A 72,089-nucleotide genomic window follows, 5' to 3' on the forward strand; every position below is an offset into this window, starting at 1 on the left:
AAAGTAGGGGGTTGTGTTGAAAAGCATAACATCTCCTAGTGACTGATCCTTCCACACTTCTCTGAATATGTTTGGTACATTGCTATTGTTTTAGTGTCATCCACCTAAAAGCCTGTGGACCTTGTAGCAAATTTTACTACTTTGTGCTGTGTGCATGTGGAGAAACTGGGATTAAGATAGCTCCTTGAGCAGAGTCACTAATAGCAGAAATGGTTTTGATCTTTCAGGTTGCATTTTTTACATTAGGGTGGTTAGCTGATATTTGTAGGTCTGCTTAAAGTGTTCATTTTTTAGATGATTTTTTAAAAAATGTGATCATCTAGTATACTTTGTGATTATTTGTGGAAGATTTTACTTTCTTTTTTTCTTGAATACTCATCCCTATACTATTACTAATGTAATTACTTCAAATTTTAATAGAAGGATTCTAGTATAATTTTTCATATTCATGAATATGTCTTATGGAGCAGAATTTTGCTAAACCTAAGAACCTGTGTCTCATAGCAAGTTCTGGGTTTTATTTTGTTTAATTAAGGTAAATGTTGGCAGTTCTGAATAATAATGAAAAGGTGAAATTTCTTAGAAAAAGATAATTTTAGAAGAAAAAAGTCCCCAACAGATTTTATCAAAATTGTGCACTTCTATAAAAAAAATTGACTTGTAGTTTTCATCCTAAATTAAGTGCTTTCAAAAATTTAATTCTGTTTTTGACAAAGCTCATGCATTCTTGAGGAACATTCTAATTGTGTTGATCTAGCATTGCATATTAAATATTATTGACTCCAATAACAGTAATTTTGATCTAGACAAGCATGTAGCATGATACTGGTAGTCAAAATTTAAGCTACCAGTGGTTGCATAAGAGCTAGTATCAACTCTTTATCTGGTATTCTCTAATAGTGGATAAAGAAATAAACAATCCAAAGGAATGTTTATTACAGTGGTGTTAATTCAGGATTTTCCATATATTGCTACCTACTAGGCCTATCCAAAGGCTCTGATTGTCATTTAACTCACCGCTTTCTGGACGTATGACTTTTTAAAAATATCTTTTTCTTAATGTTTTCTACATTCTATGCAATCCATAAACACACACCAGCAACAAAACTGTGTTACCACAGTGAAAACATCTCCATAAACAGAAGTGGTGTCTGTGAAACTAAGAGAAGAGCAAGGTGAGTGGATTTCAACTCTGAACATAACTTGCCATTTTGCCTGCTGCCTTGTGCTGCCATCCGTTCCCTTCTGCACTACTGATGATAATGGTAATGACAACAAGGATTTACTGTCAGCCATTTGTATGGCCCTTATCTGTAACACAGTTCATTTCAAAAATCACTTTAGAACATTTGGGAACACTAGCATTTAGGTTCTGATCTTGAAAATATTTTTATTTGTGCTTGGCTAGCTTCACTTGTAATTCCATTGCAGTTATTGACACTACTGATGTAAACACAAAATTTTGAGTGTTGCATTGCCTCCAGGAAGAAGTCTCTATGAGTGGTTCTCTCTTTATGCCAGTTTTCTGTCTTTCTGAAATCAATTTTTCCAACAGTTTTACATCATTTGTTACATGATAAAATGAGTAGAATGTAACTACTCAGTCAGATCTTCAGACACATAGTTCCATTGACTTAAAAATCAATATACTATACCTGTGATTATCATTCTATATACTTTTTCTCTCCAAGACTAGGAGTTTTATATTTTTTTTCACCTCTTACTTGTGAACAGAATGTGATTCATATAGCTCATCTCAAATGACCAGGCCAGCCTTTTTCACTCCTGGTTATTCCATAATTTCATGAAATACATACATCAATTATAAATTGTTAGAAATATTGAGAACTCTCTCAGATTTTGCCTGCTGAACAGAATCATTCTGTATTTCATGACAAAACATCTAGAGAATTTGGAATCCCAAAGTGACATCTATAATTTTTCCTACATCTAGTGTCAACTCAAGTAGCGACTCTCCCTTTTTTTTTTTTTAACTTCACAAAATGTTTTCCTTTGCCAAAATAAAACTTAGAAAATTGTTGTTTCTTCACTCTTACTAATGGGTTAACACCATACTTTATAGTACTAATAAAAACACAGCTGCTTCTATTTTACATGTCTGGACACTTTATATAGGGGAAGAAACTTAAATGAAAATGAATTGAAAGAAAGCGGAAATTAAGTTTAATAAGTTTAATTACCAACACCAGAACAAACCACTTAAAGAATTACAGCACTTCAGTATAGATTTTGTGAACACTGCAGACAACAGGAATTTTTCCACTGACTTTAACAGCACTTGTATTTGGTCCATGAGGGTCAATTACTTGCACAGCAAAAGCAGAACCAAGGCAAGGGCAAGCTTACTTCCCTGATCAACAGTGCCTGTGAGCATTACAACACACATTAGAATATTTTTGTTATATATTTGCTCACACTTAGGGACATGCATAAGCTTATTTTCCTTACTTGGACACCATAGGTACTTTCAGTCAAGGTTCAGAATTAGTGAAGGCGTGATAAAATACCTAGAAAAATATGTTTTCAGCACCTTTTCCAGCACAGCCCATCTAAACACTGCCCTGAGGGATGGAAAAGGGTAAGAACAGATTATTTTAAACAAATAGGCTTTAAACCAGATAGCTTGGTAACTGGATAGTAATACAACTTTGGCAAACTCACAGCTAGCAGAAAAGGCAAAATGTCCTGTGAAAACTGGCTAAACACCTGAATGTCCCTTCCCCCCTGGGTTTTGTGTGCTTTTAGTGCCTTTACAAAGTGGGCACACTCTCTGGGTTGCTGAATGGGGCAATGGGACCCACAGACCACAGAGAAACTGAAAAGACCATTGCCAGGCTCAGATTCTGGTGCATATTAGTCTTTCCAAAACTTCCCTTCTGATCAATGGTGAAAAGTGAGTACTTAGCCTCAGTTTTTAAAATTCATGGGAAGTTGCTACAAGCAGATGGCTTGGGTTTTTTTCCACTTCCTCCCTAGGGCAGAGGTAGCATTGTTGAAATATATTTGAGCAATTCTACTTGAAATTATGTAGTAAAATGTTCTTTTTTTGGAGGACTTATTTGCCTATAATAGAGATTATAATAGCAGCTTCAGGAAGGGATGAGGAGAGAGGAAACACCTTCCAGTTGTTGAAACACTGCCAATTCTTTCTAAATCCGTAGCTTTGTCTCTATGAAATGTCAGTCATGATGTTCTATGGAAGAACATTAAAATGCATTTTTGATTAATTGGTGCACAAATTATTTCCCATTTGATCTGCAGGCATTAAATTTAATTCTAATGCACTTTCAGTGACTCTGGGACTGTTATATGAATTCAGAATGAATTTAGCCTTTATGTTTTAATTTGCTCAGCTACCTTATCTAAATAGAATATTCCAAGGTTTGGAACAGCTGAAATACTGCTAGCAATTCTTAACTCAAATTTAAATATTTCTGAAATCAATTTAGAGAGAAAGTAAGCTTACTCTTTGGTTGAACAAATGTGCTTTCCTGCTTCCTTTTCTGCTTCCTACTTCTTTGGACAGTAAGTTATTGTTTTGGCTACATAATTTTTTTCTAACGTCCAGTATGATGTTCAGTAATAGGCTGCAAAGAATACAGCTAAAATGTAATTGCTATTACTTTCTGCATTTTTGAAAGAGTTTCACAAGGATATTTTGATTCAAAAAAAATGTAAATTTTTACAGCAAGGTAAAGATGATTTACTTACTGCTTTCGGCTTTGAATAGCTCATTTGGAAGTATGTGAAATGGCCTCATTAAGAAGCTGGATATTCCTGTCTTGCAATATTGCATATATACAATCTTACATCCAGGACAGGAAAAACCTGTCTAGATATTTGTATCACTTTCTTAACTGCAAGAGCTGGACACTTTATTTTTTGTCAACATGCCAAATTCTGATATCTCAATTAGATTTTACTGATTTCATAGTGGGCCAGTCCACTATCACTTGAGCAGTCAGTATATTGGATAAATTGAAGTCACCATCTATATTTTTGTGGTTAATAATAAAAATAATTTAAATTTAGAAACACTGAGTTTCACTTTTTATTTAAGCTATTACTATTATTACTTTTAATTTAAGCTATCACTATTTATTTATTTAAGTTTCGCTTTTAATTTATTTATTTATTTTCACTTTTTATTTAAGCAAAAATCCTGCCGGAAACAAAGATTTGTTTGACTCAATTTTGTCTTAGTGGGTGTACTTTTCACATACTTTATTATCTTATTTGCCAGAGCAGTGGTAGCCATTTGCATCTTAGAGGCCTTACATAAATCTTTAACTTCCATCTATATTATCACAACCTATTTCTCTAGACACTGTCTGTTCCAAAACATTGAGGTTAATGAGTAGTTCAATGCAAAGTATAGATTACATATTTGATTATGTTTGATGATGCCAATAGACCACTTGGGATCTCTATCCATTGCCATAACTTCCAGAATAACATCTGCAATATTTGCTCTTGTTAACTACAGTAACTTAGGATTCTCATTACATATGCAAAGTATATGTTGTTATGAAAATTCACCAAAAATTTAGTAAATATGAAGTGCATGCATACTGTTAATTGATACCTGCAAAAATTGCTAATAATCATAAGCATAAACCCTTCCAGGTTCTTAACCTTGCTTGTTAGGAAACAATTCCACTCTAAAAAAGAATTCATGCCAAAAAGATTAGATGTCAGCAATATACAAGTAAATGCTTTTGGAAATTTTAACTGGTAGCAAAATACAAGTATTATCAAGCAGAAAACAAGTTATTGTTTATGAAACAATCCTATAGTTTTCAAAGCCCTCACAGTCTAGCACAGCACTCTACTTTTCTCAGGTCTGTATGGGATAATTATTATTTATTTCAAGTCAAATGAAAGTTGAGACAAAACATATTCCATACATTAGAAATATTACAGATTTTATTTAACTTCAACCAAAACACTGATTTTGCTACATATATTGGACCTTACTGAGAGGCAAAACTTTTTAGCCAAATTGTTTCTCCACCAGGATTAAATTAGTGACATATGGCTATAGATCACACAGTTATTTCCATGGTCAGCACTTCTTGTCCTATGTAGGTTACATCTACATCTCTGCTTCAGAGATTTGGGATCAGCCTTGGTTTCTCATGAATGTTTTACATTTCTGTCATTCAAGTTCTGAGCAAAATAAGACTTTATGTCTTTTGGCCTCTAATTTCTGAGGCAAATAATGTAGTCTGCTCTTAGTCATGGTTTGCACCATGACACTGAGCACAATATTCTTATTCTTTGAGCAGTTCAGACATACACACAGAAATAGTTTAGAGCACATCTTATTCATATTAACAGGTTAGAACCAGCAAGGACTGCATTGTCAAAATCATAAACTTAAGCTAAAAGTCTTAATTCTTTTACACAACACTTGACTGCACAATATCCTACAAAAGGCACAGTTACAATTAGTGGTGGAGAAATACCACATTGGGAATGGTCTTTGTGTAGATATATTTCTATAGGAGTTTGGTGTATGAGCTAAATCAGGAAAAACACAAAGATCCTGTCCAATTGTCACAGAAAAGAGATTTATCACTTGCAAAGAGCTATAGCTAACTGAGAAATGCTAAAGTCACCTTTAAATCAACAGCTTTAGAGAAGTGTAAATTAAAATTTTGATGCAAAAATTATTCCAATTAATCACCATGAAATAAATAAGCTATCAATCCCAAATAGTGTGTTCTAGCTTTTCTCTAATGAACCATCTCTCATTTCTTGCAAATAGTGTTTGACTAGGGAAAAAATAGCATGCTTTAAAGAAAAAAACATCCATCTTTCTGATAATAACCCAGCTCCTCAGGGAAAGAAAAATATCCATATTTTTAGGAACATAAATACAGACTTCCTTCAGAGTTACGGAGTTCACACCTAGTACAAACTCCAGCTTTTCTCTGCCTGGACCCTCTTTCATGCATTGTTAGCTCACAAGGCTTTGGAAATTCATAAACTCCAGGCTCAGAGACTCTTGAAGATACTTCAGCCCACTTGGACTTGTTTCAAAAATCTTCAGAAGTCCTGGGGATAGGGGATTTGTCACAAAGGCTAATTGCTCCCTGGAAGTATAAAATAGTGCACTACAAGAGCCTTTCTATTCTCTATTTTGTATAACTGTCTGTTTTACAAAAGACTTCCACAGACACTTCATTGTCACAGTGAGCTGCTGCAAACAGTTGTGGGCAAGGAAAAATTAACAGCTGGAACGTGGAAAGCTGTAATTTCTTGCACTGGCTTTGGTACATTGTAGAATATTCCTGATACTGCAGGCTTCACTCTGATTTTGCTTTGAGGTGTTTTCTGTGTTTGTTCACCCAGCAGATTCTGAAGCCAATAGTTTGGAATAGTTTTTTTTAGTTTTGAAGCAGAGGTTCAACATCTTGACAAGTATCATTGTTAATCACTGCTTTCTTTGATGCAAAAACCTGAGATGGAGTAAAGATTTCCTCTACAGACTTTTTTGCTACTGAAGTTGCTACTGATGTAAAAGACAACTTTACAGATTTCCTAGAACCAGCACTTGTCGGTCAAAGTTTCCACTGGGTAAGGATGCCTTTATGATAAGTCTTCTCACTGAGTGGGCCTGAGAAGAATCGTCACTTGGTCTGGCTGTGAACAAAAGTGTTCACACAGTGCCTACCGGCATTTTACTGGCAATTAGTAATTGACAGAGAGATCCATCACTTTTGAGTTTCTATTAGTTTTAAATACATAGAGCTTCTATGGAAGATAATTCTAAATCTGTTCATTGTACAAAAACATTAGCAAAGATGGAGAACGTAGATCATCACTATCTCTTGACAGAGACAGTGCTTTATCTAAATAAACCAGGTGACTTAAACACAACTGTCCAGAATTTGAGGATACTCAGAAGCTGATAAACTATATCACACCATGAACAAGGCTTTAAAATTTTTTTTAAGTGTGTTTTGGAATTGTTTTCAGACATGCTATTTCTGAAGACCAGTCCTCAGATTTCTTAACTGACACAACCCTGATGCTGTCAGGGTTGTGTTTTTAGAGGTTTTACCGCAGAATCATGGAGTCATTTGGCTTGGAAAAGACCTGTAAGTTCATCAGGCCAACCATTAACCCAACAATGTCACATCCACCACTAAACCTAACATGACATCTGGCAGCACATAATTTCTCACAGTATAAATAATATACATAATTTCTCACTGTATAAATAATATACATTTAAATTCTTGTATGTAAGTTAATGCCTTTCAATTACAACGATGGCACTGAAGACCAGAGATACAGACAGAATGAAAGAAAGATGTCACAGATGTGTGGGTATATTTATCTGTTTTCAAGTGCTGAGACACTGCAATATATATTTGTCTTTGCATAAGTAACAGTCTAATTTTTTTTAGTCACTTAAATGTTGTCAAGTATGTCACACAGCAATTTTTTGTGTATCTATATCTGTAAAAATGATTGTTTTGACTTCATGTAAGTTGAATACTGTGTGTTCAAATGACCTTAGCAGAACTTAAATGACCATATGTCCTCTGAACACATTTACCAAAGTAAGCATTTGAAACAATTAAATGAGATATATGACCTCATTTTTTATATCTAATTACACAATATTATGTCTATAATTGGCATGGTCTAATTGTGCAACAGAGAAGAGATGGTTGATTTTCAACAGGGTTTGGAAAAATATAACACCATAGCTGAATGTCTTTTGAAGTGTTAAAACTGGATTGGCACTTCCTTTCATTTTCCAGAGAACATGAGACTAACTCATTTTTATATTGTTTGGAGAAATGTTAAAAATGATTAATGAATGGTATCAAATGTAAAAAATGAAGTAATGACAAGTGTCAAAAACAAGTGTCACCTTTCATCTTATCACAGCTAGATAATTTTTTAGCTTCCTCATGATCAGCCCCCAGTTCTTCTTTTAAGCTGGCTAAATATTATTTAAACATTGAAATTGACCACGTTTTGATTCATGTAGAGTTACACAACAACTACAGCAAATAAGCAACACATACAGTAAAACATACAGAATGACAAAATCACAGAACAAGGTTGGAACAGTAGGTCACCTGGTCCAGCCTCCCTGCTCATCATATTTAATATTTACAATGTTCCTGGGATGGAGAAACCAAATTCAGCTAAAATCAGTTAAGTATATACATTGGAGATCAAATTTTTCAGCAAGGATTCATTACATCTATATATACATTTGCCATTTCCTTAGATGAACAAAATTAATATATACTGAATAGATTCCATTCAAACTCAATTTCATGTTAAATAGCCAAAATAATCTTGGAATGCATACACAGAACATAAACTGAAGTTTTATTACTGTAAAATGAAACTGGAAATACTGATGCAGCAAAGAAAAAAGCTTGAATTTGTTTTTGAAACAAAAGAAAAAGAATCAGAAATATGAATTTTTGAATTATGCTGATGATTTTTAATTTTATCCTTATTTATCTAAGTATCAATAAAAAACCATATATGAAACTTTATTTTGAAAACACATGAAAATATTCTAGCTCCACATTATTTCACACTATAGAATTATGTATTTAAAAAACAAATACTTTGAAATAAATTTTTTCCCAGATATATAGATCATGGATCTGTAGTAAAATATTAGTCACAATTCTGCATAGTCTTTCCATAGTTAAATCACATCTAGAATGTAAAAGGCACTAGCTTTTCTGTATAGAATTTCTATAAAATTTCACATTAATTATTTCAAATAAATTAAATTTTCCATCTTTTTTTTTTTCCTTAATATCTTCCCTGTCACTAGTATTTTAGCTGCAAATGCTTTTAAATTTATGTGAAAAAACACATTACAATCAACAAGCAGCTGAAATAAATTCATGGATCTAAAAGGAATACAGGTTTCAGTGATTAATTTCAGTATTAGTCTAACAACTATTATAGATGAGTACTTAAATTTGTACCTCAAAAATAAATTATTATGTTGTTTCAAATAAACTGCCTTATGGTATAATTAAATCATCAATTATCATTTTTCCTTACCTGGCAAATAAATGGAGAGGAATTTAAAAAAATGTGGTTATACCTGATAGTATATTTTAGAACTGCAACTATTATTTTTAGGTACCTTTTTTTCTCTTTTAATAATAAAGTAAATGCTACCAGAATGGCTTGGTCAGGCCTGCATTGAAAGATAATTGAGAAAATAACAACTGATAATCCAAATGACCAAGACAGTTAAGAGGAACCAGCCTGGTTTTCAGAGCTTTTGTCTGCAAACACTCATAACTTGCGTGACAGAGTGAGATAACAAATGTATAATGGTGTAGGTTACTTTTGGGGTGTATTGAGCAAAATCCAGTAAGTTGATCATCTATAGTCACTGTAGTCATGGATGTCATATTGGGCAGAAATATGGAAGTGTCTCAAGGGAAGTATTTGTGTGCCTGAATAAAGCTTCTGCATTTCCTTCCTCTGCTCCTATCTGTGTGATAGACTGAATTCTGAGTTACACAACAGACTTGGATTTCCAGATTTCCAGATGTGATTTACCCATTCTTTGCTTTGAATGCCAGTTCCTGTCAGCCACCTGTTGAACATGAACTGCCAGTTCATGTTAAGCCATCTGAACATGAATTCGTGTGCTTTGGGGGTAGAAAAATGCCAGGTTTATCCAAGAGATATCAAATTATTGTTGTATTTGCCAAAAGCCTAAATGGTTCTTGACTTCAAAGACCTGGAATGACCTTATGATATGCAACTGGACTTAATTTCAAAGAATTTCATCTTGGATTTTGAAGAGAAAAACTTTTTCTCACCTTTTAATGTGCACATACTTTTAGTGAGCAGGAGAAAGAATGAATGAAGAAAAAAATATGATTCTAAGCAAACTCATCCAGTATGAGTCTGTAGGAAAATCCTTGAAAAAAACATAATATAAAGGAAATGGCAAAGGCTATTGCTTTTTGTCACAGAACAAGAATATAAGGAAAATACTAAAATAACTATCTTTCTCTTCACTGAGGTATATTTATTTTTAGAAGTTGATAATATCTTTACCATAAGAAAACAGCACAAAACAGAAAAGATTGCCCTTTCCATACAGATGATCTGGATGCTATCTGAAGACACTAGAAATATCACTTAAATCATGTCTTTACAAGACTTCCAGAGCTGTTTCTAGAACTAAGAGGACAACATAAAACCATTTGCAGAACTCAAGGGGCATTTCTGATGCTATTGGGATGAAGAGCAAAATTCCACAGGACAGACAGGATTTCATTACTATTTTAAATGGATATTCAGAATGAAATGCCAGCCCATAAAATATGTGATTATTAGTCTTTGAAAAATGCTGAATTTTTAAAATTATATATAAAACATTTTTTTCCTTTAAAAAGTTTTTACTTATAATAGCATGTTCATTAACCTCTTCAGTTTGGATCATGTCTATATGGATACTGTACACATAATTCCACTCTCAAAGAGAGGATTTCCAGTAGTATAAACATGTCATTATGCAAAGTAATTAGATGCAGAAAAATAAATAGACCCAATGTTGAGAGCTTATAGAAGTGCAGATAAACAAGTACTCATAATGTTTTTTAATAGATGTTTAGAAAAATCAGCCATATCATTCAGGTTAATGACTTAGTTCCATCACGATTTGCTGTTATGGGTTCAGAATATACAATTATAATGCTTATAATTCAAAGTGAGAAGACCTTGATGCCTAAGTTTGTAGTTTGCTGATATGCTGGAGCAGGCTTCACCAGATTAGCAATCAACCTTTAAAATCATCCTTGTAAATATATAATGGTATTTTGTTTCAACTCAGAAGTGGTTGTAAAAATCTTTTTCTCCTTGTGATTGTAAATTCTTGGGATTTTGCTAGGAGTCTAAAAAATACTTGAAATCATGTTTTCTTTTTTGAGTGAGAACAATTGCTTCTGTTTTGGCTTTGACCTGTCATTTAGATCTGTACCAATGGCAAAAACTCCTCCAATTACAACTGGGGATTCCTTATTCTCTGGTCTTCACTTATTACTATAGTTTGAAAACACTGTCCTGGACTTTTCTGAGTTATTTAAAGCAATCAGTCAGGATAGTAACAGCCAGTACTCTTCTTTTCTTCGTTTGATTGACTCTTTCCTTGGCTAAAAGTCCAAAGATCAAAGTGTATCTATTTAATAAAATTTTCTTTCAGGTGTATTTTACCCCTATAAGTGTCATTAGTTTTTGGAGTTTTTTTCTCTTAGATGCATTCAGAGGTTTTGATGATCAGCTAAAATTGAAGTTGAGCTTAGTCATATTTGATTTTGATGGAAATAGACACAGATCAGGGTCTGAAGCATTTCCAAAAGTACCAGTCATTTCCAAAAGTACCAGTCATCTGCCCAGCTCTTACTCACTGGATGATTCTGATATGCACTGGGAAAACTATGTAAAAGATAACTGTCACATAATTATTTGTGTGCCCAAAAGCTCTGGACTACCTCTGTCTGAGGGTCATATATGTGCTGTAAAGGCACAAACATGCAGACTTAAACTCTTTCCAGTTTTTCATCCTGGTAACAGATTTGGGATGGGAGATCTGGAAGTGTTAGTGACCCAAGTAGCAACCACTGCCTTCCAAAGATATTGGCATGGGGTTGCACAGTAAGCAAGGTGGGTTCTGCTGACCACCTGTTAGAAAACAATACATAGCAAAAGAAACAGCTGTGGAGAGGAGAGTGGAGTAGTAGGGAGATGAGTGCTATAAATCTAGATATCCTAGGCTGTGCAGAAACCCAATCCTGAAGAGGATCTGTTGTCTAGAAGTGAGGCTGACAGATGCTTCATCCAGACTGAGCTAAGTATTTTCTTCCCCTGCACTGGCTACATGGGAGGCCTTCATATGTTTTTTCTAGACCAGAGAAGACATATGTGTAAGTAGTTTCAAAATAACTAATAAAGTACACATGCAATAAAAGTGCATGTTTCGTTATACCTGCACAACCTATTTCACATACCAGATTTCACATATCTGTTTCACATCAAGGCAGTGGAGTCTTTTTCAAAGAAAACTTGAGGGTGTGTATGATAATCATGTGGTGGTGTTCTTATGGTGATTTGTGTAGGTCCATAGCAATCACCTTGTTATCAGGGAGGATGTCTTAATTTTAAGAGTCCTTGGCAGTCTGTTTATTTCCTACTTTATGCATGGGACTTCAGCTTAATTCGGTGCGCAAAAATGGATATACAGGGCAGCAGAATTAAGGTCCCACTGGGAATAATAAATCTGGTCTGTTCTATTTTTCGAGTGCAGCTTGAATTATCTTCTATTAACAGAGAATACAGGGAGGAGAGACTGTCAGTTAATTCATTCTTATGTCATTAAGTCTGTTGTCCTGAAAAATCACTGAAAATAGTGTGTAAGCAGCCTTACTTTCCATTGTATCTTCAGGCTATACAGACCAGATTCAAACTTTAAGACAAACAGCATTTCTATGACCTCTAATGTCTCTGCTTAGGTCGGTGTTAGAGTGGTGCAGGCAGGTTCTGTTTTTCCACCTGCAATATAAAGGCAGATTTAAGGTCCCTCTGGACATGCTCCCTCCAGACAAAGCAAACTGTAGATATTTTAACATGCTTAGTGTGCCTTTGTCCACTTCATATGCATTTCAATGTTTCTATAAAATAATTGTGCTACAGTTTCAGAGGTACACTTGGCTTGCTGATGTTATCATGGAACACATTGCATTTTGTACAGCATCTGTCTGTCTTACTCATGCTGGTATCCAGCATCACTGAGTAAAAAGTTATTTCTGCAGATAACTGATTTTATTATTGGTCAGGCAACTATCAGATAAAAAGATATGAGAAGTTCCAACGGCTGTAGAATTTTTCCTATATTCCACGTTTATAATAATATAACTTTCATGAAGAATCAGAACTTTGTGTGTGGTGGCTGAGGAAGTCTAAATAAACATGAGACTGTGTCCCCTCCCCAGCGGTACTGGGGGCTGAATACAAAGACAGGCATTAATCAGGTTCCCTTTGACACACAAAATTTCTGAGCATCCACTCCATGCCACTGCCTGGTAAGGAAGGTATCCTCCAAACTAATATCTTTAAAAACTGTTGAATTTTTAATAAAGTTAACCTCTTTAGAGAGAAATCTCAGGGGCTTGATTGACTGGTGTTGCCAAAGTGGCTTTTTGCATATGAGTTTTCTGGACTAAAACCTGTGTAAAACCTGATGAACATTTTGAACCTTTAGGAGGTTGAAAACTACTCTAATTTCTCTACAATCACTGACTGTATGGTCTGCATTTTCTGAAACTTTGAACCAATAATGTATTTTCCAAACCAATATATATGTTCATGTGCTCATGTTCATACACCTGATCCAAATTCTTAAAACAATTCTGATCAAAATAGGTGCTGGTGGGTGCTGCAAGGGTGTCCATGAGGAGAGGCAATGGCAGGCACAGCTGAGACCCTCAGCCCTGGGCAGGAAGGGGTGAGGGGAAAAGGGGGAGAAACGGCCCTGCCAGCCCTGAGGGGAGAGCAGGAGGAGTGACAGGAGATCTCTTTTCCTGGAGACCCCCCACCAGAGTAGGTGGGCGTCTCCTGAAGGAGATGTAGCCTCTGCAGAGGAGCCCATGATGGATCAGGAGCAGCAAAGAGGGGATGATACAGACCTTGACCACATCACCCACATCTCCTGCATCCCTCAGGGCAGAGTTGGCAGGTGGGGCTTGGGAGTAAAGGAGTGAAAATGAGCCTGGGGGAAACATGCCATTTTAATTTTGTCTTTATTCCTCACCACCTAAATATATTTTTATTAGTAATAAAATAAAGTCATTTTCCCAAAGACTAGTCTGATTTTCCCTAGAGGTAGCTGGTATGTAATTTCCCCGTCTTTATCCTGACTCATAAGCTTTTGTCATCTTATTTTCTTTCCAGCACCATTGAGGACTGGGAGCAAGGGAGTGACTGCATGGAGGTGTCTGGCAGCTGGCCGACATCAACCCAACCCAAACATTCCAAAAAAGGAATATGAAATCAAAATACTCATTTCAAATTGCATTAAATTGAAAAAGTAGATTTTCAGGCCCTCAGCAGCTTGGAAGACAGGCCAAACTTGAAGCATTTTCACAACAGTCTTTTTACCAGTAGCTTATATGTGTAATTACATTTTTGTATTAAAGAAGACACTTCCATAACTACCATAAATTCCATAAGGTTGGTTAACCTTTTTCTTTAGCATGTATTTAATAGGTGATGGTCAATGCTTTCCTCTCCCCTCTGCAGAAAGTTTTACTTGCTTCTCGGTCTTACCAGATAACACATTTGTCCTGTGCTGTGATCCTTCACCTTTCTTTAAAGGTTTCCATTTGGAAATGCTCCATGAGATTAAATGGTGTACCAGGACACCACCCCCAAATTAAATGAAAGTGTTTCAGATCATGGATGGAACATAAGGTATTCATCCCACAGTAGCCATTCAAATATGTCATTCACCATGAGTAATAAAATTTTATAGGACAGCAAGAGACACGCTATTCTAAGCACCAATGCATACACCATTATTCAAGAGTAACCTCCTTTACTCTAGTTCTAGGTCAAAAGTAACATTGTGATGTTCTGGAAATTCTGGGGAAAAAAAAAAAGAAAGTGCTGATCTGCAGGCTCACTTAAGATCAGGTATTTATTCTGAAAAATTAATAGCAAATAAAAAATCAGCTGGGGAAAGGTGAAAAGACCAAGGTGATGTAACAAGGTCAAATTACACTAGGCAGTTTTGATCAAATATTTTTGAATTGGAACTCAGTCTTCCGCAGTTTGAGGGTTTCTGTTGGGCAAGAGTGACCTACTGAAATTGGAAAGAACACAGTGCCAAAAATAGCCAGAAAAAGTGAGACAATAATAGCCATTCTGTAATGGTCTTGTTTTATCTTAACTGTCCTATAAAATTAAGGAAAAAAAACGAATCTTCCAGTCCTTGATGATGTATACTTTGTGATTCTATACATATTATTTTACTTTGGACTCACAAAAAATTATTTCATACATAAAATGATAGCACATAGCTGTTTCCTTCTGTCTGCTTTATGTCATCAGTAGAACAGGAAAAAAAAGAGATAAGAATAACATATATTTGAACTGTTCTTTGAAAAGTAAGGTAACAGGGTCATTTTGGGGAAAATTGGGAAAATTAATTATTATGTATTGCCTTTAGTGAGTGAAGATGCGTTCTTCCCAGCTACTTTTCTGGAAGTTGTCCTATGCAAATCTGAAATAATTTGAATACTTCTAGTTTAGTTCATTTGAAAGTCAGATTTGTACAGCTATTTCTGTGGCTCAGTTGAGAGATAGTAATATCTTAAATCAGTGTAGTTCTTCCCAAAAAATTTGTTTCTTGATCAGCTCATTTAAAAACACTATAAAGAAAATATACAATTGGCATGTATCAAACTGCAGTACAAAATGTTATTTTATGATTAATATTTTCTCTTAAGAGAAAGAGAAAACCTGTTCCTCAGAAAAAAAATTAACATAATGATTTTTGTGAAAACCTCTCCTCTTTTTTATCTTTACTAAATGTATTATAAAAGTTAAGCAAATAATAATAAAATGAAATATCATGCTATCTTTTTTAATAATTCCTGATTTTATAAGTAGAACATAACAATTGCAATACTTTCATGAAAAATCCTCAAAATATAAAAATAAAAGTATTAGCAGGTGTCTTTGTTGAGTTTACAGACCTTGTTCTATAATTCAAAGTTGAGCAGGCTCCAGGTGGATTGTCTATCTTTGATATGTTTTAGCAACTCAGAAAAATGTTGAAATGTTGTGTCTTGAAGTGAGGATTTACATTATTCATATTCTTCCTTCTTTATAGTTTTCCTATTTGAAGACTAATAATTTTAATTTAAGGAAGGAAATAGTATCTAAAGTACTAAGTTGTTCATCAATGTTTGTTAAAAAACAGAGTAGTACTTTTTTTCTTAATTTCAGTCTGTTCCTAGACTAAAGGACTGATAAATACTGTCTGAGTATCTTTTTCAGGGTGGGAGGGGAAACACAGAGGCTTCAGCTTCAAGGAGATTTTAAGTGATTGTGCAACCTGATATTATTGCTTGTGTTGGGATATGTGTGGCATGGGTGAGACTAATGATTACAAAAAACTGGACCTACCTTGTAGTGTTAATCCAGGAATTACAGCACTTTCTTCCTTCCTATGTCCATTCTGTGGATGGAGTAATGTAGTTCTAGTTCCAAAAGTAACAAGCAGAACAATATTGGAATATGCAGCTGTCCTAAATAGCTCTCTCTGGACCATAAACTTTTAGTTTTATTTTGAAATGTTAGTTTTTATATCTTAGTTTTAGGTTCAGTTAATTATTATGTAATTAACCATTAGTGTTGAAAGTGTTGTGAATTTTTAAATGACATTGGTTTGATATTTGGCATTTGAAATTATAACTTTGGACAAGTACTGAAGAAAATAAAAAAACACTGAAGTCCTTTTCTGTTCAGGATCATAATTTTATAGAGGAAAGAGATTCATTACACTCCTAAGTCCTGGTAGCTTTGCTCATGGAATAGTATTCTAAATGTTTGAGCTGGATTCTAATAGCGCAGACAAATCATCAGTGAGAGAGTAACTATGTTTTAATTGCAGGCCTCAGGTGTGCACTTTCATGCAATATTTTAGTCCAGAATTATGTTCCTGTAGGAACTGGTAGAACAGCCAGAAGTAGCACATCTGAGTCCTATTGGATAAAGATGTAAAGAAAAGCAGGAAGAAAATGAGGGCACTAATTTAAATAAATAAATAAAATCTCCCCCTCTCCCACCAGCCCACTTGCTTTTTAAGCAAAGGTACATAATTTTCTGGACATTTTAACTCTCGATGTTAATTTAAGAACTGAATGAGGACCACTTAGGACTTTCACAGTGTCATTTCTTTACCTTAAAGTCATCACTAAACCACAAATGGCTATTAAAAGGGCACTGATGATTATGGAAAGTAAGAAAAGAATTCTGAAAGGAATTCTAAATACTCTTCAGAGTAGATTATTTAAATTGAATTGTTCCACTCAGTGGATTATTTATTTGAGGCAGCCGTCATTTCATTTAGCTTATTTTGATTTCCAAAATGAAAGCTGATGAATACACTTTCAATTCAAATCTCCTATAGTTTTATTCTTATGTCTTACACTAGAAATGGCAGTGCTGCATAGTGAGGGGTTTGGTCATCCTGTCAGCTTCAGGAACACTAAAATCGAAAATGGGTGATACAGCTGAAAAAGCTGGTGTCAAATATAGATCTGTATTACTTCTAAACTGCTGGCAAGAGATTGTGATTTGAGATGCAAAGGAAGGCTCCAGCATATAACTTTGTCCATGGCTGTACCAATCTCAGTGCTGCTGATCTAAGCAGCTGTATGAGAAAAGGGCTATTGGCTAAAATAAAGTCAACACAAGAAACATCACAATCCCTTTCAAAGGGTCATCTTTAAACTCTTAGTGATGCAGGTTCTCTATTATTAATATCAAAGATAAGGAAAACAAAAGATATTATTGCTGTCTTGAGGGTAATGAAACAACATCAGGAATTAAGGTGTCAAATACTGCACACTGGGTAATGTAAAGAAGGAAACGCTGATTCTTGGAAGTATGTGGGATTTTATTAAGAAATCAAGATATATTAGTATTTGTATAAAAACAATAAGTGCAATTTAATTTTCTTACTTACTGCATATAATTCTGGCCAATTTTGGTGCTTACTAGCCACGGGTGATTTTGATTCGTGTGTTGATTATCCATTAAGTTAAAGCTATTTTTTTACATATGTCATTCATGTACCTCTGTAATACACTGAACTGCATGAAATCAGACTGCATCACAGTTTATGTTAATATTTGTACAGAACAAATTCTCCTTACTCTAAAGTACCAGCAGATGCTATATTGAAGTAATTGCCAATAATTATAAATAAAGCAGTTCTAAGAGGACTGAGAGCACAGAAAAATCTCATAGTTCATTACAGAGATGATCTGGATAGGATATTTTGTTCTTCTTTGTCCTTTACATACAAGTATTGTTTTTAAATATTTCTTTTATATATATACATATAGTTAAAATGAAATATTCTTATTGAATAACAGTCATTGCACTTGATCAGGTTGATAAGATTCAAAGTTGTGAGAGGTCTTTTTTAGACAGTATGAGCAAAGTATGTGAAGTGCTCATCTGGTGGTGGAAGAAATTGTATGTGTGGAGAAAGTTTTATTAGGGACTATAGATAGGACAAATGTGCACATTCATAGTCATTTTAATTCCTTTTTCTGACATTTTATTTGCTTTCTTAGCAGTAAAGAGAGGAAAGGTCCAACACCCTTACCCTCACAAATATGGTGGATCTCTGGTAGTTGTGTACTTGCCTATATGTATAAGAAAACTAGAGTGAAAAGACTAAATGAGTAGGTTAAATTTACCAGAGGAGAGTAGATTAAATTTGTGATTTATTCTTTCACTGTCAGTATAATGGAAAAAAAAAAACCAAAACTACTACTATTCTACCACAAGTCTTTCCAAAGATATGTAGAGTGTGTACTACAACATAATAAGTACTGTCTGTAACATCACTCCACTGTTACAGTATTGGTATCATGGTATCCTGGTACTTTAAAATTATTTTATCCTTGGATTTCTGTGGTTATAAGAAAGAGGTAATAGGATGGAGAAATGTGCAAAATCTCTTCGCATTTATTTTATGGGTATTCTACCAACAAACAGATTTCCACAATGGTGATGAGATCTTGGTGGGTAATGTTTGATGTTTTTTAGAAAGGATGAAGTTTTCTGAGTACTTTTTTAACTGTGTGTATTTCATAATGGTAGCAATGGACAAATAGTTTTGTTAATATTTATTTTAATGCTAGTTGACCTCATTGCTTCTTCTAGATCTGACTATTTCAAGGTAGTCAGAGACCCATGTTACCAAGTGAAAATTCCAGCTTATTAAAGCCAATGGCAAAAGTCCCTAGGAGCAGCAGGGGCAGGTAGCAGTGGGAGTTAAATGCTCCTCAGGTGGGAGTCATGGTGTGGTTTTGTTTAAGCATAAGTTTGGTTTATCTAGCGGTCCAAAGGTGATGCATCTTACACCTCAGTGAAGTTTGGACTGTATGTACCCCTAGGGCATTGCTCTGTAGAGTGCCTTCCCAGGGTTGCCAAATGGCCTCATGGTTTGTGTCCTTTCATGTACTCTCTGCATACAGCCCTGCCTGACTTCAAATAAGGGGCAAGGAAAGTACTGCTTGTTCTTCAGCCTTCAGAAACCCAAAATTTTGTTTCTTTAACAATAAATCTGTCATAAAAGATTATAGGAGAGAGAGGTGAATGTTTAAGGAGAGCTTAACGCAGGGAGCCATAGCAACTGAACCTAAACCTGATCCAGATCTGAATACAGATTACTGCAAATCAGTACCTAGCAGACAGGCTACACAAGTTGAAAGAGATCAGGCTTATTTAAAAATAAATTCTATTATTTCACCGATTCTTGGAGGCCAAATTATTATCTTTTAAATTTGGTTTAATAGAATTGCCTACCCCTCTAGTTTTATAGCTAACAAACCCACCATAGTTTGCAGGCAGGCTCAAGGAGCAATTGCCTTAGGCTGGGTTTGGGATTCTTTTTAATATTTACAGTAATAATAATAATAAAAACTTTAAAAAAAACCCAACCCTAAACATTTTCCATAAAGTTTCTCTTGTGGTGTAACAGAAACACAGAGCCAGAAGTGATGTATTATAGACACAGAGGAACTGTTAAACTTACGAGTTCTAGTAGCAGTTTCAACTGACTTACATTTACATTATTTTTTATTCAGTTGCTGCCTTTCTGACCCTTGTAGCTACCAGACTTCTCAAGCAATTCTCCCAGACAGGTGAGAATCCTCGTCAGGCAGTAGGTGTCTGGCATGTCAGAAGATGTGATAAGAAAGGGCTGTGTTGTGCTCACCTGATGCGTTTGATATGCGCTGCAGGCAGGAATCTGTGAACTTTAAGTCCTCCATGACAGCCCAGCTGCAGCACAGTGACCCCACACTTATGCCATGGTGGGAGCTGGTCAGATACTGTGAGCTCATCCTTAAAAGCAGAAGGTAACTAGTAGTGACTGCCTAGAATATGCACACAAGAAGGTTGTCACAACCTGCCACAGGCATACAAAATACCTATATGGTCAGCAATATGTGTCTAGTGCAGAATGGGTATATTTGAGAGATGTGTTAAATAATAATTTCAAAAGATCATGCATCTAATATTTTAATTTTTTTTACTTTAGAAATCTTTTACTGAAGGTAAAATGTCATCTTTGAAAAGACATGCAATAAAATTATATAGGACACAGCACAGGTTTGGAATAAGTTCTCACATCCCTTTTGTGCAGAAATCATCTACTAAGGTATAATTACTTATACCTTACTTACTGAAGGATAATTACTTCAAGTAAAGCAGAACTTTAGCCAGTGCTACTGGACCACTCTCTGTCAAAATCAGTGGAAAACTTATATTTATTTGGTATGCAGTACCTGTGTAAAATTACGCAATGAGATTATTTACCTAAGTAATGCAGGTGTTTGAATATATGTAGGAGTATTCACTAGTACAAAATCATACTCCCAAGGTCATAGTTACATCACAAGCTTAGTTTAAGCAGTGATTGCATAGGATTGAAAAAATATCCACAAGACAAAAAAATCCTGTTTGATCAAGCAATCTCTTGACATTCTTAGGAAGTAATGCAAAAATTGTAATTGTTAGTGCTGTATTATAAAGTATAACTAAGTTTGTAGCAACTGTAAACTTTCTTGCTGGTGGTGAAATAAGTGCTAGTCTCTCATTTCACATTTAGAAAGGGCAAAGCATAATATTCAGTGAAAGACAATTTTGCCAAAAAACTCGTACTGTTCATTAAATAAAAATTTCTGGGTGGCCAGGCCAAGACAATGGTGGTGAATGAATTTACTTCCAGTTAGTGGCCCAACATAACAGCACACATCACTGGTGTTCCCCAGGGCTCAGTATTAAGGCTATTTCTGTTTCTTCACCAGTGATGAGGGGATTGAGTAAACCCTCAATCAGTTTGCAGATTACTGTTAATCTGCTTGGGGGTTAGGAAGGCTCTGCAGAGGGAACTGCACAGGCTGCATCGATGGTTTAAGGCTTACTATATGAGGTTCAACCAGAAGCTTCCTGAACTTGGGTCGCAACAACCCCAGGCAGTGCCACAGGCTGAGGCAGAGTGGCTGCAAAGCTGCCTGGCAGAAAAGGACCTGGGGGTGCTGGTGACAGCAGTGTGCCCAGATGGCCAACAAGGCCAATGACATCCTCGCCTGGATCAAAAATAATGTGGCCAGCAGAACCAGGGAAGTGATAGTCTCCTGCACGGAGCACTGGTGAGGCCACACCTCAAATCCAGTGTTCAGTTTTGGCCCCCTCGCTACAAGAAAGATATTGCAGTGCTGGAGTGTGTCCAGGGAAGGGGAATGGAGTTGGTGAAGCGTCTGGAGCACAAGTCCTGTGAAGAGCAGCTGAGGGAGCTGAGAGTGTTTGGGGAAAATGGAGGCTCGTGGAGACCTTATTGATCTCCACAACCACCTCGAAGGAGGTTGTAGTAAGGTGGGAGTCTGTCTCTTCTTCCATGTAACAAGTGATAGTACAAGAGGAAACACCCTCAAGTTCACCAGGTTTAGGTTAGATATTAGGAAAGATTTTCTTCACTGGTAAGAGATGTTTTCTGGATGGTTTAAGAAATGGATGAGCTTTACATCTGTAGTAAATGTTTTTAGAGTTTTAAGTAGGTGTTAGATGTTTTATGCATGTCTGTTGCAAATGTGAATTAATTAGAAGCTTTGGCAGAGCAGTTTGTATCCATAGCTCAGAAAAGGCACTGTGTTATTTAGCAGAATAACTGTGCATGCCTATGACATACAAGTATTTCTTGTTTGATGCCCCAACAGGTGGAAAGATTGATGACTTTCTGTTTAACATAATATTGAGCAGTTTGACAATTTAAATGCTTGTACTTATTTACCACAATAATATTTGCAGTCCATCAGTATACTCACCAGTTCCACAGTCTTGTTTTAGTTTCCAGACAAGAACCTTAGTCTATAACAGTAAGCAAATGGGCAGTCTTGTCTTTTTGCTAGTCTTAGACACAAGCTGTGTGCCTAATTAATTTCTCATGAACTTTCTTTTTGTCCAGTTCTTTTCAGGGTCTCAGCATTTGGTTGTTGCAATTCACATTCAGAAGCATGGATGAGACTTGTGAAGAATGTAGTAGCACTTTGGGAGTCAGTGTCCCTCAGGTTACGTGACTGTGTTGCTGCTAATCCCACGAGGAAGTGTGATTTATCTCTGCACTCTTATTTGGATATCTCCAAGCCTTTCAGGAGAACAAGTAGTTAGATTCAGGATTATTGCCTTCTTTTGCTACACACTTTGGTAAATATCATAGGAGTAAGGTAGGATTTTTAATTTGTTTTGGTTTGTTAGTTTGTTTTCGTTGTTGCTTTTCAGTGATTTTTTAATAATTAAGATGGTAATCTTTTATTATAACTGCTATGAGGCCAAGGTATTTGTGAGTATTTCCAATCTGTTGCCAGTTAGAATATCAGATGTGCTATTTAAGAAAACATTTAAAGGACAGTTTGCAAGACCCACAGCTCTCTGCCAGAGTTTTTGCAGCTCTAAAGCAGGGCCAGTCTGCTTCTCCATTCAAATTGAAGCATAATGAAAAATTATTACAAGTTTCCCACAACTGTGAATTTTTTCCTCTGGATATCTGTTCGCTTCCATTATTACTCATGTTAAATGCACAGCAATGGTCTCCTGCTCTTGATCTAGGTACATACATGTTTATTTGATGTGTTATCTTGGCTCTTTCAATACAGGCCTATCCCCTGGGAGGAGGGGAAAACGGAAATGTTCATTTTATGCCTGCCTAAGAGCAGATCATCATGGTTCACAGTATCACACAAGCTTCTTCCCAGAGCTGAGTTCACACACTGACATGACAGTGGAGGTTGGTGGCCACAGTTGACAGCAGGATAAATTACAACCAGACAGGATTTCTCCATGGAACAGTTAACACATCCACTCTTATCAGCTCAATATAATTCTTTTCTCTGCACCTACTCACAACCCATGGGATTCTTTCCCCACGGTGTGTTAATAAGGTTTTTTCATCTTTGTATGGTGTTGGCCATCCTGAAGTCCTTCCAAAATAGCTGGACACTGAAGGCACTTCAGTAGAGCAGCATTTCAGTAGCTCAAATGGACATACCTCCTTCTGATATTAATAGAGGATGAGTTCTTTCTACATCTGGACAACAATTATTTAGTTAGGACTTCTCTCTTTCAACTTTCACTTTTTATGAAACCTTCTACCCCTGAATTGTGATAACTATCTAAAAACTAGTGTAGTGGCACTCACATTTGTGTTATGAGCTACATTTCAGGCGCTCTTTTAAGCACCTTGGTCCCTTCTTATCCTCACATAAGCAGCAGAGTGCACGTGACCAAAGTTTAATATTTTTTCCCTTCATTTGGGGTGTACATAAGGCTGTCAAAGGATTGAGTTGTGAAAGTATTACAAGTGTGTATGTTGACATATTCTTGTCTCCTCTTGGAGGTCCCTCTTTTTGGTTCTATGATGGATTACTTTTGAGGGATGACTGACATTAAAGAAAAATTAAAAAAAGGACATGTGGACCCTCACTGGAGAGAACAACAGATGGTGTTTGCCAGAAGAGTTCATATTTGAAGGTTTTTGAAGCATCTCTGAAAAAGAAGATGACAAGCTTATGGTATATATGAGAAAAATTATTTTTTTCTGGTAGGTTAACCAAGTCTGTGTCTTGCAAATGCCTGAATTAATTTAGTCTCCATTTATGGCAAATGTTTGTTGCCCTTCAGAGGAATTTATAATTGCCACAGCTAGTTCATGCAGTTGACAAGTGGGTGTACATACCTTGCATTTCAAATATAATAACAGTCTTTCAGGAGAGCTATTTTGGGAGAAGGTGATTTTGCATACCAATAACAAGACAGGAAATTGCATGCACCATTGAGACAGAGGAAAGTAGAAAGAAACAAAATTGATAAGGAGTGCAGAATAGTCTTGCTGTATGGTTGGATTCTGCCTGTAACGACACAGAATGTTTGATAACAAGGCCTACACCCATATCAGACCATCAGGGCTCTCTCAGTATCTTTATCCTAATAGTACTCATGATGCCCTGAAATGGTCTTTTATGGGCTTTTGGAAGGGGCTTGGGCTGTACTGGTTTACTGTGCAGAAGTACCAGTTACAATAGAAAGATGACATCCTATGTGTATATTATTTTCTCTGCTATTATTTCCATAGAGTTTTACATAAGCTGATAGCTTTTACAATCTTAGGATTTAACAGGGAGTCAAACACTATAGCTTTTTAAAATCTAAAGGCAAAGTTTTGGTGTAAACCTTTACTGAAATGGATAGTTTTAACTCATGCTGAAGTAGACAGCTTTGCTTCCTTGATCTTATCCATTCATCTACATAAAGCTGGATTTCAAATATAGAGAATTTTGACTTCTTGGAAGAAAAGAGATTATATCTGTTAGAGATGATCAGGTAGTTCACAGCAGAACTGACTTTACTACAGCAGTCTTCTTTTTAGCTTTTTTGTGTATCACGATCTTTTGATGTCTGTCTTCCCACATCTGCTCAGTTTCAGACATACTAATTTTAAATGTCCACTCCATGCCAAATTTTCTAAAGTGTACTCCACCAATTACACTTACTCTTGTTTTCTGTTTGCTTTTCTTGTTCACAGTCATCTTTCTTTCTTACTCCAAACAATTATCTTGTAAATGAGCCCTTGTAGGTTGCTTGTTGGGAGGGGGAATAGATAAAATAATTCAGATTCAAAGATTGGTGCAGTCCTAATTACCAGTTCGTCTTGATTACTGCTAGAGTACTCAGTATGTACTCAGAGGAGCAAACAAGTATTTATTCTCAGAAATGTTCAGCTAGAGTCTATAAAGTTAACTCTGCACAAAAAAACCCTCTGTGTTTTTACCTCTGGTAAAGAACTTAGTTCCTTGGGGTAAGGCTTATGACTGGCTCAGCTCTAGGGGTCACTGCAGTGGGCAGCAGTTTCTAGAGTATCCAGATGTTCCTCTGAATAAAGAGGCTTTTCAGTGGAAGAATTAGCCTGAAAAATTTGTGCTGAACGCCCTCATCCATTTTGACACTTTGGAGATCATTAGTGAGGGACCTGCTTCATTCTAGCCATTAATTCTTTTCCAGTATACTGCCACCACATTCAAGTCCTTTCCTAGGCTGCTGCTAGTGAACTGTGACTTCAGTGTCGGTATGGTCATCTGAGGAAATGTGCAGATGGCTCTCTGCATCTTGTTTTCCTCTTTGCTGGAGTGGGGCATACTTATAAAAGGCTCTCTTTGGCATTCAACCTAGCATATTTATTGGCAAGTGTGCTGTTTATACTTCAGAAATAGTCAAAAACATACAAGTGGAATTCACCTGGATCCCTTTCAAGAATGGATACCTTTTGTTTTTATCCTGGCAAGTAAAGTTCTCTTACAACTCTGAAGATGTTATAAAGTTTCCTATCAAATGTGCATAGATTAGAGCAAACAGATGATTAGTCGGTAAGCTTCTATTTGAAGGTAGAGGTAAAGGAAAAATAAATATATTTTTCTAAAAAGATAACAGAAAAAAAAAATAGGCCTGTAACTACAGTGTGTGTTCATATATATCTGCATGTATTAAAGAGTTTCTGCATTTGAAAGAAAGAAAACACATATTGTGGTATCTTCCATCTGTAATCAGACAATCTGTTTAGAAAAGCATAAGATGGTAAAGCTCTATCAACACACCTAGATCACTTGTCAAGGAGCTTCCTCTTTAGTATTTGCTTATCTTTCATCTGGCTTAATATTCACTCTATGAGGCCAGCAGGTCAATTTCTTCTTCAGATTTCAGTGTCTGTAATCCTGCTGAGTACCCAGCCTAAATTTTCCATTTCTTTATTTCCTGTTGTTACCACTGTGGGTTTTTATTGTTCTCTTCTTCCCTAAGCCTTGGCTGATGTCATGAGATCAAAAGCTCTGTGACTGTTTGAGTGAAAAGTTAAGCAGTCTTGCAGAGAAAACCTTGTCATTGTGATCCACATGTAATTATTACTCGCCTGCCAATGTGAAAGTAAATGCAAAGTGCCCCTTTCATCTGAACTCTGACTGCTGATTCCTGATCATACCCCTACTGTTTTATTATGGGCTGGTCTGCGGTGCTGTAGGCAGACATCTTAATAGAGTCAGGACTGGCATCAGTGGGAATCTGCTTGACAAACTACTCCACACTTTCATAAAAAGCAGGGTATTTCCTGTCTACAGCAGAGTAATAGCAACTTTTCCATCACACTAGCAGGTAGGTCACTTAGCGACCTTTTGGAAGCTCTGGCCATTACATAGACATGATAAGATGCTGTGCAACATATGTATAATGCAAGAACTCCCAAACTGATCAAAACCAAATATTCATCTAGCCCAGAATCCTTCCCTTGACAGTGTCCAGAAAATATAAAAGTGTGGAAAAAGTGTAAGGAAAGGGCCAATCAAATGTGCTACTTTGAGAAGACTCCTTTAGCCACCAACAGACTGGGGCAGCTCAGGGATTCCAAATCTGGGACAATTAAGTAAATTTCACTCTTCTGGGAATGTTCCTACTCTAGTAAGAACTTGCAACTGTTCAAACATCCTGATTTCAGCTTCTCAATGAAAATATTAACTGGGGTTTTACATTTCAAAAGAAAACTTAGAAACCAGGAAAGCAATTTGACTTTCCATGGTAGCAGCCAAGGCTTCAGCATTCTGGGACTAGATAAAAGTCATTCTGACAAGGGAATATATGAAGATTTAACATGCAAGTAAAAGGGAATAAAGTGGCCACTGACTATTTTGTTGATTTAATCTTTGCTTTGCCATTTTCTTTACTAGCAATTTAGGAATACAACAAGGTGTGGAAAGATTTTTTAGGAGGGGAAAAAACCCATAAAGAAATGCAGACAAAAAGAGTTAACTCATATTTAATAATTTTCTTGGAGATGGTTAGATTGGGGGAGTGTATTTCACATTACAGAAAATTGAGTCATAGATCCAATCAAGTTCAGGATGACTTTTCACCAAGCCTGTTATCTTTAATGGGACTGTTTATGTCTATAGAACTGAGTTTACAAAAAATCTTTTCTAATTTGAGTGCTTTAGACAGGCATTTAAAGACAAAAAAAAAAAAGCAAAATCTGCAGATTTTTTAATAAAAAAAGTATTAATATTACCATGGACAGATAAAAATTAGTGAGACAATCATAAAGATTGTAGGGAAATATTCCTAGAGTTGATAAAGTATAATAGATTCCAGTTCTTTAGGAGAATTTAAAGGCATTTGTCATGAGAGTCCATTGTTAAAATTAATGGCTTATGCTACTTACAATGATATGTTATCTAGCAGTCAAATTTAGTTTTGATTCAGAACTGATTCCAGCTAATTCTAATTTCTTAAATGACCTTTTCATGAAGTATACCACAGCTTCAAGATTAGAGATATTTTTCTAAATTGTGTTGCAATTTTTAGGAAGTTGCTAGCTTATTCTTGTCCTTCCCTCAAAATAAAAGAAAAAAGATAATAGACATATTTTCAATCTTTTGCATTATGTCTACTAAAATTTACTTACAAATAATAAATAAAAATTACATATAATTCACTCATAAGATGTTATCCTTTTCTCCTTCAGAATAATTGTACAGGTATCAAGGACATTTTTTTCATATTCTATTTCTGTAGAATTCCATATTCCATATTCCATATTCCATATTCCATATTCCATATTCCATATTCCATTACTAATTTTACAGTCAAAGTTGGTTTTTTTGTATTGGAGGGATGGTGTTCTGTTATTGTTTTTTTCTTCCAGCATAATTTGAAGCTTATAGAAAAAAAAAAGTGTTTCCCAAATTCAGTATCACTCCAGTGTGTAAGGAAAATTCTGAGTTAGGAAGATTGAGGATAACTTCATCACTTGCTTAAAGGAGGAGTTTATTTGTCACAAAACCATCCTTCCACAGCAGTTGTATATTTGTAAGTGGAATTGGGTGCTTGGCTGCTAGGTCCGTGCTTGGACACGGTGAAGTTTTCTAAGGCCATAGTTTTACCCTTATGAGCTGCTTTTTCAAAAATGCCAGAACTGTATTGACAAACAGTACAGAGCCACTGGTGATTTAGAAATGCTCTGTCATTTCTTCTTTTCTGTTGCTAACACTTTTTTAATTGAATATATTTACTGAAATGTCTGCTTCTGAAAAAAAAATAGAACCTGTTTTTCTGATTTGCCTCTTGATTTATAAGAACTGTAATGAGTACTTTTTTTTTTTTGCATTAACCCTTATACCACAATCTTTAGTTATATAGATGTTTCTCTCTTAGATCCATTTATTTATGAAGATGTTACTGTAACTCTTGTGGAAATAAATTTGATTTTGCATTACTTTCATTTTTGGATAAAAATTCTTGAGGATTGCAGCTTGTGTTATCAGGAATCTGTATATCTCTGCCTTTGATATGTGTGCAAACCTGTGTAGTGCAACAATTCAAAACAAGAAAGAAAAAGCTGTGATTCCTTCTTTCCCGGAGGCTTTCCATCATTTATATTCACAAGCTAAAGGTTGGCATGCACCTCAAGGACTAATGATAATGAAAAATGTTGTATTAAAGACAAGAAATCTTTCATAACTTGCATACTAACACACTGAACTCATTACAACTTGTCTTACTACAGCATGCTCTTTTATGTCTGCTATAATGCACTTCATTTTCAAGAGACTGTGACGTGCAGTGATTCTGTAAACACTTTTTCTCTTCCTTATTTTCAAAACCTGCCTTTGGTTGTCATAAACTACTCAGTTATTGGAAACAAATTAGGCACTAGGGTTTTCTGCAGTTTCTAACTAATATCATGATCCAAAAAAAATAGATATTAAATGTATCCAGGGCAAGTAATTGTTTTCCATTTTCCTAGAGCAGAGTACTGGTGATGCTGTAGCTCAGGAGCTGCCAGTGACCTCAGCAGTTTTATAAAAATAGTGAGTTGTTTGTGGCATTGGCTGTCCTTTTTTTTGTTTTTGGTAGGATGTCCAGGGAACCTATGTTCCTGGTTTGCCATTCTGGACATTATCATGCCTTAAGTAGTCAGAAATAAACATATATTTATAAAGTGTTTATGGATAAATTGTACTAATTAGCTCCAAGTTGAAAATTGTAATGCCTTGGAAGTGAAAGGTGGTTTTGATTTGTTACATACTATTTCTATAGGTGTGGCAACAGCTCTGGGGATACATGTCCGACATTTGCTATGACACCTTAATTTGACGTTCAGTAAACTGTTCAGTTCTTTAATTTTTCTCCTAAAAAAAAAAAAAAAAGAAAACCACAACCAAAACACCAGTATTAATATTCCTATCTGCATTCACTACCAGTATCACAATGAATAATTCTTTGCTCTCAATGTGCCTTCTATTTCCCAAGCAACTTCCATTGAACTCTTGACTCAATAAAATACATAAACACATTTGACTCTAAACCAATCTAAAATATAGAAAAGTAATGGAAAGGTTGGAAATGAGCTTATGAATGTCTGTAACATGTCTCTCAAAAACTTTTTCTGCAATTGATTTTAAGTGACCTGTGTCAAAATCTTGATGAAAATGGAAAAAAGTCATGCAGAGGGACAAAAAATAATTGAATAGTAGTCGCAGTTTTGCAAAGAGCTCTGCTTCAGTAACTATGAAATCAAATTGCTCTGATTAAGTCATAATAAAAGTATGTTTAAGATATGAAATCATTCCATTTCAGTTGTCCTAAAGGACTTGTCTGTGAGAAATACACTTTGCATTGAATATGTATTTTTACATTTTGCACTGAGTATATCCAACTTGATTCTTTATAGTTCTATGAACTCTGTGTTCTTTGCCTCTCTCAAAGATAACAAAGCTGGCTTAAATTAATTCAGCTACTTGACATCATGCTTTAATATAATATTATGATTGACCTAGACTGCTGTTCTCAGTAGGAAAGTGACTATAAATATGATATGATGCGTTTTCAGAGAGGCAAAAATAAAATTCAAATTCAAGTTAAATAAAACCTTAAGCTGTGAGAAAGCCATCTTTACAACATTGAAAACTGAGTCTTGTTTACTGTAATCTTAAACTCTGTAAGTAAGGTAAACATAATTTACTTTTATTCCTATAAGTGAACAAGAAGAAATGTACATATACTAACAGTACATTTCAACATACAGCATCAAAAGATACTTGTCACCTGCTCCTATTTTAGATGCCATATCCCTGAGTAATAAAATAAATTTTCAAGAACAATTAAGAGGTCAACATAAATTGAATGAATAGAATAATGGCAATAAATATAACATTACTTCCATTAAAAAAAAAGAAGAAAAGAGTCCATAAAATCAGTAAGAACCTGCTTACCTTTTAAGACAGCTTGGAAGAGAAAACATGTTAATGACAAGAAATTATGCATTCTTCATACTAAGTATGTTGTTTTCATTGTTTGTGGGGTCTTTGGGTTTTTGGTAGTTTTTTTTTTTTTTTTTTGGTTGGTTGGTTTTTTTTGGGGGGGGGGTTATTTTTTTGTTTGTTTGTTTTTTTCCTGGAAATAAAAGTAAGGGGAATAGAATGATGGAGAGAATAATATGCCACTAAAGAGAAAGATTAAGCACTGTGTGGCTAGGGTGAGGCTCTTTGGAGAGGGCTTTGGAAAGAAGTGGTAGAAAACCTTGAGTAGTCCACAATTAAAACACTTATGTTGACATCAATCAGAGATCTGCATACACAGGTTACAGAATTCTTCAGATATATCTGTTGCTGATACTATTGTGCTGTTTGTGACAGTATTTTTAAGTTACTCAATGCTATGTTATTTTCAAACTGTAACATGAAACAGACTGTAAATTCTAGCAAATTAATTGTGAATCTGAAACCTGCCTGTTTTCTGCATCCTACACCAAGAGCAAACTGCCAGATGAGTCTCACCAAAAACTTGACATTCTCCTGGATTCAGGTAGGATAGAGTTATTTTCTTCCCAGTAGTTGATGCAGTTCTGTGATTTGGATTTAGTACAAGAATAGCATTCATAGCACACTGATGGTTGCTAGTGGTTGCTGAGAAGTGCTTACCCTAAGTCAAGAAGTTTTCAGCAATCTGGGTGGAGCATAGACAGGACAGCTGACCCAAACTGGCCAAAGGGACATTCCATACCCCAGAACATCACATTCAGAATAAAAACTATGGGGAAAGTGGCCAGGAGCCATCAATCCCTGCTAAGGGACAGGCTGGTCATCTGTCAGTGGGTGGTTAGTAATTGCATTGGACATGATTCAAATTTCTTGGGGTTTATTCTTCTCTCTCTCTCTCTCTCCTTTTCATTACAAGAATAATTATTATATTTTAATTTTTCCAATTATGAAACTGTCCATCTCTCAACCCATGAGTTTTTACCTTTTTTTCCGAGTCACCTCCCCATGCCATCAAAAGGGAGGAGAGGAGCGATTGAGCAGCTGCATGGTGAGGCTGAACCACAACACAGATAAAGAAGAGGTAGGAGGAGAATAGTTATGGAAGCAGAGATCACTGAATTTAGATAATGCAATCTCTCAATATCAGATGGGGATTGCTGGTCTGGTGTGGTTGTCTATCTCAGTCCTGGCTGAACATTGTTCAGACTGGTTTGAAATAACATTGCTGTCCTTCATAAGCCTGAATTTAAGGAAATACATTTGTTTACCATAAAATGCTCTGTTGTCTACTCTGGCAACTCAGAAGCTGAACATTTAGCAAAAAATCCCATATTTGTTGCATGCCCTTGGAGGGAAAACTGCACATGGTAAACTGGTCAGCCATCCCAAGCCTTACTTTGACTTTGTGAAGGCAGGTTACATTGTACTTAGTCAGTTACTGATGCTAAATTGACATTTGGATAAGTCAAAGCTACAGTCAGCATATTAACATCAGTTTTTATTTAAAAAAACAACAAATCAGGCCAGTGACAGAACTTTGTGTCCTGCCATTCACAAATATCTCCTTTTAAATTATATACCTTATATACTTCACTGAGCATATTTTTAAATTCTGAAAGTTTCCATTAAATTTTGAGCTCAAACAGCACACCAAGATAGGGATTTAATCCATCAAACTGTGATGATATATGCAGGTCTAGGTACTTGACTGACTTCTTTTTTACTTTATGGAAATTTAATGCAAAGCTTATTTCAATTCATGTGCTACATACCAGTGACACATCAGAAATAGTCATGATTTTTCTTTTCATTAATAAATAGAAAAAGCAGAATCTGAATTTAAATGAAAATACTAAACTAATTTTAGATATTTCTTAATTGGAAATTAAGGCATGAAATTATATCTTCATGTAAATGTAAATTTCAACTTTACATTAATGAAAAATAATTTTTAACTATATAAAAGCTTGCATGGGCTTAGTACGAAACCAGTAAGAACATTTTCAACATATATGATGTAAAGCTCTGGTGAAATACCATTTTTGATCTAAAACGCATCATAAAAGAACTTCTCTGAAATGTACTAGGTATGTTTTGCTATTTCCTCCACTCTTTATTATAAGGAAGTATTTACATCCAAATCAATCTAGATAGGTGAAAGTAATAATATTATACAACAAAAGGAACAGTCAAGATGCACTCAATCCTTTGTGCTTTTTGAGGAAAAATAAAAAGGCAATGACAGAAATTCCTTTACTTTGCTCTTAATAATGTTCAGGGTGACTGAATCAAGGTAAGGTACAGAAATGTTCCATCATTTTATGTGTCATAAAGGCAAGGGAAGATATTTTTGCCAAACAACTTTGCTGATTGGAAGAACAACCAAAAAAATGAGTGCATTGTGTAAGATTGAAAATAGTCTGAATTCAGAAGTATAAAGCTGAATCATTTACAATTATGAGAAACAAGAGGACTGAAAACAAAACTGGGAAAAATGATTTAAAGTATATGTTACAATAAGGCAAGACAGAAGCTGTGTCTTCAGAGTAGGCACAGTTTCTTAACTGGAAATATTGAGTCACTCAGAAGCTCAAACTCCCCACACACAACCTACTCCCCTCCCCCAGTCCTCCCCCCCAAAAAAAACCAACAACAAAACACACTAGAGTCAAGCATAATATTCTTTGTTACCTTTTTTAAAAATCTGTTTTATAGAATAACTGCGCAAGTATATTTTCCATTTTTTTATTTCCCTGAACATAACTGTTAAAAACCTGACTTTATTTTTTTAATAAAAGTTATATTTTTATGTAATGCTAGGCCTGGGACATGAGAAGAACAGCCATACAGGCAGAGATGGGGCCTAGGGAAAAAGAAAAACTAACTGCCTCAATTCATATTGCAAACACTAATGGTTCCCTCATTTTGAATTAATTTTCAAACATTTAGAGACACTTTAAAACTGTAAACTCGGTAAAATATAATAGAGAAAAAAATTATGTTGGTAACTCAGTATAAGGTTTTTAAAACAATATAAAAAAATATTCTCTGGTTCAAGTTTGCACATAACGTGTCATAATTTTATCATATTAGCAAGTAATGATTCAGAGATTTGCACAAAACAGAATTGCAGACTATCTCGGTTTGAAAGGGATTATAAAGTCCAATTTTCTACTCCTTACAAGACTACCTAAAACTAAATCACATGGCTAAGAACATCATCCAGACACTCTGAACTCTAACAGGCTTGGGGCCATGACCACTTTGCTGGAGAGCCTGTTCCAGAGACCAAAGACCCTCGCAGTGAAGAACTAATGTCCAATCTGAACTTCCCCTCATGCACTTCATTTCCTTCCCTCATGTCTTATTGTCAGTCACCCAACAGAGGAGATCAGCATCTCCTACTCTGCCCATTGAGGAAGTTGTAGACTATGATCTTTCCCTTCTCCAAGCTTACCAAGCCAAATTACATCATCTGCTTCTCCTAAGTCTTGCCCTCAATAATTTTCATCTCAGTTGTGCTTTTCTGGACACACTTTGATGATTGATGTTCTCCTTATATTGTGGCACCCAAAACTGCCCCCAGCACTGGAGGTGTGTTGGTCCCAATGCAGAGCAGAGCAGGACAATCCCCTCCCTTGCCCAGCTGGCCATGCTTTGCCTGATGCCCTCCAGGACATGGGTGGCCCTCCTGGCTGCCAGGGTGCTACTGACTCATGTTCAACTTTCCATCAACCAGGACCCCCGGGTCCCTTTTCATGAGGCAGCTTTTTAGCCTGTTGTCACCCAGTTTCTATATATAACCTTGATTATTCCACCCAAGGTAGAATCTGGCACTTGCTCTTAAGTTTCATATGGCTGGTGATTGCTCAACTCTTGAATCTATACAGGTGTCTCTAAAGCCTCCCTACCTTTAAGAAGCTCACAGCTCCTCCTAGCTCAGTATCATCAGCAAACTTACTTCCTGTACACTTGAATCCTGCATCCAGATCATTTGTAAAAACATTAAAGAGCACTGTCCCTAAAATTGAGCCCTGGGGAAGCCCACTGGCAGCCAGCCTGATGTAATCTCATTTACTATAATCCTTTGAGCATAATCTGACAGCCAATTGTTCACCCAATGTATTATGGATTTGTCTATGGGCTAGTACATGACACATGTTACCCAGAAGTACTGTGGGAGACAGTATCCAAACCTTGTTAAAATCCCAGACCACCACATCCGCTGGCTTTCCTTGGTCAGCTAGGTCCCTCATCATAAAAGGAAATTAAGTTGGTTAATCAGGACATGAACCTGTGCTAGAAATGACACATGCTTGTGTTACCTCTTAGCTGTTTTTCATAAGTTCATGTAACTTCAAGAATAACTTTCTGGAAAGTTAAGTCTTGCTGAAGTGAGACTTACAAGCCTGTAATTAGTAGGGTCTTCCTTCTTATCCTTTTTAAAAACTGGGACAAGATTTTCCAGCTTCCAGTTAACTGGAAAATCAAGGAATCCCAAGACTTTTGAAAAATTATGGAGAGAGGTCCCAAAATAGTATCAGCCAGCTATTTCATTAATCTGGGATGATGAAACAAAAATAAATAAATTTTTAAGAGTATAATATGTATCTAAATGCTACAGCATTCCTCTGCGTAAGTGATCTGGAATTCCTTTGCCTTGCTAAACAATCCTAAATTTGGCTTCATATAACAAAAGATTATGTGTTAAAAAGTAAAAAAGCTTTCAGGAGTAGCAGTGATAAACCACCCTTAACTAGCAATTAACTGGGGTAAGAACAAGGGGATGCATCAGATAAATACACTGCATTGTTAATCCTGCAACATCTCTATGAATGGACAAATGGCCTCTCTTTTATAAGAACACAATAAAGAACTCTGTAGTATGGACACCTGTGATACGTTGATGCTGGCTAAATGCCACTGCACCTATGAAAATAATTTATTCATCCCCTTTGTCTAGAGTTAAGAAGAGAAGGGGGAAAGAATACTCATGGGGTGAGATAAGGATTAGGAGAAAACACTTAGAGGGCAAAACAGGTTCAAAACTTTAAAAAATGTAAAGGAAAAATGTATTAACAGAATGAAGATTGTCACCGTAAGGTCAGGACCAGGTAATAAATGACACAGACAGTAGTTCAGAAGGCTAATGCACTTTATTAGGAAACCCATTCCTTTTTGTACTCTACTTTGCTACAGGTGGACCTGATTGGTCCTTTAATCAAAACATTGTCTCCATTTGTTAAGAAAACACCCATCTATAAACAACTTTATGGCAAAACAGCTTATTACAAAATGAGGTGCAGATTGTTTGGAATTCTTTCTCTCCAGCTCCCTAAAGCTTCCCAGGCCCACTCATGGGAAAGCTTATCTAGCTTTCTCTCTCTCTGACCAGAGAGCGGACACCACATGAAGATAATGAGAACTAAAAGAAGCCTTTAGAACCCTTCCACACCCTCCCCGCCACCCCGCCCTCCCCCAGTCCTTCTTTCCTTTCCACTGACAGCTCAGGGAGACAAAATATGGGATTTTAGTCTGTTTTCTACTTCTTAAGCTTTTTCTTCAGTTTGCTTAAGGACAGGAGTTTCTTTTGCTAAGCCATGGGGTCTTCCTATGGGAAACAGTTCTCTCTGAACTTTTCTAACATGGTTCCAATTTCCACAGCTAACAGTCCACCCAGAACCTGTTTGCAATGTGAAGTCCCTCCCATGGCTTGCAGTCTTCCCACAACTGCTTTTTGTGGGCCTTTATGGGGTGCAGTTTTTAAGGATGAGCTATTCTAGCATAAAAGCAAGGGTCTTCTTCTACCTCTGAGAACAAGAGTTCTCTCTTTCTCTGTTCAAGCCAACAGATCACAGCACAAGTGCCTTTTTCTTATGGGCTGTGAGTGAATACTTCATACCCCTGTGTACTTAAAGAATTACAGGCAAACAGTTTATTGTATGATAGTCCTCACCACGGCTTGCAGAAGAATCTTGGCTCTGATGTGCCGATTCTCATAGCTAACCAGCTATTGATTTTGCCAGGCACGGAGGAAGCTGCTAGCAGCTCTTCACAGAAAATTACTTGCATGTCTGATTTTTTCCCCCTTCACCAAAAAAAATTAATTATTGCAAAACCAGCACAACGTCAAACCATAATATTGCATTCATGAGTATTTTTTTTTTTTTTTTGAGCAGCCCTTTTTTTTTCCTTGTCACTGGATAAATTTCTCTATCAGGAAAATATATTTGTTAAGATGATGTCAGTGTTGACAGAGAGCACTAACAAAGCTGAAGTGACCCACAATAAAAATAAGCCATATAATAAAATAAACATGTTTAAGACAGATGAAAATATTTTAATTAGATTCTCAGCAAATAATGATTAACTTTACTTCAGCTTGGTGTACAATAAATTTAAAGTACTTTGTTATGTACATTTTTAAGGAGATAACCTGTTTGAGGGAGGACAGTTTTGGGGCAGTTGAATCAGTTTGGGATGTGGGTTTATTTTTCTTTAGAAAAGAAAGTATGTATTTATTTTTTCCCTAAGTTAATATAAATTCTAAGAAGGCTATGATTACATTTACTAAAAAAACCCCAAAACTCCAAAAAACTCCATCAAAACAAAAAAAAATACCACCCTAAACAACCTGAACAAACAAACAAACAAAAGCAGCTTTGTCATGGTTTTGCTAAGACACTGATTTAGTGAAGTAGACTCTAAGAATTGCAGTCCTGTCTTAGTGTCACCTGGTGAAGTATGATTGTTCTTCTAATACATCAGCTGTTAAGAAAATGCATGGTCATTCATATTCACAGTGGGACTTCATCCTCATCTTTGTGTTCTTCTCTTTCTCATTGGAAAATTGCTATGATATTTTTATGTAAATGAGTGTAACTATCCCTAATCTAAAGAGTTATATCACTTGAATTATTTAAGGAAAGAAAGAAAATATGATAAATTTGAGGGTAGTTTTGTTTCTCAGGCCATATCCTGCCTCTGAAATGCTGATGCAGATCTGTGGAACTACTCAGTGTGTAAAATAAAACGCATATAAGAGTGAGGTCAGAAGTTAGTTGCAGCAGGAGATAAAACAAATACATTTGACTTTGTATTGAAGGGGACTAGGAGACACTGCATTGATATTTACAGTTTATCAGAGGAAAGCAATGACTAGCTAAAATACAACCACTTTTTGCTGACTGTGTCTAAGGCTCAGATGCTGCAAGACTAATTCTTATTTGGCTCCTAACTTTTCATCTCACTAGGATGGGAATCTAGATGTGAAGTAGCAAATTAAATATCTTCCTGAATTTGGGTTTTCACCTTCTTGGAATCAGTGTGATGCTGGAAGTAAGGACTAATAATTTCATTTTTTTCACTTGAGAGCCACAAGTCTGACTTAGATGTCTGTCTTAGAGTGTGAGTACCAGAGATAACTGGGTTGCAAATTACACTCCCCTTTGTTTGCCATTTGGTTTATTTTAAATTTCTTCTGCTGTGTTGCATATATGTTGCATACAATTAAAGAATAATTAGTCTATGATTTGTTCTATAGATAATATCAGGATCAGGGATATGCTGGCACAACTGTTTTTGAAAACAGAAAGTATTAACAGTTACATTTGCTTTTTGTGTTTACATATATACAGCGAAAATAAAGATGTTCTGATTTCACACTATAGCTGGTGTGGGCTGTCTAATAAAAAACACCAGCAGGCAGAGTAAATCATCATTTCATTGTTATATTAAGAAACATGCCTAGTCTTTGACATCATGGCATACAGCATAATGCTCTTGAATACTGAGTCAAAAAATTTGCAGTCATGACTTTGGCCTTTGGGTAGGGCAAGTTATATCCCCAAAGGATCTAAGTTCTTTAAAGGTCCATTAGCAATTAGGTCTGTGGTTGTCATGTGTACTGCATTCTTTTTCTACCTTTCTTTCCTTGAGAAGTATGAGTTTAGTATTTTGAAATATATTTTTATTGGGGCTTTTTATTCTCCTCCAGTGGAAATGCTGCTAAAGGGTGTTCAAGGCTAATGAAGAAAAAAGGCTCTTACAGTTACAGAAGACATTGAAGTTTATGATGGTCCTTATTTCTTAGGAGAAACTATTTCATGGTTTTGAACCACCTACTCACTGAATGTCTTGTCTTATACAGGTGAGCTATATCTTTATGGTAGAAGGTTCTACTGCAGTAGAGGAGAAAGTTTATGACTGAAATCTTTATCTTGGAACTGCAGGTCATCTATTAGCTATGCTGGGCTTATGCCATGAAGCACTTTAAGCATAAAGAATATAGTTTGAGACCAGGTCATTTGGTCTATCCAGTCACATTTTTCCTGTGTAGAAAAAGAGAGGAACAATTTTTATTAGTTAGACTTTCCAATTTGATTTGACATTCTCAGGCAAAAAATAGTATATAAATGCAGCATTATTTTATATTAACTTGTACTTGGAAAGGATTAAAAACAAAAACTTGCACAATAAACTTGAGACCTATGCATTTTCAAGGGCATGCAAACAAACAGAGTGCACCATATATCTGCTGTATCACATACACACATTTAAAGATATTATTATATAAAGCATATTAAAATTACTGCCTATTCTAGCAAACACCAGGTTCTGTTATGCTATGCCAAAACTGCAGAAGACAGAAATATTTTACTAGTTTTTCATGCCTGGACTGACAGTTGAAGATGTATATAGAGGACTTTTGTTCCAGAAGAAGTATTCAGGATGAATCAATAAATCCTAATGTCATCTATGCTGCTTTCTGCAGTCTCTCATTGCAAGGTTGTTAGACTTCTGCATTCCAGCCAACTAAATTAATATGGGCAGCCTTTTCTTTTTTTTTTGTCTGTTGAAGGCTGGTAATCAACTTTGGGAACTCTGAGAACACAACATCTTCCTACTGGTGCTGTGATTTTTATTGGCTCTGAATATAGTCATTTGCTTGACAATATTAATTATTGCTTATCAGATAAAGGACAGAATTTGCCTTCCAGTGGAATTATTGCAAAGCTCCACTAGTAAATAATTAAACTAATATACATTACCATTCTGCAGAGGAAAGAAGGAATCAGTCTCTCCTTTTCTTACTGCATTTGAGAGTGAGCTTGTGAGTCTGTGATGAAATAAAGATAATGTTAGATTCCTGATCCAGATAATACAAAAATGAATTTGTGTTCTGCTAAGGGATGATCTGGTATAAACTGACTATGGGATCAACAGTGCAGAGAAACCAACAGAAAAAAGAAAGGGGGAAAAAATGGATTTATTTCAACTTATACACTTTATGCAGAATCAGGTACTGTCCAGAAGATGAATTCTAGCTTGATTCTGGAGAAGACATCACTTGTTGTCTCACAACTGGCATGAAGCCAGCATAAAATTAATGCTGTATATAGTGGTTAATTTGACAGAAATGCAGTTGCATCCACATGCCTGAACTAGACTGAATGCTCACTCTCAAGTTATCAATGTGGTTAAATCAGGTATCAACCAGTGTGGGCCATAGCCTGGAAGGGACTGTCCTTTGGCAGGAACAAAAATATGGTTTTACTGCAAGTAAAACTTCTGTGATCTCAGTAGAATTATATGACTGATTTTCAAAATCACTCTCAATGAGTGCTGTAAAAATGTAATGCTATTTTTAACCACCCTAACCATACTCCAGTCTAACATTTATTTGAGAATCCTAACCTTGAAGTGTAAAGAAGAGGAGGAAAAAACCCATGATGTTTACAGCCATTTCCTTCCGATCCCATAAGGAAAGTAAGCTTACTATGACACAGAACAGAGGGCAAAGTCTGCAATACTACCTGTACACACACCTATCAATTTCAGAATCTGAATTGCCATTCTCTTGCAAAGGCAATAAACACAGTAATATGTCTTGGATGAAAAGCAAGAAATAATAGGATTTGCTAGGTAGCAGACAAAATATCTGCCTAGAAAACATGCATTAGGTAATGTCATTACCAAAGAACATTCAGAAAATTAAAACTAAAAATGTAATGTGAATACGTTTAAACTAACGACTGTTGTCCCCCCCAAACATTTGTATCAATAGTAAAATGACAAATTATTGTGGCAGCATAATTCTCCTTTTTCAAAAAAAATAGTGGTTTCTAGTGTTCTGTCAATTCATTTTCAGTCTCTTGATTAGATAAATCTTCTGTCTGTATCTCATAATTCCTGTAGTAACGGCACATATATTCTTGTGGTGAAGCTGTAGGGAGGAAGAAAAAAATCTGAATAAATAAATGCCCGTCTGTGTAGCTTAACTGCCACACTAAAAGGGCTCATGTAGAAATTTTTTATGTTTTGTAAGGCATTTGGTCTTTGTCCTTTATTGAACACTAGAAACACTAAAATAAATAAAATGCTTATGACAACAATACCAACCACTATTTGTCTATGCAATGGAGTATTAAAAATCGCTGTCTATACAGATTTTTTCATTTTTCTTTTTTATGCTCCTGTAAATGTAAACTTATAATTTGAGTAACAGATATTTCTCTTCTTGAGCTCATGTCTTTAAAAGAAATAAAAACTATTAAAATATTTAGAAGCAATTGCTTCTACTTCTGTTTTTCCCCCCTGAATTCTTCTTCCTTAAAAAATAGAATGGTGTGGAAATGATTGACAGTTTATTGCAACTTAAACTGTGCTATTATGTTTAATATGGGTTTAAAATATTTCCACCAAGAGCTGGATTTTTTCACTGAGAGGTTTGCCTGCTTACCATGAGTCTGGGTGTGTCAGCAATGAGTGGCTGTCACCTGTGTTTAAATGCTTTCAAGCCAGGTTGTGTGTGCTTTCACCATCCCATGGGTCACTTTGCTTCTCAGGCGCACTGACCACTTCTCGCTGTGCCTCTGTGTAGAATACTACCATTCTTGCAGCAGTAGTTTGTCAGCAGTCTCTAAAGTCTCAGCTTCTTTCAGCTGGACAATGAAGTCCTCAGCAGAGGGAAATTAGCTCCTTTTACCCCAACCTGTTGAAAAGCTGTGTTGGTGCTGCACTGCCCTTGGAGCTCCCACTCTAAGAACAATACATTGTATACATACATACATATATACATACATACATACATATATATATATATATATATATATATATATATATATTTATATATTTAAACACAGCAACTATAAGTCTTCTTACTCCAGACTTTGAAAAAAGATTTTTTCAGCTCTGGAATGAGCCCTGCTCTAATGTCCAGAAAAATATTTTGGGTTTTTTTTCCTGTTTGTAATTCTGCAGGATAATTCTAGAAGGACATTGCTTTCCTTTCCAGCTAGCTATACTTTGTTTCTTGAGCTCAAAAGTGGTGCTGCACAGCAAAAAAATCTTCCAAGAGATTCTTCTCTGTCTTAGGTAGTACCTACTTCTCTTCTGCCCTTGTAATGTCATTTAGTCAGCTGGCAATGAAAGGCTAGTTTTGGCTGAAGCTGCTGCTTAAAAAAACTTCTGCCAAAACTAGAAATTCTGTTTGGTAGGAACATATCAGATATATATGTCTAAGGGGCAATTTGCCAAAATGTGATAGAGGACACAGCAAGAACTGGCTAGCCTCTGCCTGTATCTCACTGTGTGTCATGACAACAGAATTGCACAATGTCTAGAAGGAGCATACCTTGGGCAAATACTGTGGTCTGTGTTGTGACCAGTGGCTCACAGTGAATAGGCTGGATAAGGCTTTGAGCAATCTGCTCTAATGGGAGGTGTCCCTTCCCATGGCAGGGAGTTTGGGACTACACGATTCTTAAGGTCCATTCCAGCCCCTTAGCATTCTGTGATTCTCAGAACTGGCTGTAAGAATTAATATGCTTATCAATTCAGAGTAATTTTGCCAGCAAATATCACTTCATTGGATCTTAATTGTCCAAGAGGTTGTACAGGAGAGCTGGCTGTCACTCAGGTTATCCTGTGCAAGCTGTTAAAGACACACAACACTTCAGGCAGCTCTGGAAGCAGTTATTTGGGGATTGTCATTTCAAACAACAGCAGTGACTAACAGTTCAAAGGAATAGATGACCTTAGGATTCAGCTGCTTATCCCATTTCTTGCTGTGAATTAAATTAAGCTGAAAGCAAATAGAAATACATAAATACAAAATCCAGAAAAATGTAAGGAAGGGATGAATAGGGAGGGAAAAAATAGAAAAGAAAGTATGCTTATGTCTGTATAACACATGAGTTATCTCTGAATTTTTATGTTCTTGTGATTCTGCTATCAAGCTTCTATATGATTATGGCAATAATTTTGCAAGTACTTCATAGTATTCCTAGCCAAGGAGCATTGCTCTCATCCAGCCTTTAATTTTTCAGGCTGTATCATGTATCATGAGAATAGATCCTAAACCCAGCATGTCTTACACTTTCATCACAGTTTTTGGAACATGATCTAAACTCAACTCTCTCCTCTTTAAATGCATCCTTTCATTAACCTAGACATAAATTGTTTATTCCATCTTTGTAGGTGCTAATACCACAGCCATGTCAGCTTTCACCTAGCCAGACAGACAAGTGAGATTCATCTCACCTAGTTTAAACATTTGGAAAGATAGAAACATGTAGAGATTTTTCTCTTAGTTACCTTTGAGTTCCTTTGTGAACAAAGAACAAAATACATATTTTTTTAGGGAATGAGTCATTTGCTTTATTTTAGACATCTACACTCAGATGAATTACTCTACAGGAATACTACTTTCTTTCAAATGAGCGTAAAGGAAGCCCGAGGTGGCCAGATAAGAGGTAGACATCTGCATTATTGGTCAATAAATCCTTATTTTAACAAATTTAGCAACCATTTTCCCGTGGTTGCCCAAGCTTTTAGGAACCTATTATAGCTCTACAGAGCATAGCATTCTTTCCTACAGGTCTGGGAAATGTTTAATCCCAAAGCAAATATTTCTTACATGTGAGCTTCAGAGTTTATGCATGTGCACATTAATCCTAATTGTTCAAATTAAATGATCAAAAGTCTTGCATTCACTTAATGGCAGGGCTTTGTTTGTAAACAGGCACGATAGTGACCTGTGTTATTGTCAGATCCTGTGCTGATCAGCAGGGTGCATTTCAGCAGCTTTCTTGCTTCAGTCATTCAGTGCCGCTTTCTAACAATGGTTACTTTTACCCTTTCTGAAAATAAAGGTAGCACAGGTTTTGTACAGCTTTTGATCATTAGATTTGCACTTCAGATTTTTTCACAAAAAAAGAATCTGTGCACTTTCATGTGGTAGCTTCTGCTGCCTTGTTTTTACAGTGTAAGTTGCAGTTGCAACTGTTATCTATGCTGTGTTTTTAACTGTCATGTAAAGTTTTATTTAGAAACAGAAACAGAGACGGTAGGCTGAAATTTCAGTATATGAGGAAGGACCACAAGGAAAATATAACAGTGAACAATATTTTTTCATTATTAAAATACCATTCACATCTTATCTTGAGAAGAAATAATGAGAACTAAAAATATATATACATATCCATATATCTCTATATATATCTATATCTGTATCTAGATATAGATATATAGATATATAGATATATAGAGAGATGAGATATAGATATAGATATAGATATAGATAGATGATATAGATATAGATATAGATATACTCTTCAGTTATTTTCCCTTCTCCTTTTTTCTGGAAATAACTTTTAAGAAATCAGTATATCTGAATTTAACTTCTTCCTTAGATCATGTCTTTCTTCATAGCTTGGGCATTTCAAAAATATCATCACCTTCCTCTTCCTTGGAGAATAGCTAAATCTAAGTTGCAAATTTCAAACCAGGTGGAAGAATTTTATATGAAATAAACGTTTCTAAACAAGTTTAAAGGGACAGAGAAAAATATAAGGACTGTTTAGGAAAAAAATAAAACCAAAATGAATGCAGGAGTAATAAAATTAGAGGTGAAATAATAACTATTATCTGGGAGGGTGACTGGTTGTAGGAATTGTCTTTCAAATCTAGGCTGACAAATATCCTCATCTCAAATCTATCATTCAAGACCACATTCTTGCCTAGAAGTTATCACTCTGAATATCCTCCCCTTCCTTCTTTGCATGCTTTAGATACTGAGCATGACACATGTGGTGTGGGATATCCCTTTGGTCAGTTGGGATCAGCTGTCCTGGCTGTGTCCCCTCCCAACTTTTTGTGCACTCTCAGTGTTGGTGGTGCTGAGGAGCAGAAAATGCCTTGGTGCTGTGCAAGCCCTACTCATGAGGAACTAAAAAAGACCTGAATTATAAACAGTTTCCACAGAACTAATCCAAAACAGAGCCCCATACTAGCTACTATGAAGAAAATACCAAAACCAAGACAGTTGTCATGAACCTGGTTTATGTCTGAAATTATACCAGTCTTGTACAAAGAGCCTGAAATTTGGTCTGTCTTAAATAGCACTGCTCATAAAAGCATAAATTATTTTTAATTCTGAAAAAACATTTAATTATTGCAATAAAGATTTATAGTTTTCTCAAATATTTTACTATAATGCACTCAAATAATCATTTAGAGGTTAATTAGACAGATACCTGTGGTTAATCTTTGTTAATCTAGAAAATGACAACAAATAATTTACAGTTATTTTAAGTCTAATACTTTAATCCATCAGAACATTTTCTGATGATATTGACCATTACTTTTATCATATGAAAAAAATAATTTTAAATAAAACTAGTGTTTAAACGATGAAAGGAATTATATTTGTTAGCATTTGAATTAACTTTGAGTCTACTCTTTTACTGAAGGTCATAGAGTTTAATTGACATTGATGAAGTCTTATATTCAAGGGACCTATGGTTGACACTAATAATGACAAAATCTTCTTTCTGGAAGAAGAGGATTACTGTGATAGACTTTAAATAACTCAGCATTTTTAGTGAGATGACCTTGTTGTTTGCATTATTCATGGCATTTCTGATCGTAAATATAAAGGGATATAAAGAAGAATTAACAACGGTGAGATGCCCAGGTCTAACAAGTGTTTAAGGGAACAAGCCGTCTATATAACTACTGAAATATGCTATAGCTGCCCATTCTATTTGGAATATTTTTTAGGAATGTTTTAGAAGCTTCTAATATCTTGGGTCGGGTTTTTGGTGTTTTTTCACTGTCTTTGTTATGTTCAAAACTTGCAAGACATAGAAATTTGATAATATAAAATGAAGAGATTAATTAAGACAGGGGGAGGAAAAGATATATTTTCATGCTTGTGTGAACACACTTTGGTAAATAAATGACATGAATACTCAAAATATGATAATTTTAGCTGCATTACTAGAACTTAGTATCATGACATAATGGACACTGTGTGAGAGACATAAAGGGAGGTGATGAAGTTTTACAGCATAAGCCAGAAAGAAGTAAGGAAGCTGGCAAAGATTCTAGGAAGGAACAACAGTGGTCAGCCTTGGGGGCCCATCCTGTGCTTGTTCAGGATGTATTGTGGCAGAAGTGGCAGAAGTGTTCATCTGTGCATTCCTTGAGTGTGTGTGTCAGTAGCATATCACTTTACTGGGCTTTGTTTTAAAAACAGTATGGGGGCTGAGGGATAGGGAACCACAGACTATATTTTGTAAAGTTGGGCTTCTTCTTATTTCCTAGAATATTTAGTGTGTGCTGGAATTGAAAGATTGACAGGGTTTTAGACATTGAAAATTTTCAGGGTTTTCTCTATAGGCAGGATACCTAGACATATTAAGAAATATAAAATTAAAAATTTCAGACAGTAGCTAGATGCTAGTACTGTTTATTTAAGAAACCATCAGCCACAAAAGTCACATAAGTTATGAATATGAGCATCCATATGCTTAGGTGAAAATTACTGCTCCTATTGTAAATGTCTCTTATGCTCTTATTCATGCAAATGAAGTCTAAGCGAGTTTTGTATTTGAATTAAGAGACAGCTAAGAATATATCCTCTGGAACAAAGCCATCATCATCATCATAATCTTTACATTTTAAACCTATATGCTCATCTCCCAGAGGTAAACACACTGAATCACATTGTCTCCTCGGAGCCTAGAAGTTAAATCCTGGGCATGAGATCAAGCCCAATTCCTTACACAGCCCTATTGTTTGAAAAGTACCAGTGTGCTGGGTAGTCTTCAGCATAAAATCTTTACCACCATTACCCCAGATTCTCTGTTTTCTGTTCCTCTGTATCCCCTTTCCTCTATGTTATCCATAGGTATAAGCAAACATGGAGGAGACTTTTGGGGAAAGTGCTGTGTTTTGCAAGTATGCAAGGAATCTGCACACTGCAGCTGTGTCCTGCTGTGGAAATAAGAGAGTATCATATGAAAGGTACAGGTATAGGCTCTGAAGTTTACTACAGATAGGGGGAAAAGCAAAGAATGCTGCTTTAGGATGACCTCACAGTTAACCCCAAGAAGAAATATAGATAGAACCTTAATCTGCACACTGCAAAAGTAATGGAGCTCATATTTTAAGGCACATTCACTAGCACCTTCATTTTCACAGTATGCTAGTATCTGTCAAATGAAAAAACTGTGATTTTTCTGGACACCTTTAACAAATGAATCCCAATTGTGTAAAAGAATGTTGTGTTGTCATATTTGAATGGAAACCTCAACAAATCAAATACTAGCAAATAGTGAGATTTTTCTGTACAATGACTTAACCTATAATTAAAACTAAGTATTACATTGCAGAGGAAATTCTGAGTATTAAAGAAGCAGTCTTCAAAATTGTAGCAATTCAATACCTAGTCTGTCAGACAGAAGCTGGCAAAGACTTTCTTCTTTATAGAATAAAATGATGCATTAAGATAGGTGTATAGATAGATGTAGCATTTTGAGGTTGCATTCATCCTATAGCATTTCCTTGTCATGCTTAGTTTACTAGCAAAACTACAAATTATTTTTCATTTGTTTTCTGCTATTCTTAGCCCTGGAGGGTCAGACTACTTTATGAAAATCAAACTCTACTGTCTTTTTGGCTCTATCTATTGTCATTCTGAAATTGCCAACATGAAGATCACCCTGATCATACTGTTTTTTATTATCAGGCTGTTGTTGTTTATAATTTATGAAGCAGAAGGATACTGGTGTGTTTTTTTTTTAGTTTGTTTGTTTTCCTCTCCATAAGCTTTGCTGATCCTGTAAGTCTGAGAACAATATTAATTTTGACTGGTAAGCTGAATAAATACAAATTTTGTCACAGGTGGAGAACACTTTTCAACACCACGGTGTCACTTTGAAGAAGTAACTTTTCTAACCTAATACTTGGAAGATATCTTTATTTTCCAATAGTAAATACAGTACATTGTAAATCTCTGGGTAGATTCAGCCATTAGCATTTACAGGTTGTGAGAGCAGTATGCTTCAATTTTGAAGCCAATAATTCTGCTTTGGTGAATACCTGCTCATTTTTTATGGTGTCTTTTTAGCTTGTAAACCTTCTGTTTTGCTAACAGGTTCCTGAGCTGAAAATAATTGTCCCTTGAAATGTTCATTGTCAAGCACTATACTGACTTGGCAGACAGAACAGCAGCATGTATGCACAGGAGATGCAAGTTTGGGGAAGACAGAATCCCCTCGACTCTTAAGTTGGCAGATGCTAAAGCACAGCCTTCTAGGAGAAGAATTACAGTGTTTTGAAAGGAGCTGTGAAGTACTCATTCATTTTGGAGCCATAATAATCTTTGGCTTGGGACTAGGCTGCAGGTCTTTAGCCTGGAGTCTGAAGCTCTCCGGGTCCCTTAAAAGATCCTACAAATCTCTTACTAATACCCTACATACTCCATTGACTCTTTATAATGCCCAAATGGATGTTCTGGCCAAATTTTGTCGTGAGCACATGGATTGGTGACAATCTCTTCCCCTTGATGAAAATGAGACTATGAAGTGTGGCAGAGATGGAACTCAGGAAAAGATGGGGTACCTCCACTGTGATAATTCAGCCTGCCTTTGGTGCCTCAATTATCCCAGGAAGTTTTGGGGCCTGTTTCATGTTGTACAATACAATTGCTATGCTCCTGTTTTAGAGTGAAACATAAATCAGTCCTCTCAGGTATCACACAACTCGTGTGCATTTGCAGAGAATTAATTTGTAATGAGAAGGAGAGATGATATCTTACTCACCTTTGCTAGTAGAAGAAAATATTTGATTCGTCCATCAGTGTTCATTATCACAGCACGGACCAGGCTACACATGTACATCTACAAATAAAGGCACAGACAGGTTACAAATTCACTCAGCCATTTATCAGAGGATTCCTGAGGAAGTGTGACTTCTCTCTGGGCCTAATTCTCTTGGGTACCACTCCATGTTAAATGTAACTACAGGGTAAGATTATATCAATATGGGAGATGATCATCTCTACACAATATAGAGCACAAATGAAATGAAGATAGCAGTGTATGTACTCACATAGACAGAAAAAAAAATTGTGCCTCACAGAATGCTATTGTGGAAGATTGGGTGGGAGGAAATTAAGTCTTTGTCTTTGGTAAGGCCACAGATATTCCCAGAAACACACAGAAGTGACTGGATGCCCTGAAGGCTCTGAAGGTCTCCAGAGCTCCAAAACAATTCACAGTGTTCAGTCAACCCAAATTTTATTCCTCAATAAAAATGCTTCTCTATGAAAAAACTCATGATTCTAACTGAAATCTTGATTAGTTACTTAATTATTTAATCTTCATCCATGGATAAATGCCTATTTTTTTCTCTTTCAGGAATTGCATGTACAGAAATTACAAGCTCATCTTAAAGAAAAAAATAACAGAGATTCTTGAAATGCTTTATGGGGAGACTGTCTGATAATTCATGATACTGTGTTACTGATTTTTTTTTCTTTTTTTACTTTTCTTACTAAATTGGTTGTGAGAAGAGAGAGCAAAATAGTGTTTAAATTGAATGGTGAATAGGGGCTAAAAAAACCAGCAACCATTTTTCCTTAGAGTCTAATTACTTGTTACCAAATTGTTTCTGGACAGTCTGAATTGCCTCAGTTACCTGCCACCTCTTAGAATAGATGCCAGAGCTCAAATTAATAGATGCTTTTCACTGACCTGGAGAGCTATGGAGACTGAAGGGAAAACATCAGAAGGCGGTGAAATTTGTGGCTGCAGTATGGATGGGTGATGATGCTGGATGAGTTGTGCTTGTGCAGATTTCAGCCCATATTCCCATGGCGATTAGTCAAATTAAGTTATCTGTAAGTATGAATTCGACTCCAGTTAGGAACAAGACAGGCTGAACATAGCATCAGGGTTCCTTCAATTTACACTCCTTTTTTTCCATCTTGGCTGTGTTGGTAGGAGAGTTTTCTCTTTTCTTTTGCACTTGTGAAAATGTATCTGCATGCTACTATTCTTCTATATTCACAAGTCCACCATTTGATAATGTTACCTTACCTTAATAAAAGCAACTAAAACTGATATGGATACTGTAAAATCAGATGGTAAAAAGAAAGTTTAGTTTCTTTTCTTTCCCTTTTTCTTTCTTTCTTTCTTTCTTCTTTCTTTCTTTCTTTCTTTCTTTCTTTCTTTCTTTCTTTCTTTCTTTCTTTCTTTCTTTTTCTTTCTTTCTTTTCTTTCTTTCTTTCTCTTTCTTTCTTTCTCTTTCTTTCTTTTTTTCTTTCTTTCTCTCTCTCTCTCTCTCTTTTTCTCTCTTTCTTTCTTTCTCTCTTTCTCTCTTTCTTTCTCTCTTTCTCTCTTTCTTTCCTAATAAAGGCCCTGCTTTCTAACATCTACAAAGCAAACTGGTGTTACTGCAAAGGATTGTATGTTTAGAAAATGTGCATTTTATTTTTCAGCTTCAGTAAGCAAGCCAATATTTCTGACACTGAAAAATGTGTCTTTAACATTGTTACCTTACCTTCTAAAAGTACAAGTTTGTTATAGCTATCTTCTCATTTTTTACATTGGCCTTCCTTGCCCTGGGTGGAAAAAAATAGAGCCAGTAATGACATGTATTATAAAGATTAATCAACCATAAAGGCTATAATTGAACACACAAGTGTAGTCATTACTTGATTAATTACTTCAATAAAATAATCAGTCTTCTACATACCTCAGAATAATATTCGGTGGTGACTAGAAGAAAGTGTGCAGAGACCAGGATTGCCTTCAATTCTTATATCAAACAGAATTTTCTACCTTTCCTTCTGTTTGGTTGCAGAGCCTGCTTTTATTTGAATGTTTAACTTGAATGAATTTACTCTACTTCACAGTAGAATTTTGTCACCCTAACTTTAACCTTAAAAAAAGATACTGAAACCTCTTATGTGCACTTTTATATTGAAAGTTATGCGGTGACCTTATAAGCCTATGTGAAAAAATAATTTCTATGGACATATGTAGAAAGTGTCACCCATGGGATGTAGGCTGAAGTTCACAGAAACAAATTGCTCAATCTCCTAGACTGAAAGTGCTACTCAGTGCGAAACTGTTGTATGCTGAAGTTTTCATTCCTAAAGTATGTTTCCTAAACTGAAACATGGCAATTCATACTGTTCATCAGAAGTTCATCCATTGGTGCATTTAGAGAGCTCTACTGGATCTCAAGGTTATAAGAATGTCTTTTCCTGCAACCTGTAAGGGGGAAAGGTAGAACAAGACTGCATATTTACTAAAAATGTCATGATGTAAATCTAGCTCAGAAGAATTGGAACCTGAGAAGTTGTATGCACAAGTATTGATGCTTTAGATTAAGAGATATGTTCTGATATCAGTTGCTGCAATATTTTCACAGAAAGAAGATTAATAACTCCCTTCGTTCCTCAGGGGTTAACTAGAGTACAGTGGTTAAGTAATAGTATTAACTAGGCAGGCTGAAACAGATACTACATGATTCAGTGTTTGAGACACGGTCAAAACCGTGGCTGAGAAGCGAAACTGAAGAAGAAAAGTAGCCCATGATGGCTGCTGCTTCAGTAAGCAAATGAGTTCACACCAGGGTGTGAACTAGCATTTTACAGGCCATAGGAATTAACTGACCTGTAATTTATACTTGAATATTATGCTACAAAGCATATATGCCTTCTTGCAGTTGGACATTGCAAAGTAAGCCTCATTTGTGTATATTTGGAACCCTAGTAAATGATTTATCAATGTCTTTAATAGCATGGAGTTCCTGGTGTACTTATTTATAAGCTTGCCACACATCTAACTAAAAAGCCCAGTGCAGGGAGTACCTGTCAGTCATTATACATAACAGTGAACTATACAAGACCTAGTTTTCAGTTGCTCCTAGTTATACTATTCCTTAAATAAATTTTTTTGAACTAGGAAAACATGTTTTGTTTTTTCCTTGGGCTGAATGCAATCACCAAGTTCAGCTTTCTACAAGCATTCTTGTAGTTTTTTGAAGTGCTTTTTATGTTACTTAAGAACTAAAATGTGCTGACTTTTTAAAGCACTATTGATTATAGTACAGAAAATTTATACACTGCTGTAAATTGATTTAGTACTTCAGAAAGCCTGAAGAAATATGTAGGAAAGATATGTATCTGTATTTTCTTACATTTTCCTGGTATTATTTGGGTTATTAATAAATAGCTTATCCAGAGAGGAGTAAAGAGTTAGTTCAGCTAACTAAGAGATATCTATGTGAACCCTGATAGCAGGGGCTGTTCACCTAAAGTATTGTGAAATTGAGCATAAGTGAAGTTGTCCTGCCAAGATACATCTCCAAATGAAAACTGAGGATGCTCAAACTGCAGATGAGTGTGATTCAACCTCCTCAGAGGCTGAGTCTTTCTGTGATCCTGTGACAAAGCCAATGAATTTGCTGAGGAGGATTTAATCTTGACTCAATTTTTACTCATTTCCTGCAAATGCATGGTGCAGGAAGCATCATGAATAATCAGGCATAGAGAATTCCTTATGTAGGAAATTCCATATATCCTTAGGAAGAATCCAATCTGTGTTGTGAATCGGTTGCTAGCTACCTTCTGAGAGAAGGGTAATGGGATTCTATGGAGAAACAGTCAATGTTTATATAAGGGAAGGCTGTATTAACTTCTGTGTCTGCATATGTGCATTGGCAGTATCAGCTTGCTCATCTGATCTGCTCCACTCAGAAGCTGTCCCCCATTTCTGTAGGAGCAGTGTTCTTTCTTACATGTTCCTGTTTAGTCTGTTACCCATTTACTTTGGAAGAAAGGACAAAGAGAAGGCAGAAGAATGAAATTTCTTTTTTTTCATGGAGAAAGTCGATTGAAAGAAAAACTGTAAAGCTTTTTCATCTTGTGCAAGGCTTTTCTATGCTTTCAAAAAATAATGTGCTACTTAGAAATTTTACTCTGGTGGAGCCATGTTGTAATAAAGCGAAGGCCCAATAATACCTCGTGAGGCATATATAAAGGTTAGAATATCCCTACAGCACTGCTGTAAGGCTGTCTCATTGGGATTCATCCAGCTTGAAGCAAGCCTTATCTGCAGCACTTGGGTAGGAACTAAGAGTCCACTTTGAAGACAGGGAAGTTATTATTAGAGTAAGGAAATTTATCTTCATATATCACACACTATTACTTATTTAAACTCTAAAATCTTTTCTGTTTGGTTTTGATAATCTTTACTGGAAGCCTTCTCTACAAGGTAAAAGCAAATAGGTGAACAACAAAACCAATGTCAAAGATTAGGTCTCCAAAACAAAATAAGGACAGAGACTGCAAATTATTGCTTTCATTGATGCCTTTATGAAGTCTTTACAATTGACAAGAAAGCACAATCACTGAGTGGGCAAAATGCTGAAATTTATTTCTAGACAATCTTTGCCAAATTAAGATTATATCCAGCATGGCACGGTCACAGAATAATTTATTTTAAATTAATGTAAATGACAGGTGACTGTGATCACTAAAGCAAGCACCTCAGAAGCGTACTGTTGGGGCAAAACAAGCATATTGCCACAGTCCTGCTTATACTTTATAACAGAAAACAAATATCCTGCAAGGTTGTCAGTCTGCCACCTCTCATGAACAATGAATGTGCTTAAAAATATAAGCAGTGAATAGGGAACAACACGCTATTTGTTACTTGTGCTCCTTAGCAGTTGTGTATTATCACTTTTGCAAAGCATATAGAAATAGACGATTAATAACTTTGTACAAATAGAGCCTCTTATGACTGTGGCAGAATTTGGCCTTGAGTGCTAAAATTCAATATATTATTGAAATGCTTGTTCCCAGAAAGCCAAGACCCCTGTGGCTATTTTTGTAACCTTAAACATAATAGCTTGCCACTGAATTTAAATTATGTTCACTATGGTCATCATTTCATTAGAATTCTTTGAATGCTTAAAATATGAAGAAATGTCAAAATTCAGCACTAGTACTTAAGTAAAAATCTGTTCAGAGATTTGGAGCTCTAGAAATATTAGAGTATATTAATTCTCATTAAATCCTATGTTGCCTTTCTTGTCTTTCAGCAAAATATCCAGTTGGAGGAGAAAATCTGGCAGTAGTTTGTCCTACACCAAAAAGTAAAAGAAGGAATCAGGTGCAGATATACTAATAGTTTTTACAAAAGATTGCTAAATCTGAATGAGATCAGTGGAATTGTGCATTATTTTAATATCTTGAGAACTGAGAAATAGCAGGAACTGAGTGTTATTTTCAGTTAAGATTTCAAATAAGTTCAATAATAGCATCTGGTCTTCTACAGAGGTTCAAGGTTCAAGTCTTATATAAAAGTTCAAGACAAGTTGCTCTTGTACGGGACAATAACAGCTACTTATAGCTACTATTTTTTGGTGAATATGAGAGAGTTCTGATTCTGTGAAATAATTATATCAATTACAAAGTTGCATCAATATATTTTAAAATCAGATTTTATATTCTGCTGATTTCTACTGAAATTTTCCTCACAAGCCTCAGAGTGTAGCATGAAGATGTACAAGAGCAAACTTCAAAGCCAAGGATTCCTACAGAGATGTCTTATCAACAGCTTGCTTTACAGATATGAATTCTGAATCCACTTCCTGTAAATCATTAATGTCAGGTTAACTTCATTAGTTGAATTCATATTCTTCTCAAAAATGAAGCAGATACTTTGTGTTTAACAGGTTGGTAAAATAATAATAATAATAATAATAATAATAATAATAATAATAATAATGATTCATTATCGGAAATCAGGCGACCCCCGACGGGAAGAAATTATGGTGTCTGGCTCTAGATAAGAAGGTTGAAAGATAGCTTTGTTAAAACTACATTACATTGATATACTAAAGAGATACTATCCTATTCTACATGCTTACTTCTTACTTACCTATCTATCTAACTCGTGACACTCTGCTGAGAGTCTGAGACATAGCTGGATCCAATTGGTCATTGAACCCAAACAACCTTCATCAGAATCCAATCAAGCAATCACTTCAGGTAAACAATCTCCATACCACATTCTACATGGGGAAAACAAAGGAGCAGAGATAAAGATTGTTTTCTCTTCTTCTCTCTGTGCTTCTCCTGAGGGACAGAGTTATGTCTCTCTGTCCTAAGAATGTGAATGTCACAATTCCTTGGGTGTTATCCTTAGGCATTTACTTAATTATGATGGGAGAAGTACAAAGGTGAAATTTGAGTCATGAAGTAAACAGTTATACTGTAAGATATTCTCTTTCCCTGTGCCTTTGAACAATTTCATCCTTCTTGATACAAATTTCTTTTGCTTGAATTTTTGTGGTTTTTGCTTGTGCAAAACCTATGATTCTTACCTAGAATAAGAATCATAAGAAGGAAAAAACCAAAAGACTCTCAAGGGCTTTTAGGCATTATCTGGTCCAACTACACAGTCAAAACAGAGGCATATTCAAAGTTATATTCATTCGTTCAGGTCCTTGTCTGACTGCTGCATATCTTGTCTTTAAGAGAACTCTTGAATAGGTCAGAGAGCTTCAATAGATTCACTTGCTTTGTACATATAAATAATTAAAGTGATCAGGGAAGAGTCTTATTTTACACATACATCAATAAAAGGTTAATCTTCTACTTTTCATCAGCTTGAGTCATTTGGATGCTCTGCTGTACACAAATATTTCTGTACAAAGATTTCCACCTCTTGTTTTGAGATTGAATAGCTAGAAGGATAATGACAAGCTTAAAGGAGAGTGTTGTATTCGTGGTTTGGCACAGCACTCAATGCCAGATGGTTGATAGATTTTATGGATGTGATACTGAAGCCAATCCAGAAAGTAGTTACACATTTGCTAACCACTTCAATCTTTTCAAGTACGGTGGAAGTGTTTCTTCTACCCTCAGGTACAGCAAGCTGCAACCAGAAACAAGACAATCTTGTGATTGTGACTAGGGGAAATGGAAAACAAAATAGTTATTGACATATATGATTAAGTAATGGAAAATATTGTTCTTTGAAAATCTGAGGGAAGTAGAGGTCATTCAACAATTTTTGGAAAATTAAATTCTCAATCAATCAGAACAGTTCTGCTAGTCTTCTGCTTCGGAGGGCTTGGTGGGAATGCAACCGTAAATTATGCATTGATGAACAAAAGCACTAAATTTTGATTCCTCAGTCCAGTGTCTAATGGTCTGTTGTACCTGGTGCCAAATAGTGAGATATTTTCATTAGTGTTTGGCAGTCTATTTAGGAAAAGATTGGAAGTACAATAATAAGGAGTATGGTAAATTTAAACTCTGCTCTCCAAGCCACATGTGTGTGTTGAGAAAATCCCTGATCACTGTATGATTAGTGTTGGATGATGTTATTGATAGAGACATGCTTTTATTGTATTTTAAGAGGCAGAGTATTGCATCAGCTGGGTGTTCACAGAGTGTGCTAAGTGAAATTTTAATATTGGAAATTGCAGCTGATCATCATGTTTCTTTTCTGATAAGAATTTTCCAAACTATTTTGCAGTTTAAGCTCTATATATCCTTTTGGTTTTCAATGCTTCTTGTGCAGTTAAAAGGTATAGTTGCTTAAGGTTTTGCTTATGTTTATACTTAGTTTTAAGGCTACTTAAAATATGGTGTTGGATCTATAGTAATGTTTTCAAATGGGGCACTCAGATGAAGCTGATATGTGTCATGTAAGCAGTGCCAAGGGACTTGCCAACATGAGCAAACACAATGGTGTCCCATGCTTAAACTTATTAGGGATGGAAATGTGTCCTGAAGCTCTCAGTACTTACATCTTGCTTTCTGATGTATTCTTGTAGCTCGTAGATAAGATTTAAAAATAACATAAAATCTATGATGAATTAAAGTAAATAAATAAATAATAATAAGTTTGGGCTGATTAGTAAGCACATCAATTGTGATACGTTAAGCACTCTCGGAAGGCAGAAGTTCTAAGAAGTATTTTAAGTAAGGCCCATATGTTCAGTATAAAAAGAGAGAAAGAAAAGAGTAAGAACAAATAAACCAGGAATGAGCTGGCTTGTAAAGTTGATGAGAGAAATGTTTCTGTAACTAAATGAAAGGAGTTTGAGAAGAATGGGAAAAGGAGAGAAACTGGGAATCAAATAACTCATGAGTTTTCTGTATTTTCTTCCTAGAAAAAGATATTTCTGTATAGAAAACCAAAGTGTCAGAAAAGATGTTAAAATGTTGGAGACCAGTTTCAAATTGGAAAGCAAAGCAGTGTATTACAGTTTGAAAAGTAGACTGACATATAGCAAATTTCATGGAGCAAATTAGTCCGGTGTCAGGATTTTAGTTCAAAACATATAGTGGAAGAATAAGAACGGTAGAAATAGATGATTGTGGTGAATTTAGGACTAGAAATAGGTTCAATTTACTCTGTGTGGAGGAGAAAATGGGCAAAAGGGGCAGGAGGAAAGGAGCTATGAGCCAAATGTAGAAACTAATGGAAAGTGGAGACAAGAAATAAATGTTTTCTGTTTGCATTGATATTGCATGTTTCACTCCACAAGAGCAATAGGAAGAAATGTCTGAGAATAAATGGAGTTCCCTCCATTTATGGCCAAATATGAAAGTAATGGAAAAGTTGAGTTATTAGCATGGTGGAACAGACATACTGGACTAGATAATAGGTGAAGAGAGAAAGAGGTCTGATCAGGCAGAATTGGAAGGGGGGTAAGATAAATATGATGAAGGTCAGATCACATAACCTTTCAGTGATTGAAAAGAAAAACCAGCCTCCAGCTCCATACCTATCCCTTCACTTCTATTAATGTGTTTTTTACTTTTTCTGTTTGTCAAAACCAGCTCCTGAGTGTCAGATAATAAAAAAAACTGAACCCAAACAACTTTCAAAGTCATGTTATTTAAAACATGTTTGAAAATTTGTCAAAGAGGTTCATCATGACAAAATGCAAAATGCTGTAATTGCATGGCCCTAAAACTCTACTTTTTCTCTAAGAAAGAATTGTTCTTAAATTTTTCATTAATTGGTTTATATTGTACTGATATTTATGTCAACCTTTTCATATTTCTTTACAGATATTAGATAATACTGTATATATTAGATTCTATTAGATAATATCTATTCTAATATCTTTTTGTGGGAAGGAAAACTGTTATTTGGACAGGCTTAAAATCAACAATAGTGAAGTACTGATAAGTAAAAGAAGTAGCTGCAGTGAAATTAGTTTCTTACCTAGTTAGTGATACCCTACAATGTGACAGAATGAAGAAAAAAAATGGTTTGGTCAGCAGTTTCTTTCTATGCCATCTTTGTACCTTGTTTTGTTTCCTATACTTGCAACACCATTCCTATAATCCAAAACAACTCAGCTTTCCTCCAGTGTTGGAATTCCTTGCATGCCTTTGCTGATTGTAGCATTCCCCTAAATAGGGGAAAAACTGTTCATGTAAGTATATCCTTCTGCAAATTGCTTCAGCACCGTTTTCTTTTTTATGCCAAACACTATTGAAATTTAGAGTACTGAATCGTTGTTTTGAAGCTTCAGAAATTTGATATATCAAATTGCTGTCTTTTTCAATTTTTGTCCCTTGTATTGAAAGTCCTTAGCAACCTGTTTGTCCTGTTTCCTTACATGGACTCAAATCAATGAGCTAGCTACCCTAGGCCAGTCTTAAATTTTTTTCTCATCCACTTGCTCCTTGTCTTGGGTTTTTAGGTCCAAGTATTACTATAGCTGCTGTGTGTTCATTGGCCTAACTAAGGTTTAGATTTTCCATTAAAGTGGTGCTGCAGGCTTTTATGGAATCAAAGACTGACCTGTTTGCAATCACTTCTTTTCTCTAGAGTCCAAATTTTATGATGTGATCTTCCATTGTGACAAGTGGACAGCCACATCGGAAGTGTGTGGTGGAGAATGTCAGGAATGAAATAAGGGAACAATAAATGTGTGTGGATTTTGTTGCCAGCTGCCTGTTAAAACAACATACTTTGGCTGGGCAGAAATCACAGAACCTTGTTCTTTGTGTCTCTTTGCAAAATATTAATGAATTTCAGTGATACTGAAAGATACCATTATTAGCATTTAGAAATACAAAAATGGTTGCAGAAAACTAGTTTGGAATCCAGCACACTTTAGAGAGAAGTCTTTACATTCTGAATGTTTAATTCTTAATTTGCACAAAGGCCAACTATCCTGACTCTTTCCTCAGCGTAGTCATTTAAGGAATAGAGTGAAAAGACAATATAATTGAAACACTTTAAGGCGCTCTCTTCCAAATCGGTGTACATCAAAGTCAAAAGCTCCAGTGAACTATGCACTGATATAGAGTAAAGAACATTAAGTGTACTAGTTTACTTCAGCTTCCCAGGGATATCAAGGACCTATTATTAGTGGCATGATGTGTGCATCTTTTTCTCATACTAGGTAAGATTTAAAAGGTTTTTAAATTTCATTTATAATTTTAGAAACTGATATGTTAAAATGCTATATTAGTTTTGATATTTTTTCTGCTGTTTTTTGCTGGAGTTTGTTCCTACATAAATTTTATGACACCCTTTTATGAAAAGGGGAAATCTGAGCTGAGATTTTAGTATGTTCCTATTAACGACTACAAGGTTTTAGATGATTTTGCATGGAAGAAAATATGGCTACAGGAAGATTTTGCCCATGACTAAAAAAATACCGAAAGAAGTTAACAGGGGCAATTCCCAGGATGTCTCAGATAAGAAAAACCTTTTCACTTACTGTTGAAACAGAGACTTTATAACAGAGATCATATCAGAACTGCCAGCTGACAAACAAACACAAAACACATTCATGAAAGCTGGGAAAGGGAAGAGTTTATTCCTGGTGTTTCTTTTGGTTTTTTTGCAAATTTAAACCAGAATGAGGAATTCCTTCTCAGTTGCTAATGCAGAATAAAGACCTACAGATTAGTCTTATTTTGCCAGTAATGATGCCATTAAAATCTTATCCAAGCATAATGGATATACCAAATTTTACACTGAAGGAAATACCTGCTACATCTCTCATAGTATTTTTATTTCTGCAGTGCTTAGCAGTGTTTAAAATAAAATGAACTACAGGAATTTCTACGTGCTCCATGCAAGAGTGGATTAAAATATTTGCTTCATAGGAGTAAACTCTTAAAGCCTGTCATTCTTTCATAAAAATCAAATAATCATAAGACAAAAACTTATCAGTGATCTTTTAATCTCAAGGACTTGTTCTACTGGCCTAGTTCTGTTAGAACTACTAGTGGAAAAAAATTCTACTTTTAGAAGTGTCATTAATATAGAAACAGCCAGCATTGCATTCTGTATTTCTAATTTCCAAAATGCTATTAAAAATAGCAGTTTGGAGTGACAGTTCATCTACAGTCCTTGGGAAATCTAAAAATAAACAGCCACCTGTGCTCAAAATGCTAGTAACTCTACTTGTAAATCACTTAGATTACTTATTATTTGCCGATATTACTTTTTTTCCCTGACACTTATGTACTACACAAATCAACCTGGTATATACAAGTCAAAAGTTACTCAATTAACATAAAAACAGCGGATGTCACATGAAATGTCATTTAATGTCAGGTCTGGAATGAGCAAATAAATTGCCTCATCAGTTTAATTAACAAAAAAGGTAACCAAGTCAAATTAATGTACTTCAAATTATATTAGATCTATTTTGAATGGGATTGCACTGTTGAATTTTAATTAGAAATTCACTTTATAGTACAAGGAAATATGTTATTTTACTTTGATGATAAATACTGGACAGACAGGCAACAAACTTTTCTTGACATATTAGAGAGAATGGGATGTATGTTATGGTCTAGGGACTCCTATTTAATTATTATATTTATAATACATACTTTTAAAAAAATCTAAATTTTAATTTTTTTTTAAATTTAAATCCAAGTTCTTAAGAATTCTCTGTGACTTTCAGTATTCTGATGACTATTGTTAATGTCAAAAGACTGAGCTTCATGATGCTAAGCACCTTACAGAGAGAGGAGAGAACCTTCAAGGAGATCAGACCAATGGTGATGAAAAAGAATATTATTCCTAATTGTGAAGCCAGCTGAAGCATGGAGAACTCAAGTGACTTGACTAGTTAACAGAAGTTCAGGAGATATGTGTCAGAACTGGATCTGTATGTCATCTTAACCTCAGTAACTTAATTGATCTACTTTTCATTTTTCACTTGCTCTTCATGAGAGTAACACATAGAAATAGGTTCAGATTTTTAGAGGGTTTTAATTAGAATAATCTAGTGGTTTCCTTTCCTGAATACTGTTCTTTGGCTGATGGGCAAATGGAAAGGAAAATTGCTAGGTGGAAGGAAGTAAAAACAGTACAGTTGTATTTGGAGAAATGCACAGACATTGTTAGCAGCCACAGAAAGACCAGCAGAAAAAGAGATTTTCTCCTAGAAATGAAAATTTTCACCCATAGCATATATACAAGATACTTGATACAGAGAAATGAACTTATGTATCATTTTACTTTTAATCTGACTGAATAATCTAAACATGGTGGAAACACTGTAGGAAACCCTAAATTCTTAAAATTCAGGAAAAAAGGAGATTAAAATTTTCTCAGTAATTCATATTGCCTGTCAACATTATAATTTATATTTTGAATGCAAGCTCATATTCTGCAAAGTGGTAGGTCAACTCTTTAAAACTTAATACAAACACTTTCTTTCTTCTTTGAAGTGGGTTCAGTGTTCCCTTTGCTTCTTTTTAGGGTTGACAGCTGTCTCAGAGAAATGAAAGTACATTTTCAGGTATTTCATGTAAACAGCTAACATTTAACCTCTCTATTAGAGGAGAAAAGGACTTAATCCCTTGAGGCGTTATTCATAGTTCCACTACGACTGTAGTTATTACTAAATCAAATTACTTTCTGTAAAAAAAAAGTTTGGACAATCAAATTGATGCGTGTCTATACATTTCCATAATTCAATCAATCAACAGAAGGTTGCAGAAGTGAAAAAAAGAAAGAGATACTGCTATGGTAACCACTCCTCATTACCTGGCATCCCGGAATATTTATAAAAAACTAGTTGGATTGGATGGAATAGCACTCCCAGTGAATTCACTTAAGGCCTTTGCAAGTCTTCAATAACCTAACAAATAATATATTGCTTCGATTTAGCAATTAGCAACATTTTAGATATTTCTAGCTGGTAGAATAGCAGCAATGCTTCAGTGTCAGTATTTTAAATTGTCTCTTGATAGAAAAAACCCTGGATTTTTTTCCTAAAAGAAACTTAAAAACAAATGTGAGTTGATGATATATCATAGTGGTCCTCTCTGGCCTTCTAGCTCAAAAGAAACAGATTGTAAGAAAGTGTCTTTAGGATACTTTACATTGATGCAACTCTAATAATTTAGCTGTGCTAACTTGTTTAGCCCAACTATGATTTTCTTGCAAATACCAAGCCTAAGCACCTTTTCTAGTTATGGAAACTCTAATCTTTAACTGAACCAGAAAACACAAAATCTGTTCATCCTGTCCAAATTTACATTTTAAATATGTACAAAGAAATGGATGTGTTTGTCTTTATTCTTTACCCCAATAATCAGAAAGCTTAAAGCTGACTAGATTACCTCATCCCGTTAAATTGTTTGAGGGTGTGAGATCACAAAACTCTGCAAAGTTGATGCAACCTTCTCTACATCTCAAAGCATTTTCCCTTATTCATATTCAAACTACTTATTTTTTTAGCCTTGTTTCTCTTTGATAATATATAGGTAGTATAGAAACAATTTAAGATTTTTTTTATTGATATATCTTTAGTCTCAATTTGTAGCCTTTTTGAATATTTCAGAATTAGCAGAAGATCTCACTAGAAACAACCATTGTCTGAACTAATTTATTGTTTGAAGAAGAACAGCTTTGGCAGGGTTGTTAAGCAGAGAAAAAATAAATTAGCTGAATGAAAATATAAACATATGTTGTCTTACACTCACAGCCAATGATATTTAAATCCTATTTAATTTACACAAAATTTCCCATAAGGGTAAGGAAGGAGAAAGAAGCAAGAGAAATAAGTAAACACAAAAATGTCAGATAAAGTTCTTTATAGTTTCTGTTTACAGTGGCATGTGATTGCCTTCTGCACAGTGTGGTGTTGGCTATAAAATTATGCTGCATGAATAAAGAGCTCTAATTGCAGCAGATGAAGTTGATTATTTATCTGCCTCTATGCTGAAGACATTTGATTTTGCATCCCTACAACACAGAGGTGTGTACAAATCAAAGAGCTTTCTAAGGTCTTGTGGCACCCTCCTGAATTGTTTCAGTAGAGAAATAATTTCTGATGCATTTAATGCTAGTAGTAATGGAACAGAACCTCTTCAAAATTTCTGTGAATTTATTTGGGACTTACTCCCTATTAGACTTCTACTCTTCTTCCATGATTCATATTGGGTAAAATAGTCTGGACAGATCAAGGAAGGTCATTGACATGCACAGAGTTTCCCTACTCAAATACTGTTAGGTATGAATATGCCAAAATCAGAAAAAATAATCTTGGAAGCTGATTAAAGCTAGGAAACCTGTAAAAATAGAGATCATTACATTTTCATGAACACATGACATGAAATGTGCAGATTTTAATCTGCCTACAACTATTTAAAAATGGGTCTCTGTGTGTTGGAGCACAGTGGATGAAAACTGCATGAAAGACAGGTGAGATGGGATGTTGTGAACCATATTCCCAAAGAGAAACAGCAGAAAGAAAAGGGAAAAAAAGGTCAAAGACAGGAAATCTAAGACTTGACAGGCTGAAGGTTTTTGCATTGAAAAAAAATAAATTCTTCATGAGACAGTATTTCTATCAACAGTTGTGCAGATAATTTTTTTACAATTTTCAAAAAAGACTTGTTTCTTTTTTTATTCTTTTTCTAGCACAAACTGTGCTTGGAGTTAGTCTCTTTGAGAGAAATTATAATGGAAGAATTATTCACACTTTTATAAATTGATTTATTACAGTTAGGATGATGAATATGTTTCTTTTCTAGAAAAATTAATTTTTTGGACCTTTCTGTGAAAATCCTGCTGTCCTTGGAAGAGCACTTTTATTTCAGTTGAGGTTTTCGCCTTGAATATTCAAAGTTATTTACAAAGAACATATCTGTAACTCTGATCAATTATTCTTCATGTGCCTATTTTTCTAAGTATTAAAATATATGTTATTGTTTTCCGTCTGTGTATCTCCAGTATCTGCCTTGTTTTCAAACTTAAGACAATTTAACTAAGATGGATTCCAAGTCACATGAACATATACACAGCCATATGTTGCAGAGATTAAAATGCACTTGCAAGTAAGATATAGGAAGGTTGTAAACATTCTGAACTAAAGGAATTTCTTTGGTTGCATATGCCTCACATAAATACCATTAAAGTGTGTTTTATAATGTTAGTATCCTTTTTTTTAACACATTAGGAAAAGGCCAGGTCAGAGTTCCTGGTGGATTGCAACAGCAATGCTTGGGCAACAGCTATTACGTGGACAACCACAAAGGCAGAGTTGTAAAGTAGCATGCATTTACCTACCTAGTTCTTTTTTTCTTTGATATGTTTGAATATACCTCTGCAAAAGCTATTTGAGGGAGACAAATGCATTTAAGGATGGTAATTCCCTTACTGAAATAAAACCAAATGAAATAAAGATGTTGTTTACTAGCTAGGGTATGCAAGTTTGAGAATTGGTTGTTACCATAACTGCAGTTCTGAACAATAGTGCAGAGTTGAAACTAATTGAGTTTGAAACTAATTTTTATTACAACTAACTGAAGTATTTACTCTGCCAAAGTCACTGCCACACCTCTACCTGTCCACTAAGGGATTATTTAAGTGCTTGTCTGCAGATAAGGAGCTTGTCTGTGATTGTGACATCACGTTAGCTGATTCTTCTTGTGTATTCAGGACATAGTTCTGGAAAACTTCAAAGGACAGAGTGGCTCCAGAGCCTGCAAAAAAGGCATTTGGGAATCTATTATCAAGCTTGGCTGTTCTCATGGTGAAAGTCTCTTCCTCACCATTCTGAGACTCTCTTCTTTAAACTAATACCTTTCATGTCTTGCCTTGGATCACTCGGTCTCAATGGCTTCCCAGCTGGAGCTACTACTTCCCCAGGCTGAACCAGCCCTGATGCCTCAGCCTCATCCTGTAGTGCAAATGCTGAAGTTTCAATTACCCTGTGATCTGTTTTCTGATCTTGCTCCATTTTGTCAGCACCTTCCCTGTGTTGGGAGATCCCTGCATTTGACTACCTGCGTGTGGTCTAATTTGTGCGTTATCAAATGAGCAGGGGAATAATCAGGATTCCACCAGTGGAGCCTGGCTGCTGTTGATGGGCATTCTTGCTGGGTATTTTTGCTGCAGTGGGATGCTGCTGACTCACACTTAGGAGTGGTGAGCTTCCAGGGCCTCTCTAGCATGGCTATTCTCAGCCTGTGCTGCTGCAAGGACCTTATATTCCTGGGTGAGGATGAGGTGTGGGATGGAGAAACACTTGTGGAATGACTCTGAAGACCCAGCTAATCCATGCATGTTCCAGGTGTCATAAAAAACAAAAGTGGAAGTTTTCAGATGCTAAGGAAAATAATTCGAGTGGTATTTACTGATAGTGTGTTGAGAAGGTGATGAGAAATTTGAATATCTGAGTAGTGGTGGATGTTTGAGATAAACAGTATTACCTGTGCCATGTTATAAAGGGCAGCTGTCTGTTTTGTAACAATGAGGGCATTACTGCATTTTTCCCTGGTACATGGTCCAGAAAACATAAAAGTATTAGCAAATTAGTGGCATGATTGGCTAGGTCTAGTGGAAGGTGTGAATATTGTACTCTATTAGGAGAGTGCTTCCAAGGATTTAAGCATTTTTTTGTAACCAGACAATCTTTCAAAATGTGCTTCATTTTAAATATAGACATTGGCTCCAGCATTGATAAATATCTCAGCTTGTAAATGGTCTTTCAAGACCAATAAAAACTATTGTCCTTTCTCAGCCCACTTACTGAGCCAAGTGCCTGATACTCCGTGAATCAGTAGGTGAATTTCCCTTTCTCCTATAATAGATACAAATTTCCTGTTGATTTTTACATTGCCTTATATTTTTATCTCTCTTTATTTTCAAAATGGTGATTAATCGACCTACAGCTTTTAATATTCAAAGCTGCATGACTTCTTCTCATTATGCAATCAGTAAAATTAATGAACGACAGCTCTGCACCACCAGGAGGCCTAGCTGAATAGCAAAGGGACTATAGAAACAGGTTATTTGTGGGTCACTGCCAGAATGGATTTAATTTTATAGTACAGAATATTTCTCCTAATATAGAAAAATGTTTAGTGAATATTCTTGTTTTAATGAAAACTGTTAAATTTATGCTGCTTCATATTGGCATAATTTCAAAACGTTACTGCTGCACTTTGTTAATTTACATTTGAATTCATTTCAGCATGCAGCAACAAGAAGGGAGAAATTAGGGGAATTTGAAATCTTGAATAGTGAACCTGATGGCTCTTTATAGTGGCAGATCAGTTTGTATTTGGCTATGGATCTGGGATATTCAGTGAAAATTCAATTTTTTATCCTGTGAGTACTGCAGCAAGCCCTAAATCAAGATACAGTTCACACCTTTTTAGTTGAATCTGGGGCTGATTCTCAGATGGATGGAAATGATTATTTTCCTCAGCATTTCTGTATAGCACTTTCAAGTTAAGTTTCACAGTTAGTGAAAAATGAATGTGAATGGCACTTGCACGTTCACATACGTGGTTCTAAATGTGCTACGCTAGACACATAAAGCAGAAATTCTCTATTGAGCACAGCTGAAATTAACCTTATGCAGTATCATCATTATTTTGCCTTCTGCCATATAACAGAAGGTAACAGTCTGTTCCCATGTGTTGGAGTCATTACTTACCACAGATGTACATAGATGAAGGGTGGTGATATACAGAATGCCAGCTCCAGAAGAAAGCCAAATTGATCATCAGATTTATCAGAGTCTGCACGGTGTCACTGAGTTTGCTACTCCAAAAGTGGGTTAGATGGGCATAGTTTCTGGTGATAAAACAGTAGCATAATGGGAGCATCAGAAATGTGTTTTTTTCAGAACACAGGAAATTATTCAGGTTACCTTGAAAATATTTTGGTATCACAAAGAGGCAACCCGGAAAAGTGAAGAGGAGGTACTTAGGATAGTCTAAGAAGGAAGGAGAAATCTCAAGGAATTACTGAGAAATCACTTTTCTTGCAGAGCTCTCTGTGACATTTAGCATATTAAAACCAAAAGAACATTATTATCATTGGATCTCTGCCATCTTCCAAAGTAAAACTAACAAAATAACAAAGTGGACCTTTTTTATGGGACGAGAGTCTACTTTCTCAGCACAGAAGCAGATGTCTTGCTTGTGAAAAAAAGGAATAAATAGCCACTATTTAAAATTTTAAAGAAGACAAATTGCTACTAGGAGATTTAGGATTATTTATGATGGAAGAGATTACCTTGAAATTTCATTTCATGGGAGGGACATGTGGAGCTGTTGTATGCTATAGCAGTGTGAGTGATTTTAAGGAGCAGGGATAACAAGATAAGAAAGGGGAAAAGGAGATAGTTATACAAAAAGTGAAAGAAACTAATCCTGCAGTCATGTACTTTGTAGTCAGCAAAATGAGTTTTTAAATTTAGTTATGATTAGGAACCAAGCACAGGCAGGTATTTGAATTACAGTTATACTCACCTGTCAAAAATACCCTCATCCATTTAATATCTTGAAGCTAACATAGAACTAACCTCAGAGGTTTTAGAAGAGTTCTCATCCTGCACTAATGCTGATCTTTTCCTTAGAAAATGGAGTGTCAATAGACAGAATCAAGAAACTCTAATGGCTTCTATTTTAAAAGTTCTTTTTGACACAAAATGAAAAATATATATTTTAACATCACATATTCTCTTAAGACTTACAAATCATTTACATAAAGCCTCAGTCTTAAATATTGTTGTCAGATTTATAATTCCTTGTTTCCATTAATCACCAAGGGGTTAATTCTTTTCAGGATTGCATTCAGAGCTATGAAAATAAATTGAAGCTGTGAGTTTGGAGTCTGAGAACTAATAAGCTTTATTTTCTACAGCATTTCAGTAAACAACACTATATCAAAATTCTGCTGCAGCAAAGAGAATAACATGTGTAGATTTTCTTTTTTTATCTCTTTATTAATTTTTTAAATGTTTTGTCACTGAACTAAAAAATTTGGAAAATCAGTAAAGGTCAAGTCAAAAGGTCAGTAAAGGTCAGATTTCTATAAAATCTGAAATTAAACTTAAAATTTTCCAATTATTTAATCCTCCTAACAATTTTTATTTCTTTAAATTAGTTTTAAAACAAAAAGAGACACTTGAAGAGATGCATTTTAAGTTTTTCACTATGAAAAATATCATAGGAAGAATTATGGATGTTGATGACTGATAGTGTCTTTTTATCTTATCTTTACTGTAAGCTGCTGTAAAATTTGAAGAAAAAAAATTGAGTTTTTTTTCTCTCTTTGCAAACTAATCTTTCCCTGTGAGGGAAAAAAGAATTCTTGGCTCTCCACTTTTATCCAGTTGTAAAACTAGGTGACTCAAATTCAGTGGTCCTTTTTGGGAAAGAGAATATCCTCATTTCCTTCCATAGCTATTCCTTTGCTAGTCAATATAAAACAAAAAATAATCTGAGAAGATTGCAACACTGAACATATTCTTCCTGGAAAAGAGAAGGGATTGTGCATCCTCCTGTTAAACCAGAAAAACTCATATCCTGGAAGCACAACATGCTTTTTGGTATTTAGTAATCTGTTTATCTTCTTAAGTGAATGATCTGTAGCTTCTCCTTGTGCTTCAGCATCTTTTTAAAGTAAGGCTGAATTGGGCTTCAAATTTTAAAGAGTGAGGGAGTATTAAGAGGGTTTTGTCCTTCTGACTCAGGGCTGCATAGGTTGTGTGGACAGGAGCAGTGTGTTTTTGTAGCCTCCTCTATGACTGGCTCCAGCCACTAGGCTCCAGTCTAGTGGTTCCTTCCTCAGCCAAAGGATGATTTAGATCCAGTCCTGGCACATGAGCAATTTTTCAAGACAGGTGTTTGGAGAGTTTTTGTTTATTGAGTCTAAGTTCTTGTCCTCACGGATCCACTTTGCAAAGTGGCAGTCACTAATGAGATAGTAAATATGAAAGTTAGGAAGAAATACAGAAACCTCTGTCGATCTCAATAAAGGACAAATCATTCCTTCTCATCTCTCCCATTCAGAAATGTTAGTGGTAGAGGAATAGCGGTTAGTGTAGGAATAGTGTTTCTCCTGACCTTCTGCTTCCATAGTAAGCTGGATGCAGAATCAGGATAATTTTTCTGTATATAAAATTGGAAAAATTTTCCTAACTTTCATATGGTCTTTTGAATTAAAAAAAAAAAACCTGGCCTTTCACTTATTTTTGAAATATTTCTAGAAAAAGATAAAAGTCTCAATGTACCTTAATTCATCATTTCAGGAGTTGCTTAATTTTGCCACAGTTATAAAATGAAGAATTCCTTCTATAAAATGTTCCCTAGACCCAAGTCAATTAAAAAAATAGTTTATAGATATGTTTACACAATGTGAGGTTATAAGCCAGTATAATTTAGTTAAAAATGGGAGAGGAAAATACTGACATATTATGAATGGAATATGAAGGATATCATGAAGGAATATTATGAAGGAATAATTGACGTTCCTACCTCTGACCACTCAGACTCACCACTGACCATGCAACAGACGTGGTCACTTCTGTGTTTTGTGGCTTTTTCTTTCTCAGAACGAAATGTGCAGCAGAGGTAATTTTCCATCTTTCTATAACATATGCTTATACTTGAAAGTTTATGTTATCTTACATACAAACATAACAAGAAATGCCAGTGCAGCCTAGGAATGAGCTACATCACAGACAGGACCAGTCGGAAAATCACTGTAGAGATCAGTGATTGGAAAATAGTCACAAAGGTCTGGATTACACAGGAATGCATTTACCTTAAATTCAATGTCTGACGTCTATGAAAGCTCCCAAAATTCAGATGATTGTTGATCCAAGGTCCTTGTTTGCACATCTGCACAACAGACGCCCATTCATAGATGCACAAAGAATAGATGCCTCAGAATTTATTTAAGAACCTGGCTGATGTGTTGAGGACAATAATCTAAGCTTCCAACTCCTGTCTGTTAGTCAAGAGAAGTAAAAAGCTGTCAGAGGTTACTGAAGAGAACATCAGGCAATAATTTTGGGTTTGAGAATATCCAAGGAGTAGATTATTTGGAATCTGGAAACAGCTTTAAGTTTTAGGTATTATTTATCAATGTTACACTGTTACAATTTTCTCAAATAGCAGACAATGTGTTTGAAAGAGAGAACACAGCTTGTAATGCATGACAAAGCTTAACATTAGCAAAAATAAATAAAATATTGTTGTTTTAAAAGAGTATGCAAAACAAACTGATTTCCAGGGATACTGTTGAGGTGGAAAGGAAGAATATGCTCCATTTAAAAAGCAAAAGCTGAAGTGCTCAGTAGATGTTATGTCATAGGAGGCTGGTGCAGTTAAGTGCATTATGCATGTTATAATGGACAGAGCAGGTTAGTTTTCACTTGTGGCAGGGTCTTTAGGCCTCTAGGGATATGTCCAGTGATAGACTGTTAGAAAATGTTATTTGACAGAAGAGAGAAATGCTCCTAGCCTGTGGAACCCGATGTGCTTCTCCTACCTGAGACATTCAGAAAATTATGCAAAAGAAAAGAAGGCAGAAGCAGAGGAAGAATAAGAGAAATCAAGATGATGATCTTGTCAAAATATGCAAGGAAGACAGTGCAGGAGATTTTGCTTATACTCACATGTGGAAAGGTTCAGCTATAACTTGTAAAATCTGATTATCAAAAGGGAGAACATATCCCACAGTACATGACTGGCAGAAAACAAGGGGCTTGTTATTCGGACAGTTGATCTACTCAGCATTTTTGTGTCATGCTCCCGAACATTTAAGTACTCATGGCATGGAAAGAAATGTCTTATTGAAAAAGTGTTTTTTGCTAAAAGGGACTTCCAAAGGGTGTTCAGCTGTTTTGAATTGTGAAATACGTGAAAACAGAAGGTATTATGACACCACGGCTGAGGGAAGAGGTCAGTGTCATAAAATCAATTACAATAGATTACTGCTAGTAAAAAAAATCTTGGCCAGAGATGCACATTTCAAACACCTATGGAGACTAAGCTATTTTCTTAGCCCCCTGAGTGTTTGGTCTTGTTAATGCAGTAATCAACATCAAAAAGCCTGCAATTTACCAGTGGATCACTTGGTGAATACCTGTCTTCAGATCTCTTAAGAGCTTTTCTTCACTAACAGACACAAGTTGTTGGTATATTGTTTTAAAGCAATAGAGGACTTCAGGGTCAAATACGATCTGTCTGCACAGTGTTGTTATTTGCTTGCTAGAGCGCTTTCCTGACCACCTTTAAGCAGCACTATTTTTTTTTGAAAATTTATCTTTTTATTTCTGTGAGAAATCCACAAAACTTAGCACTCCCTGTCAGAGGAGGAAGCAGAGTATTTTAAGCAGGGGTCATTCAGCTTGTCAGTGCAGCGAGGAACTCCCAGTGATGTGAAACTATGCAAGCTGAAATTTCATAGACTAAGAAAGGTACAATACCAATCAAAGTCATATAAGCTAGGACAGAATCTATAATACTCAGAAATGGTAATGATGGGGTTGCAACCTCCATATGAGGAAATCCAGGAACTACTCAATGCAGGGAACTGTACTGAAAAAGAGAAATAAGCAGGGAGTTTCATTAGAAAAATCCTCTAACCCCCCTCCATTTCATATTCCTTATCCTTCCACTTCCAGATGTTGGAGGAAGTAGGCTTGATGTGTCCAGTCTGCCTTAGTAAAGCAGTTTAACAGTACATTGAATTTTCTGTAATGGTATGTATTTGGCTTTATTGTTTTTTAGCCTCTTTTTGAGGCTGCTTCTCTCATAATGCA

At 35.6% G+C, this 72,089-nt stretch overlaps 1 long non-coding RNA gene across 3 annotated transcripts; it reads left to right on the plus strand.

Moving 5' to 3' along the window:
* The first annotated feature begins 6,244 nt into the window (after nucleotides 1–6,244).
* LOC137481969 (uncharacterized) lies at nucleotides 6,245–58,969 on the plus strand. 3 transcript variants are annotated; one of them, XR_011003837.1, is made up of 3 exons: nucleotides 6,245–6,603; nucleotides 14,642–14,730; nucleotides 58,870–58,969. It is a non-coding gene; the product is annotated as an uncharacterized lncRNA (long non-coding RNA). The 3 variants fall into 3 exon arrangements; XR_011003830.1 differs by lacking the exon at nucleotides 58,870–58,969 and adding an exon at nucleotides 19,929–19,968; XR_011003817.1 differs by lacking the exon at nucleotides 58,870–58,969 and adding an exon at nucleotides 20,085–20,351 and having other exon boundaries at nucleotides 6,246–6,603.
* Nucleotides 58,970–72,089: the final 13,120 nt, after the last annotated feature.

The sequence above is a fragment of the Anomalospiza imberbis genome, chromosome 1 (assembly GCF_031753505.1).
Source record: "Anomalospiza imberbis isolate Cuckoo-Finch-1a 21T00152 chromosome 1, ASM3175350v1, whole genome shotgun sequence".
NCBI classification, from domain to species: Eukaryota; Metazoa; Chordata; class Aves; order Passeriformes; family Viduidae; genus Anomalospiza; species Anomalospiza imberbis.